This window comes from Lucilia cuprina, chromosome 5 (genome assembly GCF_022045245.1).
Source record: "Lucilia cuprina isolate Lc7/37 chromosome 5, ASM2204524v1, whole genome shotgun sequence".
Classification (NCBI taxonomy): Eukaryota; Metazoa; Arthropoda; class Insecta; order Diptera; family Calliphoridae; genus Lucilia; species Lucilia cuprina.
The window spans coordinates 31,209,227-31,273,651 of NC_060953.1; the positions used below are offsets into that span (position 1 = coordinate 31,209,227).

Sequence of the window (64,425 nt, forward strand, 5' to 3'; positions counted from 1 at the left end):
TTTTTTGAGGAAGCTAGGTTTTAAGGGAGGAAACTCTCGAAAATTCTTTCTTTTTGAATTGAACTGGGCCAACTAAAAAGGTGGAGTAGTGGCGGATAAAAAATCAATTTCGTTTTGCAAATTTGATTAAAAACCATTTTTATTGGTTGTTATAATTTGATTTACTTGTATATAATAAATCTGGATATGAAGTTTAAATTTTTATACCCTTCACCTTCGTGAGAAGGGTATATATAAGTTTGTCATTCCGTTTGTAATTTCTATAATATAATTACCGACCCTATAAAGTATATATATTCTGGATCCTTATAGGTAGCGGAGATGATTAAGCCATGTCCGTCTGTCTGTCCGTCTGTCCGTCTGTCTGTCTGTATGTTTGTTGAAATCAGTTTTTAGAAGACCCCAGATATCTGCGAGATCCGAATCTTCCATAATTCTATCAGACATACGACCGGCAAGAACGCTATTTAAAATCAGCAAAATCGGTCCATAAATAACGGAGATATGAGCAAAAAACCGAGACAACCTCTGAAAATTTCATATAAAATTTAGATTTTTTATTCATGCTCAGACAGAAACTGCAAAAAACAAAAACAAAATACATAACAATACGGTAAATATTGTTATTGTAATTTGTTTATAAAAGCAAGCAAGAGCAGCAGAGCAAGAGTAGCAGAGCGAGAGCAGCACTAATGTTTTGTTATTGGATAGAAATATGAAATTAAGTATGTAGAGCCTGGATTAAGTGAGAACCTATAAAAGGGGACTTTCTGGTACTTTTTCGTTCTTCAAAAGGTATTTTTTGAAATTTCTATAATATTGAACCTAGAAACATGAAATTAAGTATGCATGGCCCGGATTAAGTGAGGACCCAAACAAGGGGAGTTTTTGGTACTTTTTCGTTTTTCAAAAGGTACTTTTTGCAATTTCTACAATATTGAACCTAGAAACATGTAATTAAGTATGTATGGCCCGGATTAAGTGAGGACCCATAAAAGGGGACTTTTTCGTTGTTCAAAAGGTACTTTTTGCAATTTCTACAATATTGAACCTAGAAACATGTAATTAAGTATGTATGGCCCGGATTAAGTGAGGACCCATAAAAGGGGACTTTTTGGTACTTTTTCGTTCTTCAAAAGGTACTTTTTGCAATTTCTACAACATTGAACCTAGAAACATGTAATTAAGTATGTATGGCCGGATTAGTGAGGACCCATACAAGGGGACTTTTTGGTACTTTTTCGTTTTTCAAAAGGTACTTTTTGCAATTTCTACGATATTAAACCTAGAAACATGTAATTATGTATGTATGGCCCGGATTAAGTAAGGACCCATAAAAGGGGACTTATTGGTACATTTTCGTTTTTCAAAAGGTACTTTTTGCAATTTCTACGATATTAAACCTAGAAACATGTAATTAAGTATGTTTGGCCAGGATTAAGTGAGGACCCATGAAAGGGTACTTTTTGGTACTTTTTCATTCTTCAAAAGGTACTTTTTGAAATTTGTATAATATTGAACCTATAAACATGTTATTAAGTTCGTTTATCCCGGATTAAGTGAGAACCAGTAAAAGGGGACTTCTTGGTACTTTTTCGTTCTTCAAAAGGTACTTTTTACAATTTCTACAATATTGAACCTAGGAACATGTAATTAAGTTTGTATGGCCCGGATTAACTGAGGACCCATAGATGGGGACTTTTTGGTACTTTTTCGTTCTTCAAAAGGTACAAAAGGCTTTAAACACATCATGGTGAAGGGTATATAAGATTCGGCACAGCCGAATATAGAACTCTTACTTGTTTGTGTTTAAAAATATTAATTAAAATAAAAATTTACACATTTTTTTATTAAAGTGCTAATAAAACCTACCTGCTACATTCAATCACACACTGTATGTTTGAAAAAACTACAGAAAGCTTATTACAACAATTACATACACTTAAATATACTTACCCAAAATACAACTCATAGCGGAAAGATCACCACAAAAGAGAATCGACAAGGAAAAAAATTTAACACACACCCGTACATAAGTACACGAGTTAGCAGAGTCGGTAAATTGGATAATTTGCGACGTTCAAATTTTCTAATATTATTTAAAGTGAGATTAATATTTTTTTAATATTTTCAAACACATCTAATTAGAAAACCATTTCTTATATTTACATAAAAAGTTAATTTTCATTTTCTTAAGATTTACAATATTATAAAACTCATGAAATACTCTTTTGTAATCGTTTCATGAGAGAAATTTATTTTCCGCTCTTTAAATTTAAATATCACTCGTGAGATTAATTTTTAAAAGTCAGGAGAAAAAAGAAAAATTCACAAGAAAGCAAACAATTTATTTCGCTCGAATTAATATCACTCGAGAGAGAAATCAATTTGAACGCTCTTCCTACTCTGGTTTTATCTCATCAATATTGCCAACAATATGCGAAATGACACAATAAACTTGTGTGTAGATTATACTTTTTTGTACCCTTCACCTTCGTGAGAAGGGTATATATAAGTTTGTCATTCCGTTTGTAATTTCTATAATATAATTTTCCGACCCTATAAAGTATATATATTCTGGATCCTTATAGATAGCCGAGTCGATTAAGCCATGTCCGTCTGTCTGTCTGTCTGTCTGTCTGTCTGTTGAAATCAGTTTTTAGAGGACCCCAGATATCGGCGAGATCCAAATCTTCAATAATTCTATTAGACATGCTTTCGAGAAGATCGCAATATCGGTCGGTAAATAACGGAGATATGAGCAAAAATCCGAGACAACCTGTGAAAATTTCATCAAAAAATTGTTATGAAAGCAACAACAACACTGTAAATAGAAAAAGATGTACACGTGTGTGTGTAGATGTATTTGGTTTTATTCAGCTGTGTATTTTTTTGTATGTTTGGAATCCAAACATAAAAAATATACACAGCAAAAAAATATGATTTGCATTTTTTGTTAAAATAAAATAATTTTCCCTTTTGTTTTGCAAATATATTTTTTAATGAATAGAAAAAAGTATTTAAAACGTTTTCAATTATATGAGAGTAGATTGTGAGTTATTGTACAATAATTTTATATGCGAATAATGTAAGTTTGAAATTTAAAACTAACACAAATTTTTTCCAAGTGCTTTTTAAAACAATTTTTTTACGATAAACAAAAATCTACGTCTCGTCAATGTTTACCAGCAATGAATACGAAAGTGTTGTTGTTTTACTCTTGCTTGTATACTGTTAAGAACAACAACAACGTATTGCTAAGGTTAAGCGCATATAAGTGTATAGAAAACACACTGTCTATAGCTAAGCGCATTTACAAAAACAAAAGAGTACCAAACGCATAGGGCTTGGGCACCCTTGGTTTGGAGGCTGTTGGCGTCATTGCGTTGTTATTTTTGTTTTTCTGTGTTTTTCGTTATGTATGTTTAGATGTCTGTTGGTTTTGATGCCTTGTGTATTTTGTGTTTTATTTCGTTTAGCGTTGTTATTGTTGTTGTTGTTCTTTTTGTTTAGCTTTTGATGTAATAATAATGTAGTCGGAAAAAAATTTAAAATTTATAAAATATGTTTAAAATACACTATGGTGAAGGGTATATAAGATTCGGCACAGCCGAATATAGCACTTTTACTTGTTTTATAATATACTTGTGTGTGGAAAAGTAGCTGTTCCTACATTCTTACCGATATACCTAGTAAGTAAAATTGTTTCTACAGCACCTTCCTAACTGGAACACAAGTGTATCAAAATGTATCTACAACAACTTTCTAGTTAAAATACATGTGTATTAAGAAGTGTCTAAATATGTAATGCATCCAAATACATGTATTTACAAATTCATTCATACGTAAGAGGCCATTCCAATCATCACTAGATCATGATCCTAATTTTAAGCAACAAATTTTGCTTAAAATTCATCCAAACATTAAAAAAATGTTGATCGAAGAAATATTTTTCGATAAATAAAAAATTTTTTGTTGATTAAATTACAGCACACTTGATTTTTTTATATTTTAATTTTCTGTTCTCATATGCAATCTTAATCACAAGTATATTAAGATGTAAAGCAAAAAAAATATTAACAAGTAAGAGTTCTATATTCGGCTGTGCCGAATCTTATATACCCTTCACCATGATGTGTTTAAAGCCTTTTGTACCTTTTGAAGAACGAAAAAGTACCAAAAAGTCCCCATCTATGGGTCATCAGTTAATCCGGGCCATACAAACTTAATTACATGTTCCTAGGTTTAATATTGCAGAAATTGTAAAAAGTACCTTTTGAAGAACGAAAAAGTACCAAGAAGTCCCCTTTTACTGGTTCTCACTTAATACGGGATATACGAACTTAATAACATGTTTCTAGGTTCAATATTATAGAAATTTCAAAAAGTACCTTTTGAAGAATGAAAAAGTACCAAAAAGTACCCTTTCATGGGTCCATTGGAATTATGTAACAGTTTTCAAGATATACGATATTTTTATTTAATTCATATATGTGGTGGCCGCCATTAAGAGTCTTTACCGATCCTATAAAGTATATATATTCTGGATCCTTATAGACAGCGGAGTCGATTAAGCCATGTCTGTCTGTCTGTCCGTCTGTCTGTTGAAATCAGTTTTTAGAGGTCCCCAGATATCGGCGAAATCCGAATCTTCAATAATTCAGTTAGACATGCTTTCGACAAGATCACTATTTAAAATCAGCAAAATTGGTCTATAAATAACGGAGATATGAGTAAAAATCCGAGACAACCTCTGAAATTTTCATCAAAGAAGCAACAACAACACTGTGAATTGGATAAAGATGTACATGTGCGTGTGGAGATGTATTTGGTTTTATTCAGCTGTGTACTTTTTTTGTATGTTTGTTGCTGTATTACAGTACAATGGTTAATATATCTTTCTGCTACAGTTTATATTTGTTTGTGTGTATGTTATGTGTGACATGTGTGCAGAGATACAAAATAAATAAAAACTGTTTTTTAAAACATACTTGGTGAAGGGTATATAAGATTCGGCAGCCGAATATAGAAATATTACTTGTTTTCAAATTCTGTTTATAATAATTCTCTTCTCTTTTTATAGCCTTTGTAATTTTTTAAATTTTTCGCTTCTATATCTTTGGCTTTTACAGAAAAAATTAATTTATAACTTGCTTAAAAGCTACATTTTGAATTTTTTTAAATTATTAATCCTAGAAACATGAAATTAGGTATGGTTTTAGTAATAAGGAATTTTTTTGAGAATTCAGAGCCAGTATCATGGTAAAGGGTATAAAAGATTCGGCTTGGCCAAATATAATAATACTCTTATTTGCAATGGAAAAAGTAGTGTAGGGGAAATAAAAAGTAAGTGTAGGGTAAAAAGGTTTTTTTTATAGGTGTAGGGACTTTTAAAATATATATTCTTCTAACACTGGTCTCAAGCCTCAAATTGGCTCTTCACCCACCTAAAATTTCAATACGAAAATTATCCTATGCTTCATCCAGACTAGTGTTTTTAAACCGGTTAACGGAAAACCGGTTTTTATTTTCATATATCGGTTTTTTTATTTCATATATAGGTTTTTTTATTTCATATATCGGATTTTCGGTTATACAGTATTTTTGTCTCAGTTAACGGATTTCAAAAAACTTGAATTTTAATTTATCCGGTTCTTATGTCTCGGTTAATTGGGTTAAAAAAATTCAATTCTAAAAACCAAATTGTATGTTTTTTGATTTTTTATTGTGCACAAAATTTAAAATTTTATTTTCTGTTCGTGTTTATAAAAACAGGACGAAGATTGTTAAACAAGACGTAGGAGTTAAAAATAATTTATGTTCATATATAAATGAAAATTTACTATTTCAGGATATATGTAAGTAAAAAGTTGTTATTTAAACCAAATAACTAACTACACGCAGACAAAAAACATGGTTCGGCATAGTTAGGACAACGATTCTATGTGTTAAACAAACGCAGTGTTAAAGTAATTGTGTGAACAATAAATAATATCTAAAAATATAATAGGAAATAATATAAATTTCAATAGAAATATAAAATACATAATATAGCGTACATAAAAAATTAATAATTTAAAAAAAATTAAATTGTGTTTTATATTGGCATGAAATTGTGAACATATATTTTTTATGGGAAATACTAGTGCCTGGAAGTTTTGTGTTTGTTAAAAGAAAATTAACAAAGAATTACTTTTTACGCCGATAACATTAGATTAACCATACAGTAGTTTTATGATTTAACGAACCCATATGTTGTCAGGCCTGTTCGTAAAATTGAAAAGTTCGTTATTTGCAGTACTAAGTAAAACGTGGGTTTTTGGTAGGAAAATAATTAAAAATAGGTACATAAAATATTTTTTAAATCTATTTACAAAAAATTAATTTCTTTTTTTTATAAAAATAGCACAAAACACAAAATTCCGAATCTTATATACCCACCTTCAAACCATATTTGTGTCGAATTTAATCGCTGTATTTTTAATTCTGTCATTAGCTTTAAAGTTATTTCTCAGGTTCATCTCTATACTCGTATTTTTAAGCGAGTAATGAGCGTTGAAGTAATTTTCTTAAGGGGGCCTGATATGGAGGGTAAGGTCAATTATGGACCGATTCCCATAAAATTTGTTAGAGATATCGGTTAGTACTCGGCGTACTCGTATTGTTAAGCGAGTATTGAGCCTTAAAGTCATTATCTGAAGGACGGACATAGCTACATAGAACTAAAATTTAATAAGGACCCAGAATGTGTTACAGTTTTGTGTATAAAAGCAACGCTTGCTACAACTTAGGTTATTTGTTATTTTTGATAAATGTCATTTTATCTTCATTTAAATAATAATATTTTTATTAGTTCGTTAAACAGAGTTTTGTTCGTTATTTAAGGTAGTCAATAGGAAAAATTAGCTTGTTCGTTAAATGCGATGTTCGCAGAATTGAATGGTCGTTAAATCGGAAAACTACTGTATTATTTTTAACATGTGGCAACTCTGTATATAAAGTTTAAAATCAAAAAACCTTATTTAACATGGTAAAAATATCAAGGTAGTGTCATTCTCTCTTTTTGTCGCCATATTAACCTTCTGACGTTTGCTGGTATTTTATCAAGAATTATAGAAACATAGATTGCGCATTCAGTATGTAAAAAAATGTTCGTTCTGCGCATGTACGTCATATCAGCTTAGAACTTGAGAAAAATAAAAGCAAAACATAAACAAAGTGACATTTTTGGAAAATAAAAAAATATTTCAATACAAATAAAATACATAATACAAATAAAAAAAACTAATTTCGCACGCCTTGGAGTTGTTGGTGCTTTTGCAATTTTTCACAGCGCATTTCATATTTAAAGTATTTTATTTTTTAAAATTTTTACAAAATTTTTTGACGTTTTTAAAATTTTTTTAAATTTTTTTAAATTTTTTTAAATTTTTTTTTAGACGTCAATCACTTTATTTGCTGATGTGACGTAGCACATCGAACACCTGTTGATTTAAACAAAAAAAAACCTGCGCAATGCGTAATCTATATTTTTATAATTCTTGGTATTTTATAAAATCGAGCTACCATACTCATTCCAAAAATACTACATATTTTGTTTATTGATAAGTCAAATAAAAAATAATTTCTTACAGATTTTTTTTAAAATATAAAAAATTAAATCAAAATAATGTTAAAAAAAGCTAGCGCTAAAAATTTACGATATACATTGCCAAGGCCACCATTTTGTACACATTGAAAGCTACAAGAGACTAAGCACTAGTCTAACATGCCAACACATTTATCGATCGAAGCCGCTAAGCCGCGTCACTTAAATATATAATTTAGCCCCTAATCACAGTACACTGGCCAGAAAACAAAGGTTTCCAGTTGTATACATAGGGCAATTTTGTGTCAAGTGACCCAACTCAAAAAATCGATTTGGATGAAATTTGCACCATGGTTAGTACTATCTCTATTAGCTCTATCGGCCAAGAACTGTCTATTATGGGACTATAAGCCCTTAAAGGAAATTGTATAAGCTTTCATCTGCGCACCAATAGTTGATAAGTTACACTCATTTGAATAAAACTCTGTATGACCAAAATGTCCAACTTTGACCCCCTCGAAGACCGGCAGTTCTTGACCGATAGAGCTGAGAATATGTGTCCTACTATTCAATAGTACTAACCTTGGTGCAAATTGCATCCAAATCGGAAGATATCGATTTTAAAAGTTGGGTCACTTGACGCGAAATTGCCAATTTATATTGTGTGTTTTAGATGAATCATTCCATGTGTTACAAATGGAATGAGAAAATCTTATACACTAATTTAATATCTATAAATTACACATAAAAAATACAAAAGCCTTAATATTGTTTCCCCTTTAATGTATGTGGCAACGACTTTTTTATTTTTACAAAAAACAAATTTCAGAAAATACCAGCAAACTTCAAAAAAAATTTTTGTGAGAGCGGAATGACACTACCTTCATATTTTTATCATGTTATTTAAATTTAATTTTTTTGATTGAGACTACCTTCTATATTTCTGCTATGAATAAAACTATATATATACACATATATGATATATAAAACTAAAATAAGAAGATATTAATTAAAAGTGAGTTGTGTACTGAGCTTGAGGAGCCGCCGTACCTGGTGGTTCTACGTGGACAGTAGGGGCTCCGGCCTGGTGGATTGTTACCGGAGGGGCTGAGGCCGGATAGCCTAGCTGTGGTGATAGTGGTGGATAGCCTTCCCCTCATTTAATGAGAAATTTTTACCTCTCTGTCGTTTTTCATTGTTTTGTGACATTGTTCAAAAATTTGAAAAGTAATTTTTTCTCGAAAATTATTTTTATTATATCCTACACGACTTTAGTGGGAATTTTTATAGGGATGAAAATTTTATCGTTTTTCATGCATGTGTAACTTGTGCAACTAAGAGCGCAAGAAAGCTCTTAACAAAGCTCTTTGCCGATCAGGGGCTTAAGTCAATTTTAAAATAACAAAATATTAATTTTTTAAAACAAAATATTTTTCGTAAATTTTTAAACCGTGAGCGTATGAGTATTTTTTTTAAGGCGACTTTCATATGCGTCAGTTATGAACCGATACTCATGAAATTGTGTATAAAGATTTAATTTTGTATAGAACTTGTTGATGTCTTTTCTGAAGGGAACCTTTTATAGAGGCTAGTGTCAGTTATAGATCAGTCTCATTAAATTCGGCTGTACTAGTAATTTTCTAAATTTTATTCATCAAATATTAACCTATATTATATTAAATATCAAATCTGTACTCGCATTTCATGACAGTAATTAGAGTTAATGTAATTTTCTAAAGGGGACTCACATATATGGGGGGTAGGGTGAATTACTAACACATTTTGCATGAAATTCAATAGCGAATTTAAGGCAGTAATGATAGTTTAAGTAATTTTCTGAAGGGAACCTTATATGGGTGGTAGGGTCAATTATGGACCCAGTGTACACTTAATAAGATAGCCTCGTCTGTTGAATATGATTCAGAGATACAAGCCGATGCAAAATGATCGGCGACGGCGGCTCAACCATTTTAGATCGGTGGCGGCGGCTTATTATAGAAAATATCGGCGACGGCTAAATTGTCGGCTCAATTTACCCTTTTCTTCAGAAATAGACCTTATAAACGTTTATTATATTGAAAAATCTCTGTTTAATTGTCTGTTATATGGAAACCTGTCTCTAAATAAGTTATTTCTTCAGAAAATGGACATTTATAGTAGTTTTCACTATTTTAATATTAGCCCAATAAACAGTGGCAACTCGGTTCAAATTGGTGAAATTATTTTCCGAAATGCATGTGCGATTCCAAATATTACCGACGGCCAGCCGCCGCCGATATGAGCCGTATCGGCTTGTATCTCTGATCTGATTTGTAAAGTGTGCTGGAGCAAAAGATTTTCTTATTTCATCAGGCAGGAGGACAACAAAGACATTTAATCACCATTGAACCAGAAAACTTATTAAAAAACATAATTTTCTTCACTTTTTAAAAATGTTTACAACTTTTGCGAGTTTTTCTTAATGTAAACAAACAGGAATTTTGACAGATAAAATTGTAACAGCTGATGGTCTGCTGTGCGAACGAGGCTACCTTATTAAGTGTACACTGTTATGGACCGATACACATAAAATTTGGTGGAGAGATTTTGGCTGGCGAGGAACTATTAATCACATTTTATCGCTTTACTTATATTTTGACATATGTCAAAGAAACATAAAAGATGACATTACTTTAAACATAAAAAAGAAAAGACCATGAAAGAAAATAAAAAAAATTATGTTTCGATAATATTTTTACTTTTTATAATTATTATTTTAATAATGTAATAATTATAAAATAATATTGAGTACTGATTCCACAATATCCACTTTCTACAAGTACTTTGAGTATTATAAAGCGCCATCTGTATGTCAGTATATTCTTAACAAAACGGTTTATGTCTAAAAATTTCACCGCGTTGCCAACCTAATAATTATTTGTATTTTTAAGAAAAAGTCGGTAATTTCAAATATCTTATTCATAATAAATCATAAATTAAAATTTTTTTTTTACTCATGGGTTTGGTTTTTTTAACCGATTAAAACGGCATGTTTTCTGTCTTGTTCATCACATCCTTACATAAATCCCTCCCCATTTATTAATAAAATTTTACATAATTTTAAAAGATTTAAGTAAATTTTCAGAATATATATATATATATATACATATACATTTATTCTAAAGTGACGTAACTATCAGACTCGCAGTCCTCAAAATTCCCAATAATTGCTACTCAAATCTCTTGTAGTATTCTGAAGATTTTCAAATCCGAAATCTTTTTTCTCTCAACATTTGTTTTTTGTTTAAATAAAAAAGTTTAAAAATAATACAAATAAATGTATATATGTACCTATGTATGACAGCTTGTTTTTTTATATCGGACTGAGTGTATGTGAGAGCAGCTCTTTTACGAATATTATTAGTAGTAAGTTACTGAATGACAGTAAATTGAATTTCTATATTCAAGTATGAAATGTATCTGAATGCAATTCTCCTCAGTACCAATTGAGATTGCTTACGGTCCGGTCGATGGTTAAAGTGTTCAATATATTTTATCGGAAACTAAGTTTTTCTCAAAAATTTTATTCACATGCTAATTAATGTGATTCAGTTAGTTTTTGTAATAATGCCGTAGACGCAAAACAATACTTTCTTATGAAAATCTTAAAATTACGCATGTGCAACACAAAGGAGTAGTTTGTTGAAATTGTTATAAGGCAAAATGCAAGAACCTAATAGTGCCGAACAACAGTCATACAGTGCTGCAGCAAATAGTGCTGCAAACAATGTTCTATGGAATTTATCGGGGCGTCAGACGCCGAACGCGCCATCCTTGCCAACTTCACTACCGCAGAGTATATTCAGTAATCCGGCCTTGCAACCGACCAGTGTTGTAAATTTGTCAAATTCTAGCGATGTGGTCATTGGTCCAATGACCCAGTACCAAGGTCCAGTCACTATTTACCAGTACATGGACGCAACAGTTGAGTCACGATCAATGCAGGCAAATGGAGGAGGTGGTATGTGTCACATGACATTACTAATTATAGTCAATAGATACAAACATGCAACTAATTACAACTACTAGAAACCAAACAAAAACTCCACATTTTACACAGTCGTATACAAATAGTGTAAATAACGCAAATAAATGTGTATGTATGTGTTAATTAAAAGCTTGTTGCGTTAGACGTTTATTAAAGTTTGGAATTTCCCAACTTTTATCACCAAATGCATGCACACATACGCTCAATATCAAGTCAATTTTAGGAGTATTGTGCAAATACAAGTTAAATATAAATAAACCACGACTGATTAAAAACGCAACAAACAATACTTTTCATGCGAAAAAGGTGGAGCATGTAATGAACCATTTAAGCTGGGGTTAACCAAATATTAAATTTTCCATTCTGCACTATAAAATTCTCCGGAACACCATGTTGTTAGAAATAACAACAAGGGAACCCCAAATACGCAAATGCATGTTTTTGTGGTGTGTAGTGGATAAGATTTTATACGTTTTAGACCAATTTAGGAATTTTGGTATTAATTTGTTAGAGCATATTTTTGCATATTTCATACATTTTTTGTAGCATATTATAGCACATTATTATTTAACACGGAGATGAGAGATAAGAATATTATAATGAATGTCAAATTATTTTCATTATAAAAAAATATCTTTAAAAACAAAAATTCATATTATTGTAGTAAAATGATGCATCATTCTTGCCTCAATTCAATTAATACTTTGTAAATATTTTTACATAGACCAATATTAAATATTTGATTTGGAATGACGTGTCTTCGAAATCGATTTTTTTTTATTTATACAAGATATCTTTTGACATTATTTGAAATTAAAAGAATTCAGCTATGTAAACACGGTTGTAAGATCTTACAATATTGTCAGAAAAATGTTTAAACAATGTCTAACGACCTTGCAATCTTACATTTTTTTGCATGACAAAAACCAAATCTAAAACATATAAGAAAGTGTAGTCGGGCATGGCCGACCATATGATACCCTGCTCCAGTTATATTTTTCATAATGAAAAATATAACTGGAGCATTTTTATTTTTCATAATGAAGTATTTATGTTCAATATAACTTTGTTTCCGATAGTAATTCAAGGATAAACAAACCAATATTCTGCAAAATTGTTTATATTTGCGCAAATATAGAGCTCAAAAGCCCATTTCAGGAGTTCTGTTGTATGGGGCTAGGTGAAATAATAGACCAATTTTAACCATTTCATTAGCATTTCAGTACCAATTTCATTAAATTATTTTGAAAATTGCGACCTTTACATGGACAGCCAGCAAGACGGACGGACATAGTTTAATCGACTCAGAAAATTTGATTTTAAGCCGATTGGTACACTTTATGGTGGTTGTAGGACGAATATTTTTGTGTGTTACATACAACAGCACCAACATGTTACGTCTATTTTTCTCAAATATGATATGTGTGAATGTACTTTTAGATATTAGTGCGAATTAATTTTAATGCCGTCGCATGTTACATCCACATTCTAGCAGGCTTTATTTTTAAAGATTTGAAATAAGAACATATTAATTTTAATTCACTGGAAATAATAAAGATTCAAAATATGCAATAACTACGTTGTTTGTTATTGTTTTTTTTTACGAAGCAGTAAATAATAAAAAAATATATATATATATACATATACAATGAATACTATATTAAAAAAATTGTGTTCATGTGTTTGTGTTCATTTACAAACAGTGAACTACAAAATAAACTGTACGTTTTGATTTTACTTTTGATATTAATTTAGATTTAGTGACATAGAGATTAACTATAAAACTGATATACTTGAATGATAAAGCATTTGAATTATATGTATGTATAATTTGAAAATGTTCCCTCTATATTGGCGCCCACTGTATGTCAATTTATTATCATGTTTTGTACCTGCATCTGATACTTATTCACCACTTTTCGTAATCTCAATCATAAGTGTTCAGTGTATGTGTGTCGCCAAACAAATTGGTCATTCAAATGTCTCGCAATGCAGAAAACTGTTGACAACTCAGTTGATGTAATCGACAACAATCTCCGGTGATTGAACTTACGAGGTGATTCCATTAAAGGAATAAAATCAATTTTTTGTTTTACGCAATAAGATTCAACTCAAATAAAAATTATAGAAATGGTCCTACTATATACATTTTTATTTGCAATATTTGTTTTTTTTTTTGTGAAATGTGAATGTGTTATTGTGAATGAATAGTTTACCAAACATTCATGGTTTGAAATAATTTTAGGATGAAACCAAAAAAGGTAGGGAAATGATTTTAAATCTCAATAACGAAGTGTCACTACTTTGTTCAATGGGACTTGTTGAAAGTGGACCCTTTATCTAACGAAGTTTGATGCAGCATTTTTCTTCTTAAATGTTCTTTTATCAGGGATTTACATGGAACTTTACAGGCTTTTCCATACCGACAAAAATAACCATTACAATATTTTTTTGGACAAAATATTTGAGGCTCTGTTTTTATAGAACGTTTCTAAATCCAATTAAAATCGTTCAACAATATTTCGAAAGTACAGTGATGTCTGCACAGAAAAAATAATATGTACTTAATTTGAATGAATTTTGTAATAAATTGTATGAATCGAACATGACTTTTTTCCTAAACCATTTTCATACTAAATATTAAAAGTTCATAGAATGTATTAATTTGTACATGACAGATTTTTTTTATTTTACTTTTTCTGCAATATTCATGTAAAAAATGCTAACAAAGTCTATTATCTACTAATCTGTTTCTATATTTAGTAGATAGTAATCCCTTACTAGCAAATTTTGTATATTGAAATTCAAATGCTGAAAAACAAAATCTTAAACAAGAAAACATCAGAAACATAGTTGAATATCTATTCTTCATAAAATCACACCAATTACGCGCAGAATTAATCGATTTTAATCTAAAAATCATAAAGAAATACAAAATTTTCCTAAGAAAATTTCAAACATTAATTAAAAATATATTTGAAATATTTTAAGTCAAGGCTTCTAGATTATGTTTGAAAAAATAAAACTTAAAAATTCATACAATTTAGAAACTTATTCTTAAATATTATTATTTATGCTCAATCTTTTTTCTGTGTAGATATATAATTAATAATAATGTTTTTATTGCTTTTATGTGGATTTGGTGTCTTTGACTATACCTATATAATTTAAAAATGTCTACCATATATATTTTTCTGCTATTACAGCAGAGATATTCCTAGGAAGTTCCTTTCACGGTCTTTTCTTAACAAGTTATAAATATTGTAAAAACAAAAAAACTGTTCATGTATTTAAGACCCAAGATTAAAGGACTAAAGCGGGGAAATGTGAGTCCAATGATTATCAAAATTACATTATATTAAAACCGATTCCAAAATGTATATAAGTTTTGAAACATGGATTTCTATACACAGTAAAAAATTTCGTCATAAATATTATGAACTGCTTTCATTGGCAAAAGTTTAAGAAGTTTAAGAATAGTATGCATTTTTTCATATTTATTTTTTTCTCTTTCTTAAAAATGTTTGAAAATTTCATTGGACATTTTTATATTACTTAATGATTTTTAGATTATTGTCGAATCGCGAAATTGGACGGATTTTATGAAGAAGATGTTTTACTATTTTTGCTGATGTTTTGTTGTTAAATATTTTATTTTTCAAGATTTCGCCGTGATCAAATTAAAATTTGATTCGAAATTAATTTCGATAGGGTAAAATTTTCTCATGATGTTACTCGATACGCAGTGCTGCAGTGTTGTAAAGTCGAGTATTATACTTTATGGTTGGTGTAATACAAACATTAATGTGAGTTACAAACATCAGCAGAAACCCAATATACCCTCCCTCTAAGTTAGTGAAGGGTATAATAATAGTATGTTAATTAGAATCGCAAAAAAGTTTAAAGCTATAATTAAACCAGTTAAAAGAATAAATTATTTTTAAGGACTGTCTTCGCAATTGACATTCATGTCACTACAACGACAAAAGAAAGAGTGAGTAACTTGTTTGCTCACTCAACTGACTTATGAAAGAGTACAGGGAACAAACCAAACCAAAACAAAATATAAATACTAATAAAATGAACCAAGCAGACCTGAAAAAAACCCGAAACAAATACTTCTCACTGAGTCGTCCCCCACACTCTCGTTGTGTATTTTTAGGTACATAAATATGTTTGTACATATTATTTATTTAAATTGTAAAAACAAAAACAAAACAAAAAAGATATACAACTTTTATTTAGTAGTAAACGTGTAGTCCAGCGTCTGTTATCGCAACAATCGTCGAGTAGCACCACAATAATTTAATCGCCGGTTAAACAAAAAAAAACTGTCATTTATCAACAAATTACTTGTATCGAAAAATTAAATAATTTTTAAATTCGCTTCAGTGTACAATTGGCAAAGATCGCGTATTTATTCGAACTTATTACACTCTCTTGATATTATTTTTTTATTAAATTAAATAATAAATTTTAATTGTAATTGAATTAAAACTTGATTTGATTTTAATTTCCAATGTATATTTTCGCATGCGGTTGTAATATCAGTCATCAAGTGGAATTCTATTGAAATAAAAATAAAAAGAAATATAGAAAACGTCACACCCATCTTTAGAGCTTTATGATCATTCAGCCAACAAAATGACCAACTAATAACAGTGTAAAAGTGCAAACAGCGACTCATACAAATTAAAATAAATTTTAAAAAATAAAAACAAATAAATTATAATGCAAACAAACACAATTACGATTAGAAAATATTGATATTTAATCTACCAGTCAGTACAAGCAAACATAATATTAACGAAATATTTTACCTACTTTAAAATTTGTAATTTGTATCGAAACAAAATATATATCAAAACTGCAATTAATTTATGGCAAAAGTATTTTTTGTTAGAACGTGTCTGTTGCAAATATTATTGAGTTGAAAAAAATATTTATTACTGTAAATTTGTACGTTTAATATTGCAAAGTTTAAAAATAAAAAAGATTTTTAAACAAACTTGTTTGGTAAACAAATTAAAAAAAATATTCTACATTTTCAAAAACTTGAATTTCAAGTAATAGAGTTTAATGCTAAAATTTAATTATTTTAATTATGAAACTATTATTAAAAGTAAATTCCGAAAAGACTCGCCAACGTCACAAATACTCACAAATCAGTGATTCCCCATCGAAGCCAAAGAAACGTATGTATGAAATTTGATATTTAAATGTAATTATTAGGGAAAACCAAACATTCAAAAGTATGTTTTTTAAGGGGCGTCGTATAAACTCATGGATAAAATGTTTACATGTTTTAGACCAATTAAGAAATTTTGAATTCTATTTGTTAGAACATATTTACAAATAAGAGCTTAATTTTGCATGATTTGGCTTTTGTAGCATATTTAAGACGTATGTTCAAATTTTTAGATCATATTTTACTCTTTTCGTACATATTTTGTTTTGTGCTATATTTTCATACCCTACACCACTTTAGTTTGGAAGGTATATTGGGTTTGTGCTGATGTTTGTAACACACAATAATATTGGTCCTATACCCACCTTAAAGTATACCAATTGGCACAGAATCTTAAAATACTCTTATGTTAACAAAAAGTTGCAAAACCAAGTTTTATGCTAGCCTTGATGATCCTCATGAACTCTATAATTATAGGGCCTCGTTTGACCCTAGCCCTATAAAAAGCCCTCTTCAAAATTTGACTTAAGTGTCCACAGTTTTATTCAACAATAAATGGCTTAAGTATATCTGAGGCAACGTACAATTCAACTTAAATGTGTTATTATGAAAACTTATTTACATTTTACTTGTTGTAGATAAGTAGGTGTAGGGTATAGGGTATATGTTAAGAGCATATTTTAAATTTTCTACGGCTAATTTTAAGCACTAAAAACTTTTTTTTTTGCATATTTTTGGTTTACCTGGTAATTATAAGTTTAATTTACATAATATGTATTTTTTATTATTTATGTTTATTACTTTTAAAAAAATGTTACAAATATACTCACTTAAACGATTAGGTTTCCCTTGTAAGAGAATTCGCGTAATTTGTTTCCTGAATTTCCTTTATAAAATAATTGTAAATAAAGTTTAATGATTTTGAATCGACTGAATTGTATTATATGTATATGGATACTAATTAATATAAGCCTCAGTTTGGGTTTGGTTCAATTACGAATCTGACTTTATAGAATAAAAATAACTGATTAAATAAGTAATTTTACTTAAAATCGCTGTAATATGTCATGTGAATCTCAATTCTATCAGCTTTAAAATAAAATGACTTCAATATCTTTTTTTCTTGTTCGAGATTTGTTCATTTTCAGATGGCATATGAAATTTTATACATAAGGTTGTCTTAGCGATCAAAAGGGTCAAAACATAATTTTTTTGACATAAATGCATAAACCTCTCACTCGAATCAGAAGTCTCAATTTCTTAATTATAATGAACAAGCCTTAAAAGAAATTCGTAAAAAATATGAAATTGTCTTTGAAATCAAAATCCTACCGATTACAGGTTTAATTTAAAGCAAAGTTATAATATGTAATGATATACATCTATGTATATATATATATGTAGATACATAACTATGTACTAGGGATGTAATGAATGCTCGCTTTTGCTTTCGCTCGCTCGCTTTCGGAATAAGTAAAAAATTTCTAACTAAAACCAGAAAGGAGGATTACAAAGGCGCAAAACCACTAAATATGGGGACTTTTTGTGAATATTAGTTCTAGTAATAAACTGGTTCTAAAAGACCTAATTAAACACAACTAGTATAAGTCTAGAACTAATGGTACTAGTAATTGTTCAAACACCCTCAATGTTAATTTGAGCATTAAGATGGTATAGGAAAGTTTACAGTTAGGAACTAGTACTGGTGATTTTGGTATTAGTATAATACTACTTTCGTACTAGTTCCATTTCCTGCAGGGAAAGTACAAAAATATATACCTTAAATTAAAAAAAAAAGATTCTTTTCTCTTCTTTGAACGTCAATAAACATCACTTTCACAGACGGTCAAAAAATTCACTTAGTGGTGATAAATGTTATTCTTTTGGAAGTGTGTACTTCGTTTTATTATTGTTGGGAAGTTTTGAACGATATTTTTTACATCTTTTGATCCTAACAAAATTAAAAGAAATATATTCTAATCTCTAGTTTCAGATTTATATCGTATATAATTTTTAATTTTCTGCTTAATTAATTTGAATTATACCATTTGCATTCGCAAAAATTAAATTTATTATTCACTTTCGCTAAACTGACATTCGCTACACCCTAATATATAGTATAGTTCAAAATGTATAGAATAGTTCAAAATGGACTTAGATGAAAATTTAAAAAAATTTAATATAAAAAGTACAAGAAATCTTGAGGTATCTAAAACCAATTATCCTGACGTATAAAAAAAAAACTAAAAAAATATATCGTTTCTGTATCGGTATTAATTTTCAGATGTGAAGCCTTATACCATTGTTCGAAAACTTGCTTAAATCTAAATTTAGAAAAAAAATATTTTATTGATGATTAAGCTGTCAGGTTTTATATTCTTTAATATCACATTCTATAAGAACAGCAAAATCGGCTCATAAATTACTTAAAATTCTTTCAACAAATTAGAAAAAACAACGAATTAAAACAGTTATATTAAGGTAACACAGCTTATATATTCTTCTTAAGTTGGTTTGTATGTGGATATGTATGTGATACGGTTTGTCAAAATTTTTCTGGTTAATACTAGGTACCCAGCACTTCCAAATAACTTTAAAAAGAGAACATAAAAATTACTTCTTGAGAATGACTTTAGAAGTAGTGAATTTTGAATAAAATTCAAATTATCACTTCGGAAGGTCTTTTCTGTACTTCCATGAAGTATAATCTATTTTTTTTTTAATTATTTGACCCATAGTTCCGATATAGTTACTGGTTGTAATTATGAATATAATTTTAAAACAAATAGTCAACTTAATCTACACAATCTGAAGTTTATTTTCAAAAAATTTAATTAAAATCTGATTCAAATAGATCTTATATAAAAACATTTTTTTTGAAATCGTACATCATTTTAGTGGGTTGGGTATTACGCGTTTGTGCTGATGGTTTTAACACCCAAAAATATTGGTCCTATGGGCGTAAAATCGTTTTCTTAGTCAATATATAGCTATGAATATCTGTCTGTCCGTCCGTCTGTCGGTCCACATAAACCTTGTTTACACGCTACAGGTCGCAATTTTTAAGATAACTTGATGAATTTTGATCCAAGGAAGGCTATTGAAAATGGTTGGTCTCCGCACAATCGCATCCTCCGAATAGATAATTTGAGTTTATAATTACATATGTTAAGTATTATATAATCTATAAAAAACTGCAAATATTGGTTTTATATAAGTTAAAATAATACTGCCTATTTTCGTAATGATTGGACTTTATTTCATCCAAGCCACCATGCAAAGTCCCCTTGAGAAAATTAATTGAAGGTGAAAATACTCCTTTAAACACTAGTATCGCAATGTAGGAATAAAAAAATCTAGAAACTGACTTTTATATTTCGCTTTAAACTCTTTCAAGGAATCAATCAAACAAGAACGACTAATACATCATCATTTTCACAAAGACTCACAACCACATCGAAACTACTTTCGATACTTATTGCCCTGGTATTAATCGTAGCTGGTATAGTAATCTATGTTGAGGTAACGCGAGAAAAAACGCCACATCTGCCGAGGGGACCCATATATTTTGGAAACACTTATGAACACGATACATGTAAGTTGGCCGATGATTATTTTCGGTTTTCTTTTCTTTAGATGTGATTCGATTTGAATTTTTAAGTATCTCAGTTCCGAATTTAGGAAATGGTCATCTAGTAGTTGATCGCTTGCAATGGGGAGCTTCAGAGTTGGCGAATAAACTGACAATACCCTTGAAACATCCCATTCCCTACGTGATGATAACCCACATTGGAGTTCAGTCAACACCCTGTTATACAATATATAAGTGCTCAATTAAAATGCGCACAATACAAGATTCAGCAATTGCCGAAAAAGGTCTTCCAGACATACAATCAAATTTCTATGTGAGTAAGAAGTACATACATGTACATGCAGATTATCTACATGAGTATATAAACGCAAATTAGTGCGAATAATATATACATAAATATTTATTGAACTTTCAATGTCAATAATTCATTATGTATAATTTCATAAACAAATCAATTTAAAATTATCGATTTATCTTTATGTGTGTTTATGTATGTGCATTTGAAAACTTATTTGTATATTTTGCAGGTGGGTTCGGATGGTTATGTCTATGTTGGACGTGGTTGGAATTGGGCAAACACATACGCTAACAATTCGTTGGCCATCACATTTATGGGTGACTTTGGACGGTACCAACCAAACGACAAACAAATCGAAGCCACACAATATTTATTGGCACATGCTTCTACCAACAAATATATTGATTTAAATTATAAATTGGTGGCTCAAAATCAGGTAAAACTTTCAATCTTTTATATTATTTTTGTTTAAATAAAAAAACAACTGTAACTAAATTCTATCTTAATCTTTCTTCAGACAAAGCAATCAAAGAGTCCGGGCGCCAATGTATATCGTATAATTAAGAACTGGCCACACTTTTATCCCTGCAGCATGGATGACAATCCAAAGTGCGGCACCGAACTGGGAATGCCATATCCATGGGAGGGGAATATGTAAATTTAAACTAAAAAAAATTACTAGAACTAATATGGATTTGTTTATTTTTCATTTTGTTATATACTTTTTATATACATACATTCATACAAATGTATGTGCATCCATTTACAATCCTACATATTTATATTAGTAAATATGGAGACATGTATTAAAAATTTTGTTAATAAAATAAAATATTTTTAAGCTTTTCATTTAAACTGGTTTTTATTTGTCTCAATATGAGATTTTATTGAAAAATTAAACTTCGGAGAAAGTAAGTTTTATATGTGTGTGTGAATTGTTTGCTATAAAATAATAATAATAATATGGGCAATTTCATAAAAACGTAAGCTACAGTGACAACTAAAACACCCGTAATTGTTCTTCAAAAAAAAAAAAAAAACAAATTCTCAAGGGCGTAAGTTTCATACCTCCGCAATTAAAACAAAAACCGCAAATTTTTCATCAAATACTAATTTGTCAATAAAAAATAAGCTTAACTTGAGAAAATGTTGAAATTTTTTGGATTATTTATCATTTTAGAAGATTTTTTGCTTCTCCTGAAAAATTTGTTCAATGTTACTTAGGGGTTTTTGGATTTCATATGACGATATGAATATCGCGCTGCTGCGTTAAACGCAAGTTCTGTACTTCCACCTTAAGATTGGAAAATGGAAGTCGCTGATGTCTTAGCGGGAAAATGTAAAAAATAAAATAAGTATTAAATGTCGCATATCTCAGATACTGTCCTAAATTTTATATAGACAACATTGACATCCATAAGAGTATTTGTGGATAAAATGGCGGAATGACTACAGTGGATGTGGCACTAGCTGCAGATGACGTGGCACTTGCGGTATGTATTAAATACAAAAATTCACTTATTTCAGAAACTAATAAAATTATATTCTTCAAATTTCGAACTAAAATTTTAATATTAATCCGAACTTTTTGGAATGGTGAATTCAATACAAAAATTAATATATCTGAGAAACTATTAAAGCTGGAATCTTTAAGTTTTACATGTAAAACTATAACATTTAACTTTAATTATATATTGGAAAATTTGCAAAAATTTACGTGGCATTTCCCATGTTCAAAAAATTTTATATCTGGAAAGTAGGGTTTTTATTCCCTACACCACTTTAGTGCGGAGGGTATATTAGGCACATAATCTTCTATGGTACTGTAGACGAAGCCTATTGAAAATGTTTAACATGGGTCCATTATTTCACCTACCCCTTATACAACTGAACCCGCCGAATATGGCTTTTATGCTCATAATTATGTTTGATATACTCGTATCTGGACAAAAAGCTGCATAAACAAATTCTATACCAGCCTTGATGATCCTTATGAACTCTATAATTATAGGGCCTCATTTAACCCTAACCCCTATAAAAAGCCCCCTTCAAAATTTAACTTAAATGTTCACAGTTTTATTCAACAATTAAACTTAAATGTTTTATTATGAAAACTAAATCACATTTTACTTTTTGTAACAGGTGTTAGGTATTATATGGTCGGCCTCGGCCACCTATATTTTCTTATTTGTTTTAATTGTATGTATAGCTAGCAGTAATTGGCATATGTTTCAGCATTATTTTATATATTAAATTTTGACATCGTTTATATCGGTATGTTTGGCAATTTTTCAAATGTTGTGTTGAATAAGTTAATTTATAAATATCATAAAAATAGTGATCAGGTACGTTTTTATGGCAGGAATTTTCGTAACAAATTTCACGGAAACAATAGACAATTTTTATTGGATTAGTTCTCTTGTTAAGTTTACGTTATTATACAATTCGCCTATGTGAAAAGGGTATAGTATCATAATCTCTACTTCTTATATATATATAAGAGTCGCTTTAATGACTGATTCATCATCGCATAGGCAAAACGGTTAAACTTAGAATCATGAAATTTTTACGGTAGATGTGTTTTTGGTTATGTAAATTCAATAAGAAGAGATTTATTTTTATATCCCTCTATATATTTGGGCGTAAAAAGGATACAAAGTTAAAACAGTTTTTTTAATTATTTTAAACAATAATAGTGACACAACGAATTTTAATATATCTGTATCTACTCTTAAAAAGAGCAGGTGTCTGATACTTTTTTAGAATACGTACTTTTAAGGGGTACAAATATATTACGTAGGTAATTTTGGTACCTTATTGTGTCCTTTATAACTTTTCAACTAATAAATATATTCATGTATTGGACACATTTTTCAAAATTACCAGACCCTATTTCGTACTTTTTAAAAATTAGATAATGGGAGTATACGATGTAAAACTGTACTTTGGTTCTTTTTTTATTTAATTAGCACGGGGTCATTTGTAAATTAAATTCTCGAAAAAGTCCATTCCTGGGCGAGAAAATGAACATTTTTATGTTTTTACTTTTGGTTAGGGTAGCAAAGCTCCCAAGGTATTCTAGTACTTACATAAATATACATACATGTGTATTGGATGGACTCATGTCAGTCACTCATTATTGATTGAGTGGCTAGCCATCTTAGCTTATGTATGTCTATGTAATTATGTTGGGTATCTCAGTTCTGGGGGTTGTAGGTTCTATTCCCTTAAAAGAATAAGGTAGCGTACAACAGTTCTACTGAAATAACATAAATGATACTTTCAAGCTAAATGTCATTCCAACAGTACGTATGTTACCCTTTAGGATTTAGAATTTTTTATTGTAGAGGACACATTTTAAAAATGTATACCGCATATTCAGATAGGGTTTATTGACATTTTTTATACATAAAATAAATGCGTTCGTTCAATATAGAGCACTAGCTAAAACCAATACGAAAAATATAGAACTCACATTGAAGGTGTCAATCGACTATTTTCCCCCATACATTCACAATTATAAGGATTCCAGTACTTATCTCTAATTGTTTCCCAGATAAACAAAGTTTTTTATTATTGCTAATCCATTTTGGTCCTAAGTGATCTACGATACTACAGTTTTTGGCGAATACTGTAAGATGGAAACTCTGTATTTCGGAGAGCATTTAGTGCTTTTAAATATGTACATACATACTACTTATAACAATATCTCTTTTATTCTACGTTATATTTTTTATTAAGCTCTCTTAACTAAAAACTCATAGATACGGATACAATATTACATACATACACAAACACATGTTTAATATTCATGAAGAAAAAACAACAAGTGCATTTTTTAAAAAGCTTGGATTTTCCACTTCAACTTTATTTTAAAACGGGTTTATTGTTGTTTATCAATATGATTTTTTAATTTGTATATTTTTTCCATTTGTCTGATTTTTGTGTACGATGGGCTACGACTACTGTATTCATTTGATTTTTTTTCTAGTTTTTAATAAGACTGGTTTAACCTCAAAGATATTTAACTACGTATGAATATTTAGCGCTAAACTGACACCGGTCGGTCGTATTTAATTTTATAATTTATTTCTTTTTTTACATTGTATGATAATTATGTTATACCTACAGGATATTTAAAATTAAACAAGAGAAATAAAACTATGGAACTAAAAGTTTTTAATTCGTCAGATTTCCGATCGATTACTACGTTTCATAGAATTCAGATTCTTTTATATGAGATTCTAAATTAGGTTTTACAGGGTGTATGAAAATTAATACATACATACAGGTTGTGTACATTAGGGTGATAACCAAAATAAGGTTCTATCAAAACAGAAGTGTTCTAATAACGAAAACATTTTTAATAAATCATTGACAAAAAAGTAATTTTCTGAAGGTTGTGTTCAACGGGGAAAGAGGGATTTACGTCTACATTAAATTTATTTATGAATAATTTAATGTCGAAATTAATCTTAATAATTTAATTTCGACCTTCATGTCATTTGACCTGACCAATTTTCGCTAAATGTTCTCATAAGTATTCTTCATGTAAAATTTAAATTTTCTAGCCTTAATAGTTTCTCAGATATACGAATTTTTCTATTTAATTCACATGGGGGTTCCAGATAAGCGAATTTTAAATTTTCTTTTTCCCTTAAATAATCTTGTTGACACTAAAGTGGTTTCGTCAAAATTAGAGGACTCTATCTGTTATATTTTCTCAGATACACTGATTTAATAATTTCTTCACATGGAAGTGCCACGCCCGCTATAGCCATTCCGCCCAGTTTTTCCAAAAATAGTTATGGATGTCAAAGTTGTCCATACAAAATTTGAGGACTTTCAATTTCTGAGATATGCGACATATTTTGAATGTAGGCGTGGCACTTTGCCCATGAAATTTTAAAATAAAAAGTAGTCTATAGTTCCTCCCAGATATTCAGGAAAATCGGTCCAGCCATTAGCATTCTATAAAGTCCAAACAAACATACACATATATAAACAAACACACATTCATTTTCATATATATATATATATATATATATATATATTATATATATTTATATATATATATTATATATATATATATATATATATATATATATATATATATATTTATATATATATATATATATATTTATATATATTAATATATATATTATATATATATAGATGTTTTGCCGATTCTTTATTAGGATACAACAACATTTATAATAATTATGAGCTTAAATGCTTTGATCTGGGTTCGGTTGTTTAAAGGTAGACCAAATAATGGGCCAATTTTAACTATTTTTTAATAGGCTTCGTCTTCAAAATAACAGTATGAGCCACAATATGTATGTATGTATGTATGTATGTATGTATGTATGTATGTATGTATATATGTATGTATGTATATATGTGTGTATGTATGTTTATTCTAGTCTGTGTATTTTAAATTTTGTATAACTGTGTTATTATCTAACTACCTACTTCAAAATTAAATTTAATCGATTAAATTCTATAATAAAAAAATCAAGTTTTCTAAATTGTATTTTATGGTAAACTTAGTGTTAAAGTTTAAAATATACAATCTTAACGTTTATGTTATTGAGCTTTGTTTCTGTGTTGTTGTTCTTGTTTTCTAGCTGACAAAAGATGAAATTTAAAATTCTGATTGTTTGAGAATTTTATTTATTTATTTTTATTTAAATAAAAAATAATAAAAAACAAGTAGAAAGATAAATAGATAAAAACAGGTATTTTCAGTAAAAACAAACAGATTAAAGAATTCATAAAAATGTACAATGTTTCTAGACCTTTTTCTGTTATTTGTATAATAGTGAAATTTATTTATAAATTAAATTCAAAAAATTAGATTAATATATTGTTTAAAAATAAACAATAATATTGCACGAATGGACAAATTTTATATTTAAAAATATTAAATAATAATTAAACATAAATATATACATATGAACGCCCATATGTTCAACTTCGTCTCAAGTAACTCATCTATTTAAATCGATGTCTCCTTGTATATCTAAAATCCTTTGGAGAATAGGTGAAAAGTTACACTAATTACACACTTCTAAGTCCGACAGTTTTTGAAATTTGTATCTGGCCTACTATACAATAGTACTAACTTTTATGCAAATTTCATACAATTTTTTTGGAGTTGGGTCACTTGAAACGAATTTACTTTTTACTACTAGATACAAAATTTCGAAAATTATAGTCGACTAATTTAAATTATATCGAACATATAATATAACATACAGATTTTTTCAATCACCCAATAACGGGTTAAAATCGTTTTTTATATCCTACACCACTATAGTGGGAAGGTGCTTGTGCTGATGTTTGTAACACCCAAAAATATTGGTCCAATCGGCTCAGAATCACTTTTTCGCAATTTTCAAGATAATTTGATGAAATTTGGCACATGATCGGGCCTCATTTGACCCTAGCCCCCATGCAAATTCCCCTCGAAGGTCAAAATTCACTTATAATTACTAATAAAACAATTAAAATCTACATAAATAACTTTTAAGTAGACGTAAATTCCTCTACCGAAATATATAAGGATAGGCCCATATTTACCCCATATACATTCAGAACACTTGCTTTTTTAAATAAAATATTACAATAAAATCCAAACAAAATAAATTTACATAAATTTCTACGATTTATCGATTCAGTAAAAGGTACAAGATATTATCTTGGACTGTTTAATTTAATTAAATTAATATACATAATTACCACATTTTAAACCTTTTATAACAATTGGGGATAAAATTGAATTTGTGGAATATTTGTATAAGTATGTATATTCTGTGATCATGGAATCGACTATAGACTATACGGAAATTATTTAAAGTGTTTGTTAAATTTTCGATTTATTTGTTTAGAAAAACTTTTAAAAATTAAATAATGTAAAAATCTTTTGTTAGATTAAGGGTTAAAGAACCAGAATAAAAAATTTATTTCCAATTAACATCTAAACTAAAATTGTTGTTTTTAGTAAAATTTTATCTATATTCATAAAATATCATTTGTACTAAAAGTTGTTTTAATTTAAATAGACTCTTAAATATAATTTTCGAATGATTCAGCTAGTAGATCAGCCAGTTATTTTATTTAAATTAATTGTTTAATTTTCTTTACCACTTATTGTTTGTTATTGTTATTATTTAAATAAGTACTTAATTTTATATGAAAAAAACTTTTATTCAGAGAGTGTTATGATTATATGAATGTATGTGTATTCTAACTCTCACCAAAATGTTGCCATATACATTTTACTTCACAGATTATTATAGAGGTTAAACTGATATTCATATTTTTAATTAAAATAAGGATATACATTAGTTTATATAACTTTTATATAATTTTTAAAAATTTCAAATCGGCTCTACCCATTCCGCATAGAATATAAAAAAGTGCGTCGCAAAAGTTTATCACTTTTCCTGAGCGTTAAAAAAATGTTCAATATTTACTCTAACAAAATATAAAATTTTTTAATATAAAATTGGAATTTTTTGATTGTTACATTTTGACTCACAACATTTATACTTTGTAAAAGCAAGGATATAGGCTGCCTTTGATCCCTCTTCCTATTTTAGTACCCAAACTTGCACAATATTGTGTTCTAAAGCCACGATCCACAACTCCTATTAACTAAATTTACACAGACTACTCACACGCATAGAAAACACTATGTTTCCTTGATAAATTACCCCATCTTGAGTGGGATACCAATATAGTGTACATAGTGGCTGTGATTTAAACCCAGATGTGGGGATGGGATGATTGATACACGATGATAATTTAATATGAATATTTGTTTTTCTAATCACTACTTCGACATTCGGCCGGTGACTGTGTATAGCCTTCCTATCATATATACAGAATATATTGATGACGCTTTTGATGAGTTTGATTAACATAATGAGCCGTTCGGCTGTAAGTGCCGTCTTATATCGTATAATTGTTGACTTAAATACATATGTATGTATGTGTGTAAGTACTTTTGTTGAACTACGATCAAAAATTCGATTTGTTCAATAGAAATGACAATGAAAGTGACACCCAACATCATTTCAAATCATTTAATTTTTATAAGGGGACATTTTTTCTCTTGAGATTAAGAGTTCTTAATAAAACTTGGCAACATTTTTCTCTGATCACGAAAATTTCAATACGCTAATTAGTTGATGATCAGTTAAATAAATGAGCAAGTGTGAAATCGAATTGCTATGTTGTTGTTATTTTTTAGTTTTCATTTTGTCATAAACAAAATAAATGTACTCACTCTCTTGTACATACATACTAACACTTACTCAATACGCATATTTCTAAGAGAAATTCAAGATTTAACAAAACAATTTATTAATGAGAATTTAGTTGAACTGAAACTTTTAAACGAATCGTTTTGATCGCAGATTGCTACGGAAAGTGACTTAATAGGTGACACTCGCAATTGTTTTGTGTGATCAATACTCGTTGTCTTGAACAAAATCCATACATAGAGAGGAATATCTAATTAACAATATAATCAATGCTAACAAATGCATTTAATTTTAAAATATAAAACAACAAAAATAACAACATGCTTATTTATTAACACGAGTGTAATTAAAAATATGAAAAAGAATGTGTTAATTTGAAAAATTCTAATGAAAATTAGGCATTAAAGTGAATCAGTAAATAAATATAGCAAAAAATAAAATTAACAAAAAAATTATAAGAAAATAATATACAATAATAAATACACAAATAAATAATTGTTTTATAAGTAGTGTTTATAACAATAAAAATTTTAATCCAAGCTTTTTACCTCGTCATTATTAATGAGCACGAGTTAAAGCTTTTGTCGCAAAGCCCACGTATTAGTGTATGGGTGAGAAAATTAAAAAAAAAAATAATAATTGATTTATACACATACATATGTGTGTATGTATAATTCTTGGGCAAGAATTTTAAACCTAAAAAACCTCTGAAACGAATACTAAACTTCAGTGGATAACATACAAAATGTACGTATACGTACCTAGTTATACATATGTACATACCTAAATACATATACATATATATTTATATTAAATGTTTTTTTTATTTAAAAGTGTAAACAAAAATTAAATAAATTTGTATATATAATTTCATGTAGTACTTATAAATGCTTACTACAGTCAATATTACATTATATACATATGTATATAAATACAGACATGTTTGTCTGTCTGTTTGTTTGTTTTGCAATAAAACAACTTCTTTGTTCGTACTAAAAACTAATTAAGTAAAATTTCCAGGATTCTTTATATTTTATTTGCAATACCGATTTGAAAACACAACTACAATGAGGAGGGTATTATAAAAATATTGGTCCTACACCCACCTGAAATAATACCAATCGGCTTAAAATGACTTACTTCTTTTGGCCCAAGGACGAACGCTATTGAAAATGGTTAAAATCGGTCTATTATTTCGCCAAGTCCCCATACAACCGTAATACAAATTTTGTAATTAAAATTAACAATTAAACAAGTAAAAAGTTATAGTCGGGCGAGACCGACCGATAAAACCCTACACCTGTATACGAATGAAATGTAATTTAGTTTTCATAATAAAGCATTTAAGTTGAATTGTACCTTACCTCAGATATACTAAAGTCATTTACTGTTTAATAAAACTGTGGATATCTAAATAAAATTTTGATGGGGGCTTTTTAGAGGGGCTAGAGTCAAATGAGGCTTATAATTATAAAGTTCATCAGGGTCATCAAGACTAGTATAGAACTTGGCTTTGCAGCTTTTTGTCGAGATACGAGTATATTAAACATTATTATGAACCTTAGAGGCCTATTTGGCGGGTTCAGTTCTATGGGGCCTAGGTGAAATAATGGACCGATATTAACTATTTTCAATACAGTCTACAGTACCATAAATTGCGACCTGTAGTTTGATTACAAGCTTTACAAGCTCTATTCCGGGGTTCAGTTGTATGTGAGCTATGTGCAATAATGGACCGATGTTAATCATTTTCAATAGACTTCGTCTACGGTATAATCAAAGATTATGTGCCAAATTTCATTGAATTATCTCCAAAATTGCGACCTGTAGTTTGATTACAATGTTTACAAGCCCTATTCGGGGGTTCAGTTGGATGGGGGTTAGGTGAAATAATGGACCGATCTTAACCATTTTTATAATAGGGTTCGTCCTTGGGACAATAGAAGATAACGTACCAAATTTCATTCAATTATCTTCAAAATTGCGGGCTGTAGTTTGATTACATGGTTTACATGGACGGACATAGCTAAATCGACTCAGAAAATGATTCTGAGCCGATTGGGATTTATTTATAATATTAAATTGCAGGATCGCCAATTATAGTCGTTATATTTAAATAAATAAATTTGTGTTTTTTATTTTAAATTTAATGTTTTCAAGTGCGTATATTATATTTTTTATGAAAATTCTTGAATATAATAATTGACAATCTATTATTTTAAAATCAATGAATATGAATTTAAAATTTACAGTTATAAAAAGGGATGTACCCCTACAGCGGGTATAGGACCAATATTATTGTGCGTTATAAACATCAGCACAAACCCAATATACCCTCCCCACTAAAGTGGTGTAGGGTATAAAAAGATGGTGCTCAAAAAGAAGAGGGCTGAAATGTTTAAAACGTTTAAAATCCTAGTATTAAAATAAAATTTGACAAAATTATTTTTTTTTTAAATAACTAACACAAATTCGCTCCATAATTGATGGAAAGTCCCTCTCGATACGTGGTACTAAAATCCAAACTGATCGTTCCTCAATGTAAAGACTTGTTAAATATACGACACTTTATGCCCCATTTTCTCAATGTTTGATTATGAATTAAAAGTTTTCATACATAAAAGTACCGGCAGTATATCTACCGGTTAACCGATAACAGGAGGTTGGGATATTAGCCCTTACAAATTTATAGTTATACCGAAATTTTAAAATAATTTTTTCCCTAAATTTGACGAGTATTTTGATTTTTACTTCTTTTTTAAGACTTCGGTCAAATATGGAGGTTTTACAGGCCAACGTAATACCAAATTGTAAAACTTTCCTTAGTATTTTTTTACACTGACCAACTGTGTCGGGGTGAAGAAGAAAGGAAACATCATTCATCTCGCATGTAAAAGGGAAGAAAAAAGAAATATCATTCTTCTTCATTTCTCTTCTTGGAAAATAAAAAAGTTGTGCAACAAGCGGTTAGTGAAAGTTATGAATTCCCACACAGTTTGAAAAATTTTAAAAATAGTTCCAGTTGAACGTCTTACATATAAGAGAAGTAAATCAACCCTTCAGTTTGATAACGAATTGCTTCAATTGTTAGAAAAGCCCTTGCACCTTGTTTGGTTTTTGAATTTTAAGACAATTAAGACAATTAATTCCAACGTACTGAATAGAATCTCCTTTAGAATTAGAGAATAGTAAAACCATCACTAAATCTAAAGGAGACTTTGTCCTATAATTGTTTATGATACATCAGTATAAATAGGAACAGCCAATCAGGTCTACAATCTTTCGGCGTTCAAGTATAAAATTAGCAGACTTTGTTTAAGGCTAGCTTCAACATATTTCCGATCATTACGAAATTTACTAATATTATTTAAACTTGTAAAAAACTTTATTGCATTACTTTTACAGAGAAACTTTGTTTTTGTATTTTTCAAGCTTAAATACAATAAAAAACTAACTTTTGTTTTAGACGTGTCAAAACAAATTCGCCTAAGGAGAAATATGTATTACTATATAGTACTTATAGGAGGGTTGGTCGATAAACCTTAAAATAATAAAAACGTTAATTAATATGGAAAGAAAGCTCATAGAAAAAATCAATGGAATGGTTCTTTTGGAATCGGGAGCAGTCGGACTCGTTTTGACAATATAAATTTTATACTTTTAAACCTAACGAACACAAGACGAGTTCATTAAAAATATTGGTGAAAGAAACCCATAGGATCTTATGGGGTGACAATAACGAAAGCCGCACAATAACCCTCCTTTAATTATGGTAAAATTCTATGTCGACACAGAGGATTACGGGCATTGCTAAACAAAATTCAATGTGCGGTTCCAGCGAAAGTAAAGCATGTAGAGAGAACAGTGAAACACTGGAGCAATTAATTTACGATTGTTCCGAAATAAAATCTACTTATCTTAGGAGTGATATTATTCTATATATAATATCCCTCACGAACACTGAAAAACATAGAAAACTTAGTTTCTGAATTCAAGACAGTCTCACATTATATTGGGCTTTTGTTTTTACTAACAAACATTTTCCATGAGCAGGAGTTCACAACAAACGCGATAGTAGCCTAGGTGTATTTCTTCGGATTCGATATAGATGCATCCTTTTATCAACAAAACCTTATATAAATCTAGATAGTCTTTACTGAATATAAATCTATTTTCAAATCATGTGATATGATTAAAAGTTATGCATTAAAGGTACGGTAAAATTTGTTTACATTACATATTTTTTCAAAATTGCCATTTTATTTTACAGACTTATCGAGATACCCTCGTATATTTTAATAATTTTTTATCTAATTCTGATTGACAATTTCATTTGTATTATTTACAAGGTCACTTAAATAAAAAAATGTAGTTAAAAACATGAGTATGAATTTATACAAATTTTAATGAGGAAATAGTAAATAAAAGACAAATAATTTCAATATTATATAAAATATTTAAATAAATTTGGCTTGAAAGATATTAGAACTAATTTTAGAAAATTCGAGAAGCCAACTTGACAAAGTCACTACTTTACTCGAACGCACTGGCTAGACTACTTATCGAAATCCAGAATCATTCAAATCTTAAATATCTTAGCAAAAACTCGGGAATGAATTGTACTTACATAACTACTTATTTTTCAACTACTATTATTTGCATAACTTTTAAGTACGCTTTTAATGACTTACATATCAGATTATCTACACATTTCATTTGATCGCACGCTGGCAATTCACACATAGAAATAAAAAATGGTTATTCTTTGTGAAACCCATATCTGACGCACAATAAAAGTACACAGCAAAAACTTAAATTGAAAAATAATGAGCTAACAAGCAAAAAGCCCCTTTTCATCCTTTATTTTTTTAGTATTTGAACTGACACGGCAATGACATTTGAGGCAAGTAATTAGCACGCTCTCTTACAGAACATTACTTTATATATGTACTTATAAATAAGAAGTTAAAAAATTATTTTATATTTCCCATACAGAAAACGAAACTGGGCATATTGTGTATTACTGTGAATAATTGTTTTCAAAGAAAACTAATTTTTACTGTGCGTGTGTGTGTGAAAAAATAAAGTACTTACTTATCTGATTAAATGTGTGGCATTATAAGAGTATTAAAAAGTAATGCAGACAGTAAGTAGTAGTCACTGAAGAATAAGTAGTTATGTAAGCACACTTTTAAATTCATTACTATTCAATGACATCCTTGTAAATAATATTGTTTTCATTATGTCACTGATCAATTTTTTTAAATAGTCCGATGTAAGTAAACAATTATTTTCTAAGAAAAACAGACACTTAATGCACCGTCTTATTTATATTGTTATTTAAAAAATTATTAGATTATTTTATTGTGATAATTGAAAAAATATATAAAATATATCAAACATCCTTGCATTTGTTTGCGAAAAATGCAATCAAAAAATTATTTTTGAAATTTTAATCTCATTTTTGTTTTTGAACATTTTGATAGAAACCTAACTAAGTATATTTCCTTATAAATTGTAGGCATTTAAATTACGAAAGAGCTTTATCAGTATTTTGTTAATTTATTTACAATATTTTATGAACAAATTTTATATTTTCACAAGTTTTAAAAGAGAAACTATATACATATTAACCATGGAATTTGATTATTAATTGTACACTTTATTATTTATTATATTTAGGGTTTCAAATGTTCATTTTTTAATTCCAAAAAATTCGTTCTAACAGAGATAAAGGATTATTTTTCCATCCAAATATTATTAAAATATTATGAGGCTTGAGAAACAATATTCGTGATAAGTCGCTTAACATGATTAGGTTAAATTAGAAAACATGAAAAGGTTAAATTAGAAAATGTTTTAAACCGAAATAAATACCTATATGAAAATTTCTATTGATATTTTTCACAATGAATCTATTTAGAACATAGTAGAAGTGAAATTAAAAAATATTTTCTCTAACATAACCAAATCAGTAAACTTTTGCATGTTTTGTGGATATTTAAGTACTTCTTAAAATTTGACGTTAAAAACCCCTATTTTATTGGCAAAAATTCTGAAACTGTTACTGACATTTCATTATCTCACTGCTGTTGTTCTTATTATCGTTTTGTTAATGTATTTGTTAAATGTATGTAAGTATTGCAGCTTTTATTTTTATATCCTACGTTGTTTATTTAATTTTTTTTGTTCTTGTAATACAAAGAACTTTTACAAACTCTTACAATCTGTGTTTAATTTAAAAATGTTCGGCAAATAAAGAATTTTAGCCAAATTCAGAGCTTTTTGTAAAAGTTTTCGAATTCTCAAAGGAGTAAAAACACTGTTGTATACATAAATATTGTAACAAATTAAAGTCGGTTGTCTAATAAATAAATAGTAATCCATAAACTAAGACAATCGGCGGGAATCATCGTTGGCCTAAGGATGAACTCCATAGGGTAGAAGGAGGACATATATTTTTAACTTTTTCGAACTGACCGAAATCGACGGTCAGTTCGCTAAGCGGATGGGGCATATTTTTCATTGGTAAAATAAAACAAAAAATACAAAAATAAAAACTTATTTTGGTGTATTTTACTTCATTAAAAAAAGTATGAATGTCTAGTCGGACATTGCAGACTATATGATACCCTACACCTGTCAGTATGTTAAAAAAGTGGATAATTAAAAACAAAATAAAGCATTTAATTTGTTTTTAACCGTATTGTGAAATATTTTTACGTATTATTGACAAAAAAAGAGATTTTCTACAAGAGGGCTCATAGGAGTGTAAGGGTAAATATGGGCCTATCCTTATAAAGTTTGCTAGAGGAATTTACGTCTACCTCAACGTTATTTATATAGAGTTTATTCATTTTATTAAAAATTATAAGTGAATTTTGACCTTCAAGCCATTTTCTGAAGGGGAGTTTGTATAGGGGCTAGTGTCAAATGATGTCCGATCCATAAAATTATATCCACGTTAATAACAGGCTTAATTATAACTTAAATCGATGAAATTTGGCGTAGGCATTTTTTAAATTTTTGTACCAATTGTATGATGATAGGGTTTAATTGATTCCGTATATTGGATTAAAAATACATGTATGTATTTCGAGGGAATTCGGTATATAGAATATTAGTTTAGAAAAATATGATAAAAATTACTTTTTAGAAAATATTATTCGCTATTAACTGACCTTAGGCCATATATTGGACCACCTTTCAAAGTTAACTTTCATTCACTTGATAGATTTGATTTTTATAACAAAAAATAAATATCGTAATGAAAAAACTAGTAAGAAATTAAAGTCAGACGAGGCCGACCAATTAATATCCTACACCTGTAAAAAATTAAATTTGATTTAGTTTTCATAATAAAGCATTTAAGTTGAATTATACCTTGCTCAGATATACATACTTAAGACATTTGTTGTTAAGTAAACTTGTCAAATTTTAAAGGGGGCTTTTTATAGAGGATATGGTCAAATGAGGCCCTATGATTATAGAGTTCATGAGGTCCATAAAGGCTAAAAAGCTGCAGAATCAATTTCTATTGGTTCTGAAGCTTTTTGTCGATATACAAGTAAGTATATTAAACATAATTATGAATTTGAAAGCCCTATTCCGCGGTCCAGTTATATGGGCTTCGTCCCTGAGACAAAAGAAGATCATATTCCAAATTGAATTAAATTATTTTTGCGACCTGTAGTTTGATTACAAGGACTGACGGACATAGCTAAATCGACTCAGAAAATGATTCTGTGTCGATTGGTAGACTTAAAGGTCGATATATGAACAATATTATTGTGTGTTACAAACATCAGCTCATACTCAATATACCCTCCCGACTAAAGTGGTGTTTATGAATGACTTTATTTTGTAGTATTTGTTTCGATTTATACATACATAGTAAATGATATGAATAAATAGTAATACTAACTAGATGAATAGTTTTAATTCATCGTTTATGAAATGATTCAGTAAATAGGAAAGTTTTTACTGTAATGATTCTCTAAAAAGTGTGCAAAAAATCATACGTGATCTACATAAAACTTAAAAAAATATATCATGTGTATATATTTTTATTAAATGACTTCCGAGTGAATCATTTAATACTTTTATTAAACAGTCAATAAAAACATTGTTTAAAATAATTAAGATTTTTATAACAATTTAAATAAAATCTAAACTTTATTTCAAAAGAATAAGATTAAAACAATTAAATAGGAATTTATAAATAAAAACAAAAACAATATATTTTTGGATTATCTTTATTATGTGCGCAGATGAATTTCACGATGCTTTTAAATTCATACATATTTAAAAATACCGAATGTGAAACTTAAAGTTAAACCCCCTTAGACTGACTACGTAACTGTATAAGAATAATCTAATATTTAGCAATGTGCTATGCAGAAATATTTGTGCCCAGCTTCTTCTTTCATTACGATTTTGTCATACTGTCAACCGTAATAATTCCAGATCGGGTTTGAAATATTTTTCTTAAGGGTTTTATAAATGAAAAATTTATAAAAATTCTGGATTTTAAAATTTACCTTAAATAATTTAATACAATATTCGTGCTTACGAATATCACATTTCTTTGCTTCCATAGTATATTGTGTTTGTTTGATTTTGTGGAAGTTTCTCAAGAAAGCTATCAACGTCACTGAACGTTAATGCGTTACTGTATTTATCATATAAATTAAATGAAATAAACTCTTTGTATAAATGAAGCTTGTGATAAACAGATAAATATACACAGTTAAATATGAATTTTATAATTAAACGATTTTTTATTCTTAGAAATTATACATACAGTGTGATTAAAACAGTAAAGATGGTAATTGTAGGTCTATAAAATATATTTTCTATATATACAATGTATATTATATGTATATAATTCAAAAAAATAACTTACAATTGTTAATATTTACCGAAATTGTCTGTCGAATAACCTAAATTTTAACATATCAGATCTATAGTTACAAATTAAAAAAAAAAACTGGCTTTATTATTTATATAAGTAAAACTTTTAAAGAATTTGTATATAATTAAGGATAATAGGATTTGTATCGTAAATATTTACGTGTTGAAAAATAAGTTTTTTATTGGTTCTCCATTAAATATCATCATACATTCTAAGTGAATGTGTAACTTTAAAACCGCAAAAATTCAAAATAAACAAAATAAGTTCTTCAAAAACCACAATTATTTTGCATTTATGTTCCGTAAAGACATATTTATTAAACATATAAATATAATCCAAATAAAGCAATGACGTACATATGTCTTCAAACAAGAACACATTTAAATCCACATTCAAATACGTACATGGGTATGGATGTATGTATGTATGTATTTTTTTGGAAACACAACTTGACATTAAATGTTAACACAACAACTTTAAATAATTTTTATTTTAGGTCTTCTTCAATTTTGCATAAGACTTACTCTAAAAAAAATTAAATCGAGTTTTTCTTACTAGTGTTTATAAACCGGTTTTTATTTCATATTTGTGTTTTTAGTTAACCGGTTTTTTGAAAACATTGATTTTCAGTTAACCGGGTTATCCGGTTTTTATGTCTCAATTAACCAGTTTCAAAAAACTTTAGTTTTAGCTCTAATTTTTTGAGTGGGTTGTAGGGCATATTATTTTCTTTTTTTTCGAAATAGGTGTTAAAATGTTAGTAATTGTTAGCTTATACAGAAAAATATTTTTGAACAATAGTTTGGGTTTTTGCAAGGTTAATTTAAAAAAAAAAAATTTTTTTTAAATTATTTATGACCCTTATAATACACTAAAAGTCGTTTAATGGACAGGAAATAATTTAACAAAAATTTTAATTTCGAAAAGATACAATTTCCCTTTCAATTCAATCAATTACAACTTCATATCTGTATTATAGGGTGTCCCATGGACCACTTTTTAGAAGGAATATCTCTAAAAAGATGCGTTTTAATTAAACATTTTTTTACTATTCCTGGTCCGCAAAATGACTTTTAGTGTTTTGTAAGAGGAATACATATAAATTTTAAAATAGTCTTAAAAATTCTAAAATGTACCAAACCAATTACCAAATTATTTTTTATTTTCTGTATAAAATAATTTTGTTTTCGATTAAAAGCGAAAATAATATGCCTGTCCAACCCACTCAAATTAATCTTATTGCCGATTGAGGCATCCATATCCAGGATAAAAAATTAAAAGGTAAAACCCAAAAGAAAATTGTAAATACGTAAAATATACTTCTGTTTAAATTCTATTATATTTATTTAGTAGGTACATATATCGTAAATATTTGCATATTTAATTAACAATTTCTCTCTTTAAGTAAAAAAAGAAAAATTTTGTATTAAAATTATACCACGTATACGTAAAGCAATATAATAGATGTAAGATCGACCATAATGCTCTATAATACTCTTATATCTTGAATTTCATAAGCTCTTTGGATTTATACTTGTATGTTATTGTTATTTAAGTAAAACTTATTTTTGCAAACAGAGTTTTTAATATACAAGCGAAGAGAAATGTGTATTTTTTATAACCTCTAAGACTCTAAGTGGTAATAGATCGTATATACAAGTTTGTCATTCCGTGTGTAACACTAAGAAATATTCATCTAAGAAATTATATACATTTATTCTGAATCTATTTCCATATATGGTCATAACTTACAAATAAGGTCCCCTTCTGAAAATCAATTTCATGCACAAAACTAAACCGCTGGATTTTTTATAGATATGACTTCACCACACACTTTATTTTGACGTATATTGATAAGTTTTGATGAAAAATGGCAAAAGGGTTTTGAAGGATATCGCAGGATATTGTCCTTCTTAGCATGTAGTGACATAGTGAAAATAACCATTTACTGTAGCTGTGTACTCAAAATTGCGCTCAAAATCGAGACAAATTAAAAAAATCTTGGGAAACCTTTATTCATTATTCAATTCAAAATAATTATATTCAAACAAAATTAACAACAACTATTTGTTATCTTTATAGAATATTAAAAAATTTCAATAAATCTTACAATTGTGACTGAATAACAATATTTACATCTTTTCTTATTTTTTCTATTAAAAAACATGAGAAACCCATTTTCCATAACTATTTGATGAATAAAAAGGGCATTAATATAAAAGCAACTTGTGTAGGGAGGATAAGATTCGGCTAAGCCAACTTGTTAAGTTATAATATTGATCAATAAAGTATGTATAGTTATGCTCGTTTGTACACATGTCTACTTATTAAAGATATAATAGGTCTCTGTAGGTACTGTCTGAAGGAATGACATTTTCCCTTAATATTTAAATCAGAATAAACAGCCAAGCAAAGATGAGAGTAAATAAAATTCTTTTTTTCAGATTATTCTACAATTCTAAATACATTTTTGAGCAAACTGTGCTAATATACATATAATTTTTTATCTCTCCTTAACGTTTGCATTTTTTAATAATATTTAACATTTTTAAGAATACACACATGTGTGCTGAAATATAAAAGTTAAGTAAATAAATATTTATCTTTTTCTAACTTTTTTCTTTCAGAAAAGCTTTCCAAGAACCTATAAAAAATAATGATAACTTAAAATTATATTGTTTAAAAAATATATTATTCATGTTGAGCTTTAAGCGAAAAAATTTGAATTTTTTTATGAATTTTGCATAAAAAATGCATTACGATAAACAATGCAATATAAATACTAAAACTGATACAAATTTAACACCTTCGACAACGCCAAAAGAAACAGAAAGCACTGAAACAAAAAGCAACATTAACAGCGAAAGTATCTTATCATTTCAAGTGAATACTAAGAATAGGAATACAATTAAACAACATGAACCATCTGATATTGGAACGTACACGGAACATACATCAGCGAGTTGTACATCTTCGACAGACTCTGGAGTAAATGTAAGTGATAACGACGAGATACCACCCTCGCCGACCTCCTCACACCTGCATTCGTTCCCGTCTACGTCTTCATCGTCTAGTGATACAACAACTGCGAAACCATTTTATAAACAATTTCACAAAAACAATAAAAACCCAAACCGAGATAACAATTCAAACAATAGCAAAGACAACAACTTTAAAAATCACAATAATGATTATTATGATCGTGATGATGATGAAGACGACAATAATTCTACAAATACAGATAATAAATTAATGAAAAGTGAAGAGCGTCGAAAGCGACAACAGCAGCAACAATTCTTTAAACTGGAGAACAACAGTAATGGAGACAATAACACTCTATATCAACAAAATCAAAATGTCATTGAAAGTGGGAATGTAATAAACATTAGTCATCAACGGAATTCGACAATACCGACTCTAAGTGTAACTACCCCACCACCTCCGGAAACAACAACAGCAAACAATAACGATAAACCATCGTTAAAACACAATGAGTTCATTAACCGACCACAGCGGTCAGCATCAATATCATCTTCATTGTCTATGTCATCTATTATGTCTACGCAAAGTGACGACCAACACAACCCGCCTTCAAAAACACACTACTGTAGTGGATCGCCTGTTGTCTCAATACGCAGCATTAATTCATCAACAATTATAACATCAGATTCCGATTCGGATTCTGATCTCAGTGGCGACACTGAAGGTGCACACTCAAATTATGTGATAAAAAAGCTCGGTACTCAGGTGACTTACCCACCTAAACATCCAGCTATCCCAAATATCAACAGTGGTCACACTGTTTTAAATCAACAAGTCGTGCCGAACTGCGAACACGCTGCAGCATCTCCGTTAGCGACATTAGCAGCTATTGGCGATAGTATTGGCGCAGCTCAAGCTTTGGGACCAGTCCCATCGTTTTCAGGTGTTCCTCAACGCCCGCAAATCGGCAGTATAGCACTTAGTAATTCAAGTGATGTGACCTTTGGCGATAAGCATTTCTACGAAGGTCCTGTCACAATACAACAATTTCTTATCGATAGTCGTGATAAGTGGAAAGAAATAAATGAAAAGGAAAATCCAACATTTGTAAACGATAATGGAGGAACTTGTAATAATGGTGAGTAAAAATGATTACTCTATTTTTTATATAACTTTAAATCACTCACATATACTTATAATACCCAACATCGAAATATTGGTCGTTGACCCACAAAAAAAATGTATATTCTGGGACAGCCGCGGATCCAGTTTGAGCGTTTGGGAGGGAAAATTTTGTTTTCTTAGTTATATTATTTTTTAAAAAATTTTTATATTTTGTTCCAAATTTTCCTTTCTCTCCGAGGACCTTATTAAATTCTAAGAACGAACAATTATTCTATATTGATAAGGTTTCTTTGGTATTGAAAATGATGATAATAAAGAATAATAAAGTTACTTGGATCTAACTTCGACGAATGCCTGGCAGTGGCAAAGAAAGCGCTCCAGAGTTTCACTGTCATCTCCACATGCTCTACATACGTCTAAATCCGCATGTCCAATTTTGCATAAAAATGCTTGTAATCCTGTATGTCCACTCAGAATACGTACGATTATCGTCTTGCTCTCATCAGGGTCACACCACACGATTTTCGTGGTTCTACCCACTGTTTCATTATTCCAAGAGTTTTTATGGGATTCTCTCAGCAATATTTTTAGTTCTGCTTTTGTTGCGTCGAATAGTTTTGCGTTTGTCAGGTTAGATGCTCCCTTCCTTTTAAGGCTAATACATTCGCCCTTTCGTTGCCGACTACTCCCGACTGGGCTGGTACCCATATGAAATGAACCTTACCTCTGGGAGAGTATTCAGTTAAAACATTCTTACAATCCAATACGGGTTTAGTTCCTATTGGTATTTGCTCTAATGTTTCTCTTGACCAAGATATTCTATCTGAGATCACAGTTTCAAAGTTTCCGACATATTCTGTGTTTGGTATATGATCAGACATGTCCGATGATTGTGTATATCCTTCCAATGTGTCCAGTATCTATTGATGACGTGTCCTATAAAGCTTATGGCCAGTTTACCTAAAGTAAAGAGCCGTTCGGCTGTAAGCGCCGCCTCATATCTTAAATATGTTTCAATGGGTGGAATATCTAGCAACGTTTCCAGGCCTTGGTTGAAGTAGTACTTACACATGGCACCACTTATACCCAAGCAGCATGTACGCTGAACTCCCTGTAGTAGTTTGATATTGCACTTTTTGTCTAAAGCAGTCCACTAGATTATTGAAGCATAAGCTAGAATTGGTCTAATTACACTTTTATAAAGCCAATTTGTTTTATTAGGACTAAGACGCCATTTCATGCCTATAGTTCTTCTACATATTGCCCAGCACCGATGTGCCTTGTTGATCCCCATTTTAATTTTTGGTCGAGGATTACATCTTAGTACTTAACCTTGTCTGTCACTGGTATCTTCTTGCCCAGAAAGCAAGGTTCGGTATACGTAGAAATTTTTTTCTTCCTTGTGAAAAAACAGATTTCCGTTTGACAGATTGAGGCCGCTCGGTTGAGCCATATTCATAGCCTCATCAGCTTCTACACAAGTAGTGGCAACCGTAGTATTTTGAATCTTATCTACCGATGGTCAGAAAAGGACTGCTTGTCCGAAACTCTCCAATCCTGATTTTCGTTTATAAGCTTTTCTGAACATATAGTTAATTCCAATACTTCTTCTCTGATTCTATTGACGAATGTAGCTTTATTACCTAAGTACGATGTGATCAAGTCTTTAAATTTAAGGAAATCGATAAGGGCTTGTGCTCTGCTATTGGTGTTTTTACTACGCCAAGCTACATGGTGGGTGTTGGCATCACAACCTATTAAAATTTTCTCATTTTTTCTTTGTGCCTCTTCGACCAGTTTCATCAGCTCCGACGTTGGTGTTAGTGTCAGAAAATTGAAAGGCGGATAAACAGATGCAAGGTATATGTTGCCACAACCTTGTTTCAGCACTGTTGCATCCGTTGAGAGGAGATTACCGTTGAGAGGAGAAAACATAAGTTCTTGTGACATAAGATACATGTTATCGGTCGAGACCCTGTATCAGTGGAAATTTAAGTGGATAACTGCTATATGTATCTTACCTATGTCAATTTTCGCCATAAGAGCGTTGGTAGCTGTCTCTCTCCGATGGAGGTTTATTAGAAAAAACATATATATTTTTTTCTTTAAGAATAGGTTCATAGTTGACCCTTGCCTCCTTCAGAAAATGACCTAAACACTCAAGTAATTTAAAAACATTTTTTGAACATAACTCGCTCCGATTCGCTAGATATGTACCTTATTCAGATGCATACGACATTTTAAGTTCCCCAAAATTTCCGAACTCGTTACATTTAGATTTGACCGATGTTCAAATTAATTTTTTAGGATTTCGACCTTGAATTGTAAAATTCAGATTAACTTATATGTATACCTATTCTATGGTTTAAACTAAACTAATTGAATACTTGAAAATCAATCAATTTTCGAGGATAAATTTTAATTTAATTGATTAAAGATTAGAGTGAAATGTTACTTTTTAAATTTTGTGAACAAGTTTGTCTAATCATTGTACGAAAAAACACAATTCTCTCAAATATTATAGAACTACGTATTTTCAGGAGGTTTTGAAAAAACTACAAACTAACCACCACCTCCCACGCCTGAGCAATGAATATCATATATTCTCAATTACGAACCTACATTTTCAAACCTAGTTGTTTCAAAAGAAATGTTTAAAACCTATTCTCTAATATCACCTGTAGTGATGAGAATGATTTGAAATCCAGTTTAATTAATTATTTTATTGTGTGTATAATTTAACATAAATCAATTTAAATCGATCATATGAACTCACATTAAGATATTGACATTTGTCTGGTCTACCAAAAATACATGGATCATATTGATTTCTTCAATCCGTATGTATCGCATTCCAATATTTTGAAATTCAAAATTTTGCTAAAACTGTATATTCAAAATTTAGGTCCTAAATGTATAATTTCCTTAAAATATTCTGTATTAATAAGAAAGTTCGATATTGATAGAAGACAAATTCAGTTCATCAAGTATATAAAATTCGACACAGCTGAATATAACATTCGAACTTGTTTGTTGATACCTTTTCACTATGTATTGTGTTCAACATTTGAAGGGGATTTTTTGATGGTTCATTAAATATGTGCAAAGAATTTAGTTAATTATGCGATTTAATGAATAAAATTAACCTAAAGTAAAAAAAAAATACAATAAAAATAAAAACAATTTAGCGACAAAAATTATCGTATAACCAGTAGATTCATATAATTTGTACATTTTAGACGCGTTCGCTATTTGACTTAAAAGGAAACGAAAACGTATTTAAGAACTCAATTTATTGAATTCCCAAAGAAAAATATCACAAAAATAATCATGGAAATATGTGAAAAGTGTAGAAATATCTTCGAAACTCAAGAACAACTACTGAGTGTGGAATGTAGTGGACCATGCTTAGGAAAATTTCATCAAAAGTGTACAAATCTGAATAAAAATGAAATAAGTTGCTTAAAATTATCGACAAATATCAAGTGGTTGTGTGATTATTGTTCCATGTCGGCATCAGTTTGTAATGAAAAAAATTATCGTACAGAAAATATTTCTGGAAAAGTGATAAAACAGTTAGAATTACAAGAGAACATTTTAATTGATATACAAAATCGCTTAAAAATTATTGAAAACGAAAGAAATTTAAGAAATGTGAGCATCGATCTGAAAGGTAAATATGTCCAGAAACTTCAATAAATCTTCTAAAGGATAAAAAGGACAATTTAAATTATTTAATATTATCTACAGCTAAAGTAACAAAAATGGATTTTTAAAGTTATTGGTCTAAATAAAATATTATTTTAAGTGACAAGTGAATATTGACTTTTTGGACCCATGACTTTTAACATCTTAAGCTAGAAAATTAAATTTATTCTCACTTAAAGTGACTGTCTATCTGATCTATCAGATCTGGTACTAAATTTCATCGTGATATTTGTGTTTATAAGTTAATTTTGTACTTTCAAGTAGCCCCATAAAGGGTACTTTGTATGGGGCTAGAGTCAGGGATGGCAAAATTGGTACGATGGTACTTTTTTTTGATACTATTTGATGTGCAAAAGTACCGTGATACTCCCGAGTATTATTTGATACTTTCAGGGCTACAATCTCAATATCCGATTATCGTTTAACCGTTAGTAAATTTTTTAAAATAATTTTATTGTTTGGGAAAAGTTTTGAAATAACAAGAGAATTACAATATGGCGATAAAAGTTTCTTTAAAATTTTAAATACTTTTTTAATTTTTTTTTTGGCACTTATTCTCGAAAATGTAGAAACAGCTAACCTAAGTACTTTGAGATCCAAAAAAGTACTCTATGAAATATTTTTTGATACTGAAACAAAATCACTTTTTCCGTCCCTGGCTAGAGTCAAATAAAGTCCGATAATTACGGAAATCGGTAGTATTATTTAGACGTATATAGGACTATGTTTTGCAGATTTTTGTAGAGATACTACAATATTTAACAAAATTATTAACTTAAAAACCAATTTCGAGGGGGGTCGGATTGAATGGGGGCTAGGTGAAATAACTGACCGATTTCAACAATTTTCAATAGGCCATACGAAAAGCACGTATGGTTCAAATTTCATGAAGTTGACAGTTTTCATACAGAAAAAAGTTCATTTAAAACTGCCTAAGGTGGATTAAAATTATTATTATAGAATTAACCTTTGCGAGATGGGTATATATAAGTTTGCCATCTCGTTTGTAATATTCACAATATAATTTACAAATCGGTTTGGAATCGTTATGTGTAAATATTTTACTCAAAGTTCAGGCATTACTTTTGGACGAACGGTACGTTAATACCTTTTCAAAAAATTATTATTTTGTTATTGATCAAAAACACTCATTACCAAGTAATGTATGAAAAACCTACATTACCTACAATGCTAATACCAAAATTTTAAACTATTTTACTGGCTACCTACCTAAGTATATATTTTCAATAAATTTTTTGTAATAAAATTACTTCTTATAATTGCATTAATATGTGTTTAGATCTTTTGCAATTAAACAAACAATCTGTTTAATATCATTAACACATTTTCATAGCTCAACAAAAGAAAAATCAATTTAATATTTAGTTTTATATTATTTGTTTATTTTCAGCCAAAGATATAAACTCATCAGCGGAACAATCGGGTAAACTCTATGGATACATTTCAAAACACAAAAAAATTATCATTCCCTGTGTGTTGGCTTTTATGACGATGTTGATTGTGGCCATCATTTTGGGGAGCAGGGCGCTGAGCGATAGCAAAAGTAAGCTTGTACTCGGAAATAGCGAAGAATCGAGAAATATTATTCCAATCAATTCATCAATAGGTATTCATTCTCTCTATAACTGTGTGTGTGGTTAAATACAGATAAATTGTCACACTGACAGACAAATTAAACTTATAGACGTATAGTAGATAGATAAACAAACAAACAAACAAACGAATTTACAGAAAGATAAACAAATTTATTTTCTCTTTTCTGCTAATCATCTTCATCAATATTTAACATTTTTAATAATTTATTTCATTGTTCTTAATTTTTATTTATTCTACGGTAAATTAAAAACAATCAGTTATTTGCATTTATTCCTTTCGACCTTACTCGATATGTAATACATACATACATACATACATACATACATACATACATACATACATACATACATACATACATACATACATACATACATACATACATACATACATAATATGTTTTTTATCTCTTTAAAATGTGTATGTGGTACACATATGTTTGTATGTACATATGTACCATTTGCCCCATCGCTACTAAAAATTTTGAATTTTCTATGCAATTGTACCGCAAACGGGCGTTGAAAAGGAAAGATGGTACCTAAAATGTTGTACCACCCATTTTTCAAAATCATAAAATTTCATTGTATTAGAATATCAGTTCGAAAGGTCAAAAATGAATAATAAGATTTATTAATAATTAATTATACACACACATTTGTACATATAATATTCATTGCTAATTCTTCATTACACCATTCACTTTCGGTTATTATGAAATCCCAGTTGTTTTATAATGTTTTGCATTTTAATATATATTCTATTTAAAATCCATAATCTGTAAAGATTATTTGCATATGTATGTTCATTAGAGTGCTCCAAAAAGACGAAGTTGCGAAAAAATGTATATAAAAGACATTTTGTTACTTAAAATATATCTATATAGGGCTGTTAAACAGTAAAAAAATAAATCAATATATTTTACAGATTAGCTGTACCTGTGATTTGAACTTGGAGGATGTATTAGTTCTTTACCGTGGTACATTTTAAATAAAGTATTTTCTGAGTATTATAGTCCAGATAATATTAAATATATATACGAAGTTTTATTAAATTCGGACATTCTTAACCCATAATCTGTAGAGTTCAAATGTCAAATTTTGGAATTCTCATTGAACCATATTGAAATAATGTTTATTTGTGGAATTTATCGTATATAGTCCGATATTTAAAATAGAGTAAAAGAAAGCTAAATTAACCCTTTGTGGCACTTGGGAACAATTTATCACCAAAGTTCAAAAAGCACTATCTATTTAAATAATGCTCTGTATAATTAGAGGAATAACAGATATAAAACAAAAAAGTATATATTAAGTATAAAAAATATACTTTGATGTAAACATTTTCAAAAGAAAAATTTTGTTTTTTAAAACTGATAATTTATATAATCTTTTTTACAAACTCTATGTGGTCAAAATGGGTTAATTCATAACCTTTTATACCTAATGTATAATTCCTTGTATTATTTCTGTTATTCCTCTAATTATAAATAGCATTATTTACTTTTGAACTTCGGAATTAAATTTATCTTATGTATTAAAAAGAGTTAAATTTACTTCTATAGCTGTTATTTTAAACACAAGACTTCAAACTAAGAACTAAAGTCGTATTTATTAAATATGGTCAAAAAATAAATAATATTCATAATACTAAGAATTAGGGATGCCAATCGGGACTAATTTTTAAAAGTCCCGGGATTCGGGATTTTTAAATGAATCCCGGAATTTTCGGGATTTATAAATCCCGAAAAATATAAATAAATTTTCAACAAATCTTAATAATTTACTGACAAAAATAACATTTTCTATTTCACAATATGAATACATTAAGTATGCGTATACTTATACAGAAAGCTTTCCCATAGATATTTTGTGAAATTTTTGGAAAACAAATTAATTCAAAGTACTAACAATAAAAAATAGTTATGCTTTCTAAATACACCACTCATGTGACCAAACGTTTTGAGCTGAATATCGGATATATGGTTTTTAATGGCCACAAGGGAAACACTACAAAACTGGTCTATATCAAGTATAGCCATCGTAGTTCCAGCTTTTGCCAAGTTATTAGCAATATTATTTCCAGTTATATATCGTGTCCTCTTACCCAAATAAGAGAATTATCATCTCGCCATCTTATTAACAGGTTGATTGCCAGTATATATTCTGATATATCCATATCCGATAGTATCAATGCCTATTTATTGTCCATTTTATATCCTACACCACTTTAGAGGGAGTGGGAGGATATATTGGGTTTGTCCCGAGTAGCTCATAATTATGTTTAATATACTCGTATATCGACAAAAACTGGCACAACTAAGTTTTATACTAGCCTCGAAGACCCTTTTAAATTTCAGGCCTCTTTTGACCCAAGCCTTATTATAAATCCCCACTTCAAAAAATGACTTTAATATCCACAATCCGCGTAAAATGACTAATGCCATAGTGAAATTCAGCGTAAATACATTTTATGTGACCGTAAATTTATCCTCCATATTTTATGAGGATCGCCTCAAAAAGGAGGCTTTGGGAGAAGCCCCTATATAAAGCGCATTTCAGAAAATTAATTTTTAACAATAAATTGCTTAAATATATCGAAGGCGAGGTACAAATCAAGTCAAATGCGCTATTATGAAAACTAAATCATAATTTCTTACTTGTTATTTTTAGATATCCGATAGTGTCTATGCCTATTTATTGCCCTTTTTATATTTGATATTTCAGCTTGTAAGTTAGTAGAGTCATCTTAAGTTAATTACTCAATGAATAATGTAATTCGATTTAAAAATAGTCCAAAATGTTTAAACTTTTATGATCCTGCTTATTTTTTAATCAAAAACTATTAAAATTCTCTTATTAAATATTTTAAAATGTATAAATTTAGAGGAAAAACACTTCGGGATTTTAAAATCCCCGGGATTTCATTTTTAAAATTCCCGGTTTTCGGTACTTTCAAATCCCGAAAATTCCGGGATTTTCGGGAATCGGGAATTCCCGTTTGGCATCCCTACTAAGAATTCTCAAATTTTTTCATAATTTGACCTTTGAACTTAAAATTTTATGGGTTAAGAATGTCCGATTTTAATAAAATTTGGAAAATATATTTTATCTGGTCTTAAATACTCTGAAAATACTTTGTTTAAAATGTGCAACAGAAAAGAATTAATATGTATTTTTTAAAACTTTACAAAAACTGCGATTTTCCTGAAATCCGCAGAGTTTAAATAGCAGGTACAGCTAAACTGTAAGAATTATTGACCTAATTTTTCCACCGTTTTATTTACTTATCTGTTGTCTAAAAATCCCCATGAAATCTTCTAAAAACTTTGAAATTAGATAAAAACAAGTAAGAGTGTTATATTCGGCTATGCCGAATCTTTTATACCCACCATCAAATCACTGATATATAAATTAACTTTGATATTTTGAATATTTTATTATTATATATCGATATTAATAAGAACATCAGGGTAACATTTGAAAGAGGTCCATTGATGGGGTTTTACTATTGACAGTGCTAATTTTTATAGCGAGTAGGGGTATTTATACATACATATATGGACCAATTCTCATAAAAGTTTGTTGGAAGATTTCAGTTCCTTATTTGTTTAAAATTTCATCGATCTACTTGTATTTTGAAGCCATTAAGGAGCATTAAAGTCATAAAATATGGTAGTGAGAGTTTAAATCAAAATTGTTTTATGTCGAGTTGCATTGCGGTATTCGTATTTTTCGCGTCATTTTCTGGGGCGGAATTTATATGGGGGACTGATCCTCATAAAAATTGAAAGGTAGGGTCAACTAATTACCGATCAACATAAAATTTGGTAGAGATATTGCCTAGTATAAAACTTATTTCTGGGAAAATTGGTATAGAGATTTTGGCTAGTATAAAACTTACTTCTGTAAAATTTCATCGCTTTAGTCGTATTTTTAAGCCAGTAATGAGCGTTTTAGTAATTTTATGGTGGGTCTTTATATGAGGGGTAGGGTCAATTATGGACCGATCCACATAAAATTTCATAAAGATTTTTTGGCTGGTACGATACTTCCTTATATCAAATTTCATCGCTATATTCGTTTGTTTAAGCCAGTAATGAGCGTTAAAGTCATTTTTTGAAGGGAACCTTATATGGGGGGTAGGGTTAATTATGGACTGATCCACATAAAATTTCATAGATAGGTTTTGGTTAGTAAGAAACTTAATTATGTCAAATTTCATAGCTATACTTGTATTTTTAAGCGAGTAATGAGCGTTAAAGTAATTTTCTGAAGGGGACGTTATATGGGGGGGTAGGGTCACTTATGGACCGATATACATAAAATTTGGTTGAGAGATATTGGCTTGCATAAAACTTATGTGTGTCGAATTTCATCGCTATATTCCCATTTTTAAGCCAGTAATGAGCGTTAAAGTCATTTTCTGAAGGGGACCTTATATGGGGGGTAGGGTCAATTATGGACCGATATACATAAAATTTGGTTGAGAGATATTGGCTTCCATAAAACTTATGTGTGTCGAATTTCATCGCTATATTCCCATTTTTAAGCCAGTAATGAGCATTAAAGTCATTTTCTGAAGGGGACCTTATATGGGGGGTAGGGTCAATTATGGACCGATCCGCATAAAATTGCATAAAGAGGTTTTGGCTAGTAAGAAACTTACTTATGTCAAATTTCATCGCTATACTTGTATTTTTAAGCCAGTAATGAGTATCAAAGACATTTTCTGAAGGGGACGCTATATGGGGGGTAGGGTCAATTATGGACCGATATATATAAAATTTGGTTGAGAGATATTGGCTTACATGAAACTTATGTGTGTCGAATTTCGTCGCTATATTCCTATTTTTAAGCCAGTAATCAGCTATTTAGTCATTTTCTAAAGGGGACCTTATATGGGGGGTAGGGCCAATTATGGTCCTATGTCCGCCATAATGCAGAATTATTTTGTATGGGGGCTATATGAAATCGTTGACCAATTTTGCCCATTTTCAATACCAAACATTTCTGATTAATAAAATATATTTTGGGAAAATTTCATCTCAATATCTCTTATTTTGTGGACACTATAGTGCCAACAACAGACAGACGGACGGACATGGCTAGATCGTCTTAGAATCTTACGAGGTCCCAGAATATATATACTTTATGGGGTCTTAGAGCAATATTTCGATGTGTTACACATGGAATGACAAAATCAATATACCCCCCATCTTTTTTGATGGTGGGTATAAAAACTGAAATTGAAAACCATAGCTACCAACAAGTTCGCGTTATCATATACGGACAAAAACCAATATCCGAGTAAATATATGTACTTTTAAAGTAAGAAAATGTTTTTCTTAGAATATATCTCAAGAAAAAAGTAAATTTTTGTGTTTTATATCTTTCTGAAATGCTTATTATGTGCGCATTGCGATTCCTTTACAATAAAGTTCAAAATTAATTCTAAATGGCCAAATTTTAGCAAAAAAAAATAGATTTTTCCCCTTGTAAAAGCACTTCGAAACTTCGGAGTCGTTGCGGCACCTGTTAACGTTGTTCCATCAGTCTAATTTTTTGCAGGACATAATTTTACAAGCCATAGAATAATTCCAGAAGAGGAGACGGTAAATTTTGTTTCCTTCATACAAACTTGGAGCACTCTAATATATATTTGTATGCATATGCATTTCTTCCAAAATCTAATCAAAATTTTGCATAACATTTCATATATAAGTATATATTTGTAATTTCCACAATGTAATATTCCGACCTATAGAACATACTTTTATTCTGTATCCATATAGATAGAGGAGTCGATTAGACCTTCTATCGGTCCGTCTGTATAATGTGTTTTAATTATATACAAGATTTCTCGCATTTAACGGCTGAAATCAAGTATGAAACAATTTGTGAATGAAATTTGTTTAAAAAAATTTTAAAACTAACATTTTTAAATACATTATGATGAAGGGTAGAGTTCTATAAATCGAAAAAATAAAAGTCGAAAATTGTAGAAACAAGTCGAAAATTTTAAAAAAGTGTAAGAAAAAGACAAAAACTCTAAAAAAGTTGGGAAAAACTCGAAAAAAGTCAAAAAATAGTCGGAAAAAGTCGAAAAATCGACTTTTTGTATTTAGTTAAAAGTCGACTTTTTAAAAGTCCATTTTTCGACTTTTTGCATTATATGAAAAGTCGATTTTTCGACTTTTTGACTATATGTATTTTATAAATAGTCGACTTTTGTCAACTTTTTTCGACTTTTTCGACTGTTTTCGACTTTTGCCGACTTTTCGACTTTTTTCGACTTTCTTCGGCTTTTTCCGATTATTCGACTTTTTCGCCTATTTTCGACTTTTTTTTCGTCTTTTTCCGACTTTTTTCGACTTTTTGACTTTTTTCGACTTTTCCACTTTTTCGACTTTTTACGACTTTTTGTCTTTTTACGACTTTTATTAACAATGTCGACTTTTGTTATTATTGTGAATGAATTGAGGAACCCATTTACATATTATGTGACTGGACCAAAAAAAAATTGTATGCATGGATAATGATTTAAAATATGATTCATCCTAATGTACTATTTATGTGTACTGCAATGTGTAAATTGAAACAAATCTCATAACCAAGTTTCCGTAAGCCAAAAACGAATTAGCTCATTCATTACGGAACAGATAGTGAAAAAAACTAAGTCTTAAAATGCATTTGTTTGTTAACTCAATAATAACCCAGGAAAATTAGGCAAAAAATATGAGCAATCTGGAAAATTTAGATAGCTAAGTGAAGCTTCTCCAGACGGAAAATATATTGTGTGCTAAGCGAGATATTGGAGGTCAAAGGATAAAAAAATCAGTTTTTGGCGAATATCTTGCTTAGTATGTCACGTGAGCATTTTAATGTTATTATAATTTCAATAGTGAAATGAAATAACATTTTGGTTATAAAATATTTTTTCGGTATTATTAGTCGTTTTCTAGCTATAGTGCACAGTGGTATAGGAAAAAAAAAGAGGGAAATAATTCGGTAACTTCTAAACGGTTAATCCGATTTTAATGAAATTTGGTATGCACAAAGAGGAGGTGTTGTCGAAAAACCAAATACATCTACACACACACGTGTACATCTTTTTCTATGTACAGTGTTTTTGTTGCTTTTTTAACAATTTTTTGATGAAATTTTCAGAGGTTGTCTCGGATTTTTGCTCATATCTCCGTTATTTACCGACCGATTTTGCTGATTTTAAATAGCGATCTTCTCGAAAGCATGTCCAATAGAATTATTGAAGATTCGGATCTCGCCGATATCTGGGGTCCCCTAAAAACTGATTTCAACAGACAGACAGACAGACAGACAGACAGACAGACGGACATGGCTTAATCGACTCCGCTATCTATAAGGATCAAGAATATATATACTTTATAGGGTCGGAAAATTATATTATAGAAATTACAAACGGAATGACAAACTTATATATACCCTTCTCACGAAGGTGAAGGGTATAATAACGGCAAACAAACTTCTTACTAAAATAATATTTTCTTTCATTGATGTATTAATACATCTTTATCTGACGGTGAATTTTGTTCAAGAGAAATATGAACTAGTTACTTTATTTTATTTTTTTTTTTAAATAAGTCTAAGTAAAAAAATAGATTTAACTGAAAAAATTTTTAAATAAATTAAAAATTATGTTGACTTTAATAATTTTTGTGTTTCAATTATTTTTTGGTCGTGGAAACTAATCAAACATTCTAGAGGCCTCATGACGGTGACTTTTGTATTAATGTATTATTTTAGAATTTAAATATATAGTCATCATATGAAATTATAATAAACCTTTAAGAAAAATTGCATAATCAAATAACTAAATATTTAAATATTGTAATTATTACGTTTTTAATTTCTATTGGGGTAGCGAAGCACACCGGGTATTAGCTAGTAAGAATATAATTTTTTTGTAAATACCGTTATTCTCTATGTTCAGAAGAATTTCGTTCTAGTTTTCTTCAAGTAATAAATTTAAAGATTCTTGCTTTAATAGTTTCTTAGATATAGGAATTTTTCCATTTTATTCATATGGCGGCTCCAAGCCCCCAAGATGAAAGTCCACTCTTTTTGTATGTTTGAACGTTACCCTGCCAGCAATTTTGTAGTCGACTATGAGAAAAATTCACTTCTAGTTTACTTTTACAGACTGTCTATAAGTATAATGCAGAGCTGTCCCGAAATTTTGTATTTGGCAACGTAAAGAACAGTCTTTAAAATACTAACTACAAGCTAACTATAATGTAATGCAGAAGTACCTCAAAATTATCTGGAGAAAATTAACTGTATTTCAATATGTTTTCTCTTGTTTCTTTATTATTATGATTTTATTTGTTAACTTTAGTAGACTGACTATAAACGAACAACAATGTAATGCAGAAATGTTAAAATTTTGGGAATTTGCGGGAGTACCCCAAAATTATATGGAGAGTATTTTGTTTCTACATGTTTTCTCAAGTTTCTTTATTATTTGGAATTTTGTTTTACATTTTCGTCATTTTCTTGTACACGTTGTGAAATTAGATTCAGTAAATTGGAAAATGGTTGGCCTATAAGGTCCAAATTCAAAACCTAAACTCGACAACACCTCCTTTTTGTGCATACCAAATTTCATTAAAATCGGATTAACCGTTTAGAAGTTACCGAATTGTTTCCCTCTTTTTTTTTCCTATACCACTGTGTAGTGCACTAGTTATCCATTGGAATAATATTTTTAAATCTTGTTAGGTTAGGTTGAATGGAAAATGTATACAACATCAAATCCGAAGAAATATAGATTGTATTAATAACAAATTTACTTTATCCATAAGCAGTTAATAGATACTTATACAATGTTACATGTTTTATCTCAAACTGACTCTATGACCCATAGTGCAATGTAGACAGACATTGCAAAATGAAAAATTTTTTAAATTGCTTGTGATTTTTTGCTAATAAAATATATTATAACATTAACTGAAACATTCGTTTAAGAAATGTATAAAAAGTATGAAAAACTTGTAAAATACAAAATCTAATAGCGTAATAGATACGTATTTTAAAATTTAATTAAATTATTACCACAACCTTTGTTGAATTTAAACATATTTCATAGGGGAAGTGTAAATAAATTAATAGTTCACTAACAACAACCTAATCTCTGCTCTACGAACTAACCACAATGTATTTTAGATACAAACGGCCATCATGTCAACGACGATGAAGAGTGTTCAGGTAATGGTACCTTTTGTCTTATAGAACGAGATGTTTGGCGTGCTCATCCTCAGAAGAATATTATGGAAAAACAAAAACTACCATTACACCGTGCCATCATATCACACACAGCTTCCGAACCATGCGAGACTCTAGTAAGTAGAAGTTTTATCCAAAGCAAGCAATACAAAAACCAGAAAAAACCCCACATTTCACTTTAAATATTTGCAGAAAATATGTGCCGAACGTATTCGAGTAATACAAGAATTTCATATGAACTCGTTGAATTGGGATGATATCGGTTATAATTTTCTTATAAGTTCTGATGGTCGCGTGTATGTGGGTCGAGGATGGGATGCTGTGGGCGCCCATACTAAGGGCTACAATTACGATAGTGTAGGCATAACATTTATCGGAACATACATGAAAACACCACCAACTGAAGCACAACTCAATGCCTGCCTTCTGCTTTTAGAAGAAGGTCTGCGACTTAAAAAGCTGGCTCCAAATTATCATGTTTATGGAGCACGACAATTTTCAGCAACCGAAAGTCCAGGCAATATGTTGTATAATAGGATCAAAAAATGGGAACGCTGGTCAGCCGATATCAATCAAGACTCAACAAAAACTTCACTTACAAGATAAGCTAAAAAAGTATAATTAAAAATTTGAAAAAACTACATACTACATGGTTGTGACATAGGACGACCCCATGAAAATTGGCTATTCTAATGGTGTTTGATTTTCCATAGTAAAACTCAAAAATTATTGTTACATTTAATTTTGTAAGTAAAGTTTTTGCTGGGTTATAATAATAAAAATCTCATAAACTTTAGAAGAATACTTAAAGTTAAATAACTAACAATTCACTAAATAGCAGAATGATTTAAGTGGTGGGCAACAAAAAAATCCTAAGTTAATTTCTTTTAATTTATTTATAATTATGTGTTAATTTAAACAAAGTTTGGGTTTATGTCAAAATATTTCAGAAATATTTATTATTTATCTTATAATTATTTCTGAGACGTAATATATGTATATGATTAATTTATGTTTAAACTATCAAAAATTAATTAAACTCAATATACAATTTGTTGAAAATAAAAAAATATATATATTTTTACTGAAATCTAATAAAAATATATACATATATAATCCTTAAAGTATGTTAATAAATATTTAATAAAAAAAATAAAATTGTAATTTTTTATAACAATAAATAAAAAAAAGTTCAAAGTATTATATGCACATCACTCAAACGTTTACAAATAAATACAAATGAATATTTCTTCTTAAAACGATTAAGCAATCAACATGGAAAAATCTTTGAAAAAAGATTAAATTTATTTATAAAAATTGTTTTTGCTTCCTAGACTACATTTTATGTGATAACATTCGTTTGAAATAGTCGTTAGAAAAAAGTATAGAAATGCTTTTTTGTTCTTTATTCTTCAGAGATTATTTCGTTAAATTAATATTTATAGCTAAAATTTGATCCTAAATATGATGTTTGGCTAGAGCCCATTTCTTGTTCCTATAAAGGAAACTTGTTGTTATATAACTCTTTCTTGTGATCAAAAACTTTAAAATCGCAAAATCAGAGAAAGCTAATTTAAATTGCAGGGTGCTACGAATTTGTCTTTGACCGATTATTTTTTAATCGTTTTGTATGTATGAATTCTAATAAAAATTCGCTATAATTTGTTTCTTTTTAACAAATGGGTTTTAGTGTGGACGAAATATTTTTTTAATACAGTCGTATGCGGTTATGACGAATTCGAAAGTCTACATAAAATATTTGTTTGTAAATTTCTTAAAAATTTACTGCAATTGTATATTTCTTTAAAGAATTCATTTAGGATTTTATTTGAGAACCATTCTTTTCCCTCTTCAAGTTTTTTCTAGCAAATAGAATTATATATATATATATATATATGTATGCCTCCGCGTAACGATTAGTAGTTTGTATTCTAGTACGTCGATTCCCACCAAATCTCCTTTTTAAACTTACTAACATTAATTATAATTTTAACTAAATAAAAATTTTTAAAAGTTCGTTATATCCGAACTAGACTTTAACTTAAAGCGGGAATTCCCACTAGATTTTGTTCTGCACTTATACGTAAAAACTAACTATCAGTTTATTTTTAATGCCAGTGATGGCAAAGTGGCACATATTGATTCACTCTAATTGACCAATAAACAATTTAAAAAGTCGAAACCCTGATTTCATGTTATACTTTTCTAAAGGATTGAGCTGAATTTAAATCTGATCTTTTTTATGTTTTCTCCACAACATCTGGGTTTGGCATATAAAATGTTGTATGCCAATCGAAAGTACATTCTGAAAACTATAAATAAACTAATATGTTCATTCTGAGCCCACATTCGGAGCATACTTTAGTTCTTGGATTAAAAATTTGTTTGCCTGTGATATTTTCTGTTGCTTTCTTTTTATACATAATGGATGAGTATTAAGAAAAAAATTATTTTGATGACAACTAACACTGAAATTAAATTATACTGAAAGTACTTTTGTACCGTCTTTATCATCTCCTATTTCGCTAACTTAGACCTGGTTCACACTAGGAAACTTTTTTTGGGAAACTTTTGGTTTTTGTGTGTGAGAGAAAGAGAAATAAATATTAACTATCTCTTTCTCTCACACACAAAATCAAAAGTTTCTCAACAAAAGTTTCCCAGTGTGAACTAGGTTTTATAAATCACAAACAACAACACATAGACACGAATCGCATCTATTAAAAACTTTAGTTACGGAAATTACAATAACAAAAACATACATGTTTACTAATGCATTCTCACAACGTAGGTTTCTGATAACAGATTTTTTTCTTGACAATTAACTTAGGTATAAATAAGAAAAAATGTGACGAATATTTCTTAATTATATGAGTACATTCAACTAACTAAGAACTGGAATTTAACTTTTGAATACCTACAATATCAGCTGTATTTAACAGAGACTGTTTTTATAAGAAAATTTCCATGTCCTTGTTTTTAAATATTGCACTCATCATATATGTTTCCTGTGTATATTTTTCAGCTCAAGATAATGTCGGTGGTGGATACGTTTTGCGTATGGTACCTCGAGATGGATGGCTAGCCCAACCTCCACTTAATAATTGGGTCCCCTTAAAGCTCCCTGTAAAACGTGTAATTGTTATACCAACAAGAACCCAAGAATGTGAGACTCAGGTTAGTATCAGTGTTTTAATTAATTTTGAAAAATATAGTATACGCTTATTTTCACATAGGCCTCTTGTACATATACGGTTCGGATAACCCAAACCTACAATATCGAGTCACAACAACAGGATGATATTATCTATAACTTTCTCATTGGTGGTGATGGAAATGTTTACGAAGGCCGTGGCTGGAATAACAAAGGTTCGGTAATAAAAGGTTTTAATGATGACAGCATAAGTTTAGCCTACATAGGATCATTTAAGAAGATGCCACCGTCCTACAGACAATTAAATGTTACCAAACTATTACTGGAGGAAGGAGTTCGTTTGAAAAAGCTCTCTCCGGATTATGAAATTGTTGGGGCTAACAAATTGGATCCAACATCAGTTATGACTATAGCAGATGCTTTGTATAAAAGTTTTGAGAATTGGCCACATTGGTCAGCTTATTAATATTGATTATGTGTATGTACATATGTTTATATATTAAGAATAGTTAAGTGAAAATTTTAATGAAACCATTATGACAAACTGGACTTCTTAGTTTTTAATGGCATTAAACATAGTTATCGTTCATAATTTCCAGTTAAATCTGGCTTTACTTTCTGTTAGATTAAACTCGGAACAAATTTCAATGCGCTTTAACCGATCAGTAAAAAAAGTTTTTTTTTGGATTATTTGAATTGTTGGCCGATCTCATAAGCAAAATGCCAGGGTGTCCCACGTTGGTTTAAAGGGAATCCTCCAAGTCGACCTATATCTATATCATATAGGAAGCTGGAAACCTTTAAACACTTAAGTTAAATTTGAGTTGTGAATAGTACTCCACCAGTAAATTTCAAGAGTTTTAATGGTCTCCACCAGGGTATAAACAGTTGAGGTTTAATGGTCTCCACCAGGGTTTAAACAATTGAGTTTTTATCATCTTTGTAGGAAAAGTCATGCTCTAAGTTATTAATATATGTGCTAGAGAAATAGCCATTTATTTTTAATATTTCCATATTAATTTTCTTAATTTTACGTGACCAATAAAAAAAGTAATTAATTTGTATTTTTAAACTTGAAATTATTAAGTAACATTTAAAGCTTTATTTTCGAATTATTTTAGTCATCCAGCATATGTACTGTATTTTTCTATAGTAAATTTCCATATATTTAAGTTATAGAAACAAAATTGAAATTACCACTATTCTTTGTAAATATTTTTCTGATCTTATATGATTTTTGTAATTGTACAAAATGGTTAAACAGATAATAAAAGAGTTTTAAAATAATAAAAAAATAATTCTTATCTGGAATGAATTGCAATATGTATGTATCTATTTCCTAATTATATATTCCATTTCTTAAAGAAAATCTCATTTTAGGAAATTTTAATGATAAATAAATAAAAATATTGGAAAACAAAATATGAAATAAACAAGTGAGAGTGTTATATTCGGCTGTACCGAATCTCATATACCCACCATCAAATCGTATGCCTTAAAAGGAATGCTCCTCTATAAACATCAGGGTGATATTACTCATTAAATTAACTGAAGAGCACCTTATATGAGAAATAGGGTTAATAATTGACCATTTTTAATAAATATTTTTTATACCAATTTAGGTTCATACAAAAATCTTTACATCGAATATCACTTCCCGACACTTTTCGCATGAAATTCGGTAGGAAGATTTACGTTTCAATAAACGTATTTTTAAGTCAGCAAAGATCGTTAAAGTAATTTTCTTATGAACCGATCCTCAATACATTTGGTAGAAAGATTTTAACTCGTATAAAAATTTGTGTGCCGGATTTCATCACTTTTCTGTATTTTTAAGCCAGTAATGATCGTTTAAGTAATTTTTGTTATGGACTGATCCACATAAAGTTTGATAGAGAGATTTTATCATCAATGGAACTTATGTGTGTCGCATTTCATAACTATACTTGTATTTTTAAGACAGTAATGAGCGTAAGTAATTTCTGAAGTCATATTCTGAAGGGGACCTTATATGGGTGTTAGGGTCGATTATGGACCGATCAACATAAAATTTGGTAGAAAAGTTTTTGATCATAAGAGACTTACTTATGTCAAATTCCATTGTTATACTAGTACTCTATCGTGCTTTCAATAGATAGACAAACAGTCGGACGGACAGACATGGCAAGATCGTCTTACAATTTAATAAGGACCCAGAATATAAAAAGAAGGCATCTTATTATTCGAATAGAAAGAAATATGTACCAAATATAAGTACAATCGTGGATAAACGATTTCATTGGCAACTGACTGCGTCCATGACATTATTAGAAGGTATGACAACGAAAATAATTATAAAATAAAAGGGTTAAGAAAACATGTTAATTGGTAGAACCCGTATATTCCTCAAGGTGATAACAATCTGCCAAAAATATACCTTTGGGCTATGAAAGAATGTATATGAAATTCGGCTTGAGTTTAACCACGCTCATACATTTTTTATGGTCATGTTTTGAAAACGTTTGTTTTATAAGCCCAAAAAGTGAGACTTTACAATTAATATTCATATTAGTAAAAATCGAAAATTTGTATATACTTGCTGCACTATAAGCAAAATTATTGTTGAGATTATATACCAGTATAATGTCGGGAGTATACAATAGACTATATATGAGTACATAAAACATACAATAGTTTAGTTTCTGTATTCCAAAAGAGCTAATTTGTTCTGATATGAATATTCAATTGAAACATTTAAACGTAAAGTCACACTTTTAGGGCATATAAAACAACCGTTTATACAATTTGACCATAGAAAATTAATAAGCGTGCATTAACTCAGGCCGACTTTCATATACATTCAACATTCTTTTATAGCCCAAAAGTATAATTTGGCGGACTTTTATCACCTCAAGGAATGTACGGGTTCTACTTTTTTCCAAATAATATATTTTCCTTGACCTTAACGCTTTTATTTTCATTGTCATACCTTCTAATAATGTGATGGACGCAATAAGTTGCCTACAAAATCGTTTACGCACGATTTTACTTATATTTGGTACATATACATATTTCTCCCTATTCGAATAATATGCCTTATTTGTATAGTTCCTAGACACAATAGAGTAGAACTGGATACATTTTTAATGTTAAAGATTCAAAAAAATCGGAACATAAATTGTTTGTCCGATTTTGCGTTTGATTTTAAAATGTTTTTGTGTCTTCTTTAATGTAGAATATTTCTATAAAGAACAGGAAATTTCTGCAATTTTGTATCAGAATAATTAGTTAGTATACCACTTCAATCATACAAATAGTTAAAATCTCAAAAAGTCATTTTTTAAAAATTTTTTATTTAATTTAAAATAATTAAAAATCATGTCCGATTTTAGGTTTGAATCACTGTATATACTTGGTGGGTGTAAAAAACATCAGCAAACATACATATATAGCTAAACAACCATTCCTCAATAAATTTTGCTCATAGTTACGCGCTTTCAAAAATCATGAAGAAAAAAAATTCCAAAGGAAATTTCAAAATGTTTTTAACAAATAGAAAAATATATAAGTCAAGGCTTCTAGATTATGTTTAAAAATATAAAGTTTAAAAAAATTCATACAATTTAGGAACTTATTCATATTATAAATTTTAGCCAATAAAAGCAGTTCATAATATTTATGCTGAAACTTTTTTTTAAATATTTTTAATTAAAATATTAAAATAAAAATGAAAAATATATAAAATAATATTAATAATTAAAATTATTTATAATGCTACAAAAATCTTTTTTAATTAAAATAACAATAGGAATTCATTTTTGAACTATGTCCGTCGATCTGTAAGTCCATGTTATGATTGTGCACACACTACTGGTCGCAATTTTCAGGATAATTTGATTAAATTTGGCACATTCGCCTAAGGACGCTATTGAAAATGGTAGAAATCAGTCATTATTTCGCTTATCCCCAATACAACCTTACCCCCGAATGTTCATAATTATGTTAAATGTTCTAATATGCAACAAAAATTTGGCTAAGCTTAATTTTAAAGAATGTGAAATGACAGTTCCGATTTTTTGTAATTATAATGTAAACTCCCCTTCAGAACATGAATTGAAGGTCAAATTCACTTATAAACACTAATAACACGATTGAATTATAAAAAAATAACCCTGAAGTAGACACATATTTCTTTAACCAAATTTATAAATATAGGTCCACATTTACCTCCACCTCCATGTAAACCCTCTTGTGAAAATTAACTTCTTTTAGGCAAGAATAAATAAAAACAAGTAATAGTGCTATATTCGGCTGTGCCGAATCTTATATATCCTTCACCATAGAGTATTTTAAACATCTTTTATAAATTTTAAATTTTTTCCCGACTATATTATTACATCAAAAGCTAAACAAAAAGAACAACAACAACGCTAAACGAAATAAAACACAAAATATACAAGGCATCTAAACCAACAGACATCTAAACATACATAACGAAAAACACAGAAAAACAAAAATAACAACGCAATGACGCCAACAGCATCCAAACATACAAAAAAATACACAGCTGAATAAAACCAAATACATCTACACACACGTGTACATCTTTTTCTAATACACAGTGTTGTTGTTGCTTTTTTAACAAAGCATGAAAAAAATATGACATTTTTTGATGAAATTTTGAGAGTTGTCTCGGATTTTTGCTCATATCTCCGTTATTTAC

At 29.2% G+C, this 64,425-nt stretch overlaps 3 protein-coding genes across 5 annotated transcripts; all 3 read left to right on the top strand.

The window, feature by feature from the left end:
* Positions 1–11,069: 11,069 nt before the first annotated feature.
* LOC111676588 (peptidoglycan-recognition protein LA) lies at positions 11,070–21,542 on the top strand. 2 transcript variants are annotated; one of them, XM_023437538.2, is made up of 5 exons: positions 11,070–11,588; positions 20,201–20,398; positions 20,473–20,708; positions 20,923–21,129; positions 21,211–21,542. In XM_023437538.2, the coding sequence occupies exons 1-5, from the start codon at positions 11,291–11,293 to the stop codon at positions 21,349–21,351; spliced, it is 1,080 nt and encodes a 359-aa protein (XP_023293306.1). In that variant the 5' UTR covers positions 11,070–11,290; the 3' UTR covers positions 21,352–21,542. The 2 variants fall into 2 exon arrangements, with proteins under 2 accessions (XP_023293306.1, XP_023293307.2); XM_023437539.2 differs by lacking the exon at positions 11,070–11,588 and adding an exon at positions 15,854–16,810.
* A 7,543-nt stretch (positions 21,543–29,085) lies between these two features.
* On the top strand, positions 29,086–57,380 carry LOC111676584 (peptidoglycan-recognition protein LC-like). 2 transcript variants are annotated; one of them, XM_046951224.1, is made up of 5 exons: positions 29,086–29,713; positions 40,508–42,000; positions 47,107–47,322; positions 56,510–56,685; positions 56,762–57,380. In XM_046951224.1, the coding sequence occupies exons 2-5, from the start codon at positions 40,632–40,634 to the stop codon at positions 57,173–57,175; spliced, it is 2,175 nt and encodes a 724-aa protein (XP_046807180.1). In that variant the 5' UTR covers positions 29,086–29,713; positions 40,508–40,631; the 3' UTR covers positions 57,176–57,380. The 2 variants fall into 2 exon arrangements, with proteins under 2 accessions (XP_046807180.1, XP_046807181.1); XM_046951225.1 differs by having other exon boundaries at positions 47,107–47,259.
* Positions 57,381–59,427: 2,047 nt separating this feature from the next.
* LOC111676585 (peptidoglycan-recognition protein LC-like) lies at positions 59,428–60,272 on the top strand. Its single transcript, XM_023437535.2, has 2 exons — positions 59,428–59,746; positions 59,806–60,272. Exons 1-2 carry the CDS (start codon positions 59,537–59,539, stop codon positions 60,187–60,189), a joined length of 594 nt encoding a protein of 197 aa, XP_023293303.2. The 5' UTR covers positions 59,428–59,536; the 3' UTR covers positions 60,190–60,272.
* The last annotated feature ends 4,153 nt before the right edge of the window (positions 60,273–64,425 follow it).

What these genes read in the sequence shown, in the direction of transcription:
- LOC111676588 (XM_023437538.2), top strand. Translation starts at nt 11,291, where the DNA reads ATGCAAGAACCTAATAGTGCCGAACAACAGTCATACAGTGCTGCAGCA. An exon ending in GCAGGCAAATGGAGGAGGTG is followed by an intron (nt 11,589 to 20,200) that starts GTATGTGTCACA and finishes AACTCTTTCAAG; the next exon opens with GAATCAATCAAACAAGAACG. An exon ending in CACTTATGAACACGATACAT is followed by an intron (nt 20,399 to 20,472) that starts GTAAGTTGGCCG and finishes TAAGTATCTCAG; the next exon opens with TTCCGAATTTAGGAAATGGT.
- LOC111676585 (XM_023437535.2), top strand. Translation starts at nt 59,537, where the DNA reads ATGTCCTTGTTTTTAAATATTGCACTCATCATATATGTTTCCTGTGTA. An exon ending in CCCAAGAATGTGAGACTCAG is followed by an intron (nt 59,747 to 59,805) that starts GTTAGTATCAGT and finishes ATTTTCACATAG; the next exon opens with GCCTCTTGTACATATACGGT.
- LOC111676584 (XM_046951224.1), top strand. Translation starts at nt 40,632, where the DNA reads ATGCATTACGATAAACAATGCAATATAAATACTAAAACTGATACAAAT. An exon ending in TCCAATCAATTCATCAATAG is followed by an intron (nt 47,323 to 56,509) that starts GTATTCATTCTC and finishes AATGTATTTTAG; the next exon opens with ATACAAACGGCCATCATGTC. An exon ending in CCGAACCATGCGAGACTCTA is followed by an intron (nt 56,686 to 56,761) that starts GTAAGTAGAAGT and finishes AAATATTTGCAG; the next exon opens with AAAATATGTGCCGAACGTAT.